The sequence below is a fragment of the Haliotis rubra genome, unplaced genomic scaffold, assembly GCF_003918875.1.
Source record: "Haliotis rubra isolate DU_JTF1 unplaced genomic scaffold, ASM391887v1 Scf794, whole genome shotgun sequence".
Classification (NCBI taxonomy): Eukaryota; Metazoa; Mollusca; class Gastropoda; order Lepetellida; family Haliotidae; genus Haliotis; species Haliotis rubra.
This window is the reverse complement of record NW_025767517.1, coordinates 302,166-374,254: the sequence shown is the minus strand read 5'-3', so window position 1 is coordinate 374,254 and position 72,089 is coordinate 302,166. Positions and strand designations below refer to the sequence as shown.

At 42.1% G+C, this 72,089-nt stretch overlaps 3 protein-coding genes and 1 long non-coding RNA gene across 4 annotated transcripts in view; 1 reads left to right on the top strand and 3 right to left on the bottom strand.

Moving 5' to 3' along the window:
• LOC124261282 overlaps positions 1–4,204 on the bottom strand; it is a 5,926-nt gene extending 1,722 nt beyond the window's left edge. Inside the window, exons 1-2 of the mRNA XM_046695591.1 lie at positions 3,977–4,204; positions 435–638 (exon numbers count right to left, since the gene is read on the bottom strand). Of these exons, the coding sequence (XP_046551547.1) occupies positions 435–638; positions 3,977–4,188 (416 nt within the window). The 5' untranslated portion in view covers positions 4,189–4,204. The remainder of the gene's footprint in view (positions 1–434; positions 639–3,976) is intronic.
• Positions 4,205–14,483: 10,279 nt separating this feature from the next.
• Positions 14,484–30,721, bottom strand: LOC124261281. Its single transcript, XM_046695590.1, has 13 exons — positions 30,677–30,721; positions 29,932–29,997; positions 28,915–29,049; positions 26,576–26,677; positions 24,436–24,630; positions 23,415–23,549; positions 22,701–22,790; positions 22,159–22,449; positions 21,666–21,848; positions 19,259–19,676; positions 17,261–17,414; positions 15,864–15,941; positions 14,484–14,807 (listed from the first exon to the last, which is right to left on the bottom strand). The coding sequence occupies exons 2-13, from the start codon at positions 29,990–29,992 to the stop codon at positions 14,547–14,549; spliced, it is 2,103 nt and encodes a 700-aa protein (XP_046551546.1). The 5' UTR covers positions 29,993–29,997; positions 30,677–30,721; the 3' UTR covers positions 14,484–14,546.
• Positions 30,722–42,546: 11,825 nt separating this feature from the next.
• Positions 42,547–50,531, top strand: LOC124261283 (solute carrier family 28 member 3-like). The gene is made up of 4 exons (XM_046695592.1): positions 42,547–42,623; positions 43,215–43,472; positions 46,590–46,770; positions 50,494–50,531. Exons 1-4 carry the CDS (start codon positions 42,579–42,581, stop codon positions 50,520–50,522), a joined length of 513 nt encoding a protein of 170 aa, XP_046551548.1. The 5' UTR covers positions 42,547–42,578; the 3' UTR covers positions 50,523–50,531.
• A 397-nt stretch (positions 50,532–50,928) lies between these two features.
• On the bottom strand, positions 50,929–51,468 carry LOC124261284. The gene is made up of 2 exons (XR_006894287.1): positions 51,364–51,468; positions 50,929–51,077 (listed from the first exon to the last, which is right to left on the bottom strand). It is a non-coding gene; the product is annotated as an uncharacterized LOC124261284 (long non-coding RNA).
• Positions 51,469–72,089: the final 20,621 nt, after the last annotated feature.

Sequence of the window (72,089 nt, the reverse complement as noted above, 5' to 3'; positions counted from 1 at the left end):
AAGATACTTAACCTTAACCTTAACGCTACAACATAGCCGGATTCACTAGAACTCAAAGCTAGATATGGTAAACTGAAATTTTACGTTACTATACCCAAGATGTACATCTGGATGTCCCCAGCCATGATACTGCTAAAAGATGCGTAAAGCCATACCACCCTCTCAGTCCGACTCGTGGCGCTACGAAATTCTGCATGTAAGTTTACTTACACTGTTGGGTGTGTATGAGAGCAAAGTTCGAGATCATTATAAACTCTATGTCTATAATGTCTGCAAACAAAGGGCTCCTTGCCATGTCAACCACTCCGTAACTACCTGAACACCTGAACAATCCCGTCTACACGTATGTTTAGGTTACATTACAAATCCTAACGTAAATTTAAATTATAATGCACGTCCATGTTAACCACATAAGATGCCCTGTACACACTTACACTTCTCCGTGCGAGTATTGCAGGGACAACCCTTCCACGACGTCGGAGACGAACCTGGCACTCTGCTGTGTGCCGACAACAACGCCGGCCTTGTTGCCGCTGTACTTACAAACGGCTGCGTCCTGGCAGGCAGCTTGGGTGAATGGGACACACGGGTTCCAGGAGAACACATCCTGCCCGAGAAGATCAGTGTGGTGGTTAAATCTGAAAACAAAATATGAGTGATGCATTCGTACAGCTGATAATTTTCTACGAAATCTGATAATTTTTCCAAATTTGATTCATAAACATTCTTTTAACTGATACATACCTACATGTGATACATTCCTACAACTGACACACACCTGTGTATGATACATTCCTACGTCCGTCGATTTTCTACGTTTGCTGCAATCCTGCAGATTACACAATCATATCACTGATACTTTCCTACGCTTCGTACATTCCTACGTCTGATACATAAATGGTTGATGCATTCATACGTCTGATGCATTCATACACCTGATACATTCCTACACCTGATACATACCTATGGTTGATGCATTCCTACGTATGATACATTCCTACATCTGATACAGACGAATGGTTGATGCATTCCTACGTCTGATACATTCCTACATCTGATACATACCAATGGTTGATGCATTCCTTCGTCTGATACATTCCTACGTCTGATACATAAATGGTTGATGCAGTCCTACGTCTGATGCATTCCTACAGCTGATACATTCTTACATCTGATACATACCAATGGTTGATGCATTCTTACGTCTGATACATAAATGGTTGATACATTCCTACATCTGAGACATACCTATGGTTGATGCATTCCTACGTCTGATGGGGGCGGTGGGGTAGCCTAATGGTTAAAGCGTACGCTCGTCACGCTGAAGACCATGGTTCGATTCCCCACATGTGTACAATGTATGAAGCCAATTTATGGTGTCCCCCGCCGTTAAATTGCTGGAATCTTGCTAAAAACGGCGTAAAACTAAATTCACTCACTCACTCTTACGTCTGATACATTCCTACAGCCCAGAAGTTCCCACTCCTGACACATTCTTGCATCTGATACATTCCTATGTTTGATATATTACTATATCTGATTCATTCCTTCAGGTGACACATCCCTTCAGCTGACAAATTCCTTTATCCGATAAATTCCTACATCTGCACAACTCCCCGTATCTGCACCCCTGTATCACGTCAGGATGCCGCAGTGTGGCCGTAGTAGAACTGGGATACTGTTCAAACCAACAACAAACCGTCATGTGCTGTAGCCAAGGAGTTGTTGATATACTGAGAGAAACAAATAAGGATCACAGCAAAATTCAAGCGTTCCTTTATTATTTTCCAGTTTTCATCACCACAGCGCTATTCAAAGCTGGTAATGAAAACTGGAAAATATTAAAGGAACGCTTGAATTTTCTTGTGATCCTTTATTGGTTTCTCTCAGTATATTTATGAATGTGCAAGATGAAGTTTCAGGAACGTTTTGAGTGCTGTAGTCTGTCTAACAGTCCCTGAACCACAGTATTTCCCCTACTGTCAAGCTCTCTCTGCAGTGCTAAAGCCCTAAATAAAGCAAGTCTAGATTTCCTCAGGTTCAATCTCTGGTCTCCCTGGGGCTCCTTTTCAGTTTAAATGGGCTTGTTTGTTACTATCAAAATTATATATATTCTGAGACTAAGCATTAGTCTATGAGTGCTGTTGCTGCACTCAGAAATAGTCCAAATGCGTCACGGAGACCAGTAGCTAGGTATGACGGTGTTAGACCAGACAATCCAGTGATTGATGTTGTGAGGAACGTTCCATGCCGTCTGGGTCAACGAGCTTGATATTATGGCGTGTTTGGTCGCCCTTTAGCTCTAGCACAGTAAACAGGTGACGGTGACTTATTGACGACTTGTGACGAATATATATCTCACTTGCGTTTTGAAAAAGGGAGCTAGTTGAGTTAATAGAGAATACTACACGAGGTCTCATTACATACGAATTATACGAAACGAGTGTCCTTCCTATGGTATCTGACCGAGCGAAAGCGAGGTCAGATAACATAGGAAGGTCACGAGTTTCGTATAATTCGTATGTAATGAGACCGAGTGTGGTATTTTATTTATTACCCCCGTCTTACATGCATTTAAATTGACAAAATAGCGTATTTTTGTTATGTTTTTGGTTTCAAACCGAAACCGGTTTCATAAAGAGGTTGCGGAAAAGTTTTGTACTGTAGTACAATATTTGCATGACGTCACACTATTGACGTCACTGCCATGGTAACCGACGTCACGATGCATGTCAGTTGTCTTTGCCTCGTACAGCCTCCTACAGTAAACTACTCCGTTGCACCTCGTTTCTTGGTTTCCAGTTGCTTCATTCGGCTAACATCACTGGTGGAAACATTGCGTTCATGTTTTTCGACGGATATAATGTCTCAGTTCGACTCACAATTAAACAGCGACACGGCAACGTTCGCAATGTTTACATTCCCACAATGCATTTAAGTTGTAGAATGAATGAATTCACGTGTTTGTTATGAATGAAAAAATAGTTACGTCAGAATGTGACCTAATTGAGAGGTCATCGGTTATCCAATCAAATCGTTAGAATCTCAGGTCAAGTCGTTATGACACAGGTCAACGCGATACGACACTCGTGTGACGTACGAGATTAATATGCAACGACCCATACGTTGACCACGTGGGTAATAAAACACATTTACTGAACAGAATTGTAGTTACATTAGAGCAGAAATATATCGATGACATTTCACAGTATTTGAAATAGTATATATATCTAAATTAAGATGTAACAATTTTGGATTAAAGTTGAAACGAGAAGACAATATACCCCATGAAGAAAGATACTGTCATTACTGTTTAGAAGTAAAATATGAAGAGCGTGGACATGAATACCATGTACTTCTGAAATATGAATAATTCTCTCATCTAAGAAGACGATATCTACCAGCTCACTTTACAGACTATCCAACAACTACTTACTTCATACACTTGATGGCATCTACTGACAAAGATGTATCAAATAAACTTGGACTCTATCTAAAATGTTAACTATAAAATCATCTTCGGAAGCTTAAACTTAATGCATGCAGGATAATTTTGTTGTAATCTGTCATGTAATATGGGCCCATGGCCTAATTGCAGAATAAATGTGTCTGTCTGTCTATATAGTTACATTAGGGTCAGTTAAGTGTGGGGAAAAAATCACGGTCCGAAGTGAAGCAGGCATCCGATATATAACGGATCACTGTTGTGCAGTCTACGGACAGGCAAATAGTGCTGAGAAGCCTGGAGAAATGATTGCGGCGAACTGAGATTCGAAACCAAAGTTGTAGGTTCCTGGCGTGTCCAAGGGACGCAAATCTGTCCAGACAATTGCGGCGCCTAAACTTAGAAGACCACCCGTATCCCCATCAGATTCGAACATAAACGAAACTTAGCACTGGGCCACCTAATAACCTCCTTGTATTGAACGATGATATGTCAGTATCAGTATATGATATTTCATGTAACGGTACTCACGCAGGTGTCCCGTTATTCAGAGCGAGCGGGGTCAGGTCGATGACTCCATCATCTGATTGGCAGGTACATGGTCCAGTCTGTGTCCAGTCTGAATCCACTCGAGACTTACAGGTCGCAAACACAAGCCACAGTAGAACAACTGTCCGACACATTTTGAAATATACAGTCTCTGACGAGGCAAATTGAGGACGACACGGAGAAGGAAGTATCATATAGCTATTATCACTGGTGAGATATCAAAGGTTGCACGTCATAATCACGGGGCGTTGATAGGTCTTGTGATAAACGACTGTCACTAGGACGGCTCGCTGTTATTGTGTACTAAGTATACATATATTCACAACTCCGCATTTCTATGCTAATGACAATCACTGGATTGTCTGATCCAGGACCATACAACAGACCGCCTCCATACAACTGGCACTTTGTTGAGAAACAGCAAAGTATAGCACGCACACACACAAAACACATTCAGAGTTAGAGGTGTGCGCGCGTGTGTGTGTTAGTCAGTGTGTGAGTGAGTGAGTGAGTGTCTGTATCTCCCTGTCATTATTTTAAACGTCGTGCTTGCTCCAAATGACTGATATATAACAACTAAACGAAGGGTTATCAGAGCGCTATTTATACAGTTATTATCAAACGGAACATCCAGTCTGGCAGTGTAAGAGATAAATTTAATAGGTGATCTAAATCGTACTGGCTTTATTCTGTGTAAGAGGTATTTCCCAGCGTTATATCACATCAAAACCGGACATTTCACAAGACGGACACTACGCTACTCCACGTCCCCTCGCGAATGAATACTGTGAGTGTTGCGTTAGATACCATTGTCAGATACAAAGGCCGGACTGAAGTATAAATACTAGATGTAGGTGCGGAAGGTTACAGCAATCACTTATCATGACGTTGGCCCAACGTCGACTCCCCACATGGGTAAGATGTACTTCTTTGATTTAGGTATAATGTGTGCAACACATTTCATAAAGTTTCCTCATTCCGTGACATTGCTGCAATTTTGCTAAAAAAAAGGGCGAAAATTCAACGCACTCATTCTCTCAAATATGAGTGAGTGAGTGAGTTTAGTTTTACGCCGCACTCAGCAATATCCCAGCTATATGGCGGCGGTCTGTAAATAATCGAGTCTGGACCAGACAATCCAGTGATCAACAGCATGAGCATCGATCTGCGCAATTGGGAACCGATGACATGTGTCAACCAAGTCAGCGAAACTGACCACCCGATCCCGTTAGTCGCCTCTTACGACAAGCATAGTCGCCTTTTATGGCAAGCACATGGGTAACTGAAGACCTATTCTACCTCGGATCTTCACGGGCCCTCTCAAATATGAACCTGGAAATGAAGTTACTATGTCCGTGAACAACGTTTATTGTTTGAATTGGATATTGCCATGGAGGCGGGTAACTCATCGGATAAATCTCCTGAAACATCGTAGCCTATGTGATGGATTTCCATTTTGAGTAATCGTTTCTACGAACCCACTCTCGTTTTATTTGCTCGGTTATGCAATTAATGCAAAACAATACAGAAATAGATAAACAAAACATCAACATATACAGCTTTATTAAGGCATCGATTGTTGTTCTGACGCTTTTTGTCGAAACGTAAATTTGCAAATTTAATCAAATGAACTCAACGTGATAACACTTATTTTCTACAATGTAAAACTGAGGAACTAAAAGTGACAATTATTTCTAATGAGGAACTGAAGAACTAAATATGAAGAACTAAATATGAAGAACTAAATATGAAGAACTAAATTCTAACTCTGTTAATGTTCAAAACCCGACTAATTCTAAACTAATATAACCCCGACTATCTAACTCTAATGTTCTTTACTAACTAAACCCAACTGATTGTCTAAGCTAATTTATGAATATCTAACAACTGACTGACTTCATAACCTAACTCTAAATTTACGGACCGCCTCCGTGGTGTGGTGGTTAGAGCGTCCGCCCGGAGAGCGGAAGGTCGCGGGTTCGATCCCCGACCGCGTCATACCAAAAGACGTTAACATATGGTACTTGTTGGTCCCTGTCTGGCGCTCGGCATTAATGGGTACAACAAGGACTGGTCGGCTCGGAGTCCGTATAATGTGTCTGAGTGGGGTATTCATGCTTCACTGCGGCATGGTATCTCAGTGGGCTAGCACTATAAAACCAGCTTAAGTCTGGGCTAGTACAAGCAGCCGCACATACACATATGGTGTCCTCCTATTTTCGAGAACTCCCAGTTGCGAGACACATTAATTAATGGTTCAGTGCACACAGGTGGTGCTTCCCAATCCCTACGATGAAAGTGGGAACAGCCCTGTTACTCAAGAGTACCCGCAGGAGGCATAGTTCATTAATGAGACACAGAAGACATGTTCATTGAAGAGCATTTATTGTTTTCAATAAAGAACAAGTTAAATACTGAAATACTGAAAAAGATTATCATTATATTTACACTGAAGAAATAGTTCTTAAATACTTCATTATCATTTTTTATTCACACATTTTGATGATTTGCGTTATTATGATGTTTGTGTGTCATTATAAAACACTTTTTACATGGGTCTATATTTGGAGATTTTGACGCTTTTCATATTTTCAGCAGTTTGCCGACTGCATCAAGATACTGCATGTGATTTTTCGATCCATCTGCAAGTTGATCTTTGAGTCTATGTAGTCGATTGTCTATTTCCCTCACAAAACGGAGGCGTTGGACATCTTCTGGAGGATCAGTCACATTCCGAATATAGTCGCCGACTGTAGTGCATTTGCCGTTGCACGTTCGTATTGTACATCTCCAATAGGCACAAATCTGCCGCTGCTTGTTCTTGTAATACAGGTTACCCTGAAAGAGCACCTGAATACTGCCTCGTGAACTGGTGATGTATTCTACTTGTTGAAGGCTTGCCATAATGGTGATCGGAAAGAGCAGTCACAGGTTAATAAATACATTTGGATTAATTATAGTTACAACAGTTATTGCTAGATTTTTCAAGCACGTAAATCTGAGTAGGTAAATTAATTTCTCTTTCAAATGATCACGAAGTTACCTACACAAAGTGTTTATTTTTTAAAGCCATTTACCTGAGTAGGTTAATTACTTTATCTTTTAGGCTACCGCCACAAGATTCAGTTAAATAGCTAATCCCTAATTAGCTGGGGTTAATCCATTCTATCAGATAGGGGAGTAAGGTGTGTTTTCTTTGCTACTTACCTTCTCCACTGTCTCACAACTGGGAGTCTCGCAACTGGGAGTTCTCGCAAATGGGAGTAGACCACATATACACACGCATGCACGTCGTCATATGAGCGAAATATTCTCAAGCACGACGTTAACCCCAATTTCACCTCGCCTCACCTAAATTTACGTCTGGTATCAGAGAAGCTGAAAACCGAATTGAATTAAAATTCCAACATATGAAATCTGGGAGCGTGTGTAGTTCACTCGCAGGCAAATCTCGTGCAGTCAGTGTCTATGCGTTTCAATGAATGTTATTAAATTCCATAAACACTAACTGAACGAGATGCGTTTGAGTGAACACTCCCAAACAATTGTGGTTGATACATCTACCTCGTGCTTGTCTCGACAGGCATCATGTCACTCTATTCCTTAACGTACCCATACCGCTACAACAATACTCGTTTAATGGACCAACCGTTTTACTTGTTCGGTTGTGCAAACAATTACAGCAACAATCACAGAAACAGATAAACAAAACATCAATATATTGATTTATTCATTAATGGTTGGTACATTTGCATCGAACTTGTCTCAACAGGCAATGTCGTAATTGGAGCCTGTGATCAGAGCCAGTTCCTACAAAATACTCTTACCGCTACACCTGACGGCCAGTATACGCTGATTTGCTCATAAACACCGGGTGTCATCCCTATTTGGTAGTGCTGTGTAACCATATGCTCATGATTCAGTTGGAATCCTACAATCAACTGATAGGAGATCTTGATTCAAAAGATTCCGAATGTCGTAGAGTTAAGAGCGCTCAGAAAAACGAGTCACAAAATGCATAATTTCGACGACATGCGCCATTGACGTCCACGAACTAATATTTCAAGGGATCCGTGATATGTAAATGGAATGTTTCTGAGTCTTGCAGACGCATCGACTCACTCCTGTGGGTATGATGTTTTGTTCTTGAGCGTGATCAGACTGTAGATGGTGTATGTATAGCCTGGGTAGCGGGACACGGGAGCTCTGCCGAATGAAATCAAACTGCTGCTTACACTGGTCGACGGCTGAAACGAGAGTTAACATGGAGTTAATGATGTACTAATAATCATTATTCAACGAACAGCTTCACATCTCTACCAGCACGCAGAATCGGGCCGCTGTCTACAACTCAAATGCCAATAAACTGGCGAGTGTGCTTTTGACTTATTTCACATATATTCAGAAACTAAGAGTTAGTCTATGGTATAAATGCAAATGGTCACTAGCATTGTGATCTACCTTGGTGATCTACCTTGGCTATCTACAGCGTGGTTTTAGATAGTATTGTACTGCTGTTCTATTTTTCATGTTATATGCTATCTGGTTTGTATTCCACCTGGGATATTCTAGTTGTTTTCCTGTCCTTTGCTAACACATTTTATAACGAAGCTGTATTTGTTATCAATGAATAACCTGATTAAGTCACAAAATGGCTGAAATACTGCCAATGGGACTGAAAATCTTAACTCACTCACCCAGAAATGGACTCTGGGGACCTTCGGTGTAACGAACAAAAACTTAAATCACTGAACTCCCAAACCGTCTTAATGACAATGAGGGTAATATACATGTAACTGCTGGGACGCAAACAGTAGTTGTGTTTGTGTTCATTGTCCTGAGTCGTTATTGCCCTGAGAACATAGAACAACTGCCAATTATCAACACATTTCTATAGTGTATCAGTGTACACAGATCAACAAACTGAACTCGCGTATGGACAAATGTAACGCACTCAGCATATACGTCAAAACCGTGTACGAGAGGGACAATGAAAATCCGTTGAGGATCCGTACAGAATGAACTATTTTAGTCCCAACGGTCCCCAGTATACGAATGGTGGCTAAACTTTGGATGCTGTCTATCTATAACCCGATTATACGTTGTATGGTTAAAACATGATCACATATTTTAAAAAGTTGTCAAACTAATTTTACATTTAATCTGTGATAATCTAGCTGTTATGACGGGTGTGTATAATGCATGTATGACCATATTCGATATTAATGTATGACTTTCGGTCTTCAGGACATGCCTAAAATGCTGCCATTGTGACTTACAATTGTAACTCACTCACTCACTCATGCAGATGTATATCTGTACATATCTGTTCGCATAGTCTCTTTATTATTAAAGCTCCGCCGCCATATAGCTGGAATATTGCTGAGTGCGGCGTAAAACTAAACTTACTGACTATTATTAAAGCTGCTATAATATATCGATCACTTGATTAGGAAAAGCACTAATGCTTATTTCTAAATCTGACTAAAATAGGTATAGAATTCCTTGTTACTGTCAAAGGGACAAGCTTGTATGTGGAGAAGGATGATTTGTTTGAGTGGCGTTCTATACCGAACGTCGTCATTGTGAAAATAAAGAAGTTGATAATCCATAAAGTTTTTGTCATTTCAGTGGAGAAGTACACACAAGTGCATTGTACTAGATCGTTAGATTTAAGAAGTCACTAAATGTATATATGTTTTATAATTTTAATGACAGCTGGTGACACGCATTCTATAATCTAAAAACTTAGCACCAGGGAAGGTACTTTTTTACGCCTAGTTGTACATTTCTTGAACTTGTTCAACCGTTTCCAGATAAGAAAGTACAAATATATTTCTAAATCAGTTTAATATGTATTGACCTTACTGATATACACGACTTTACTATTTAAACCATACTGTTACTGAAGCCAGCTGAAAGTATAGTCTCCATCCAGTGTTATTTTACTCGAAGATAAATCAAATGTTAAGAAATACGTAGATTTCATAACGAAAACATACATAACAATATGAATCATTTGCCATGTGCCGTCGAGCCTGCATTTGCACGGTTATATTACATACGGTGAAATCACAAGACCCTTATTACACTCCTTGAAGATATCGCTCATCAATGCATTTTTCACTGGCGATCGATATCAGTCTGGATGGTAAAAAGATGAAGTTATGTCCATTAGAACGCCATTTCGATTCCCCACATGGTTGCAATTTGTGAAGCACATTTCAAATGTCTCCCACACTGATATTGCTGGACTGTTGGTAAAAGTGGCAGATCCTCGAACCATGGCGTTGGTGGCAGATTGTCTTCCAGATAGAACCCGTCCAATGGACTATGTAGCAGGAACCTGCTCCTGCCCTCGCCATCACGTGCATCTCCGAACTGTATCCCCAGGCTCGCCATACACATTGCAAACATCACACCTTCTGGAGCGTCCACTCCATTACAAAATCTGTTGTACTCTCCCTTTGTCCCCAGACGATGCAGACCCTGTTTGCTTAAGACAATCCCTGCAAACTCATCCGGGTATATCACTTCTGTCCCAAATGTCGTCCTTCTCAGTTTATGCCCCCAGTAAACAATATTTCCGTCATCTTGTCTTGACAGGTAGTGACGTAGGTTTTCCATAATGACGTAAGGGATACCACGTGATATGAAGAACCAATCAGCATCTTGGAAATGACGTCCATAAATATATCGCAATACTTTTATGAAATTTGATTGGCTTATTTTGACCCAGTTAGGTAGTCTGTCAAAGGACAGAGCTGGTATTGTCTCGTTATATCTGTCTATGAAGAGCAACACAGACGTGCATTTGTTTGTCCAGGAGGTTCTGGCAATACGCTCTTGATGAAGAATATTAACTATCTTCTTCTTGTAAAAGATCTCCATCACTCTGACGTTCTTCACTTCACTTTTATTGATGCCGTCTGAAACGCACGTAAAATATATTAATTATTGTAGGTCCATGTACGATGTGATTTTGTCCATGATCAGGCCTCTTCATTGTGACACGTGCAAATGTGAAACTGAAACATTTTAATTAGACTAAGTACATATGTGAAACTAAGAAATTTTCATTTGTGCAAAAAATGTGAAACTAATACAGTTTAATTAGTGAAAATGTGACAGTGAGACATCTTAATTAATGCAAGTTTTGAAAGTGAGTCGTTTTAATTTGTAAAATTTGTGACAAAGTGTTAGTGCATTTAATTCATCTTTGAAACTAAGACTAATTCGTACAGATGTGAAAATGAGTCATTGCTGTGAGAGCACATGTGAAACTAACACGATGTAAATGGTGCACATGTGAACCTGACACGTTTCATTCAGTGCAATGGGAAACCTTGTCCCTGCGTAACGAATAACTGCAAGACTGATATGGACTTTAAATTATCCATGCATTTCCAGTTCGAATAAATCTATAATCACTACGCATAAAAGACCTACTTCCTGCCTAACCAAGCATATATCTACATCTTGAAATATATATGTATAGTTAGCCCAGTTGGAATCATTGCCTGCCATACCCGTGAAGATCCGGGTAAGAAGTGTTTTTAGCAACCCATGCTTGTCGTAAGAGGCGGCTAACGGGATCGGGTGGTCAGGCTCGCTGACTTGGTTGACACATGTCATCGGTTCCCCATTGCGCAGATCGATGCTCATGCTGTTGATCACTGGATTGTCTGGTCCAGACTCGATTATTTACAGACCGCCGCCATATAGCTGGAATATTGCTGAGTGAGGCGTAAAACTCAACTCACTCACTCACTGTTTTTGTTACTTGATTATCTGGTACAGACTCGATTATTTACAGGCCGCCGCCATACAGGTGGAATATTGCTGATTGCGGCTTAATACTAAACTCATTCACTCACACTTTCTACATCTAAAACTGTTTCGTACAGTAATCCAAGCCGTAAACATTACCTGCCAGATCAGGCCATTTTCCCCCTGTGAAATCAGCCGCGTGCAAGGGAGGTAACTCGTGTGTGTTATGGTCTTGCTTTGAAGCTGTCTTGATCACAGCAATACCAATACCCAGCAGGAGCTCAGCACAGAAATGTCTCAGCTTAACCGTCGTGCATCTGGATAGCTTCCTCATCTAGAATCTACAACAGGTGTGAGTCATGACGGTATAATTATTTGTTAATGATATATTGCTATTTCTAACATTTATATCAACACTAATAAATAACATCTGAGGTATGTTCAAGACTCGTCAGTCAAGGCAATGATGTATCGCTTATCATCTTAGGCCGCTCTTGTGATGCAAAACTGATCCCCAGCATGTGCTGTGAGGTGATCGGTTGGTCAGTTTCGTTGAATCAGTGTTGCCAACTCGTCCCGATGAATTGGATACGTGTTTATAATATGAATCACTGGAATATTGCTTAGAGCGGCGCTGAACAACACGCAGATACACAAGCAAACACTGTCAAACCTGCCACGTTGAATGACGCCATAGTTGCTACTAATCTGAAGGCACAGTTCGGTGGTGGATAGAATATATTACACCGCCAAGGTACATTCATGCCATATCACCAAGTCATGTGCGATGGCTTATTGCATTGCGCCCCTATTTAAAGAACCCTTTTCTTGAGCAGTATAATAACAGTATATTACAACAGTTGGATAGCTGTGTGTGCATTAGAGCGGGTTTACCGGTATTTACCGGTTCAGACATGAAAACGATACGTATTGCGATATGCTGATCGAAAACCAGTATTTTGACATGCATTCGGAAAACTTCGAAACACTCGGAAATCTTTGGATATTTCAGTTTTTTCATGGTGGGTTGATGATGGTGATGAAGGTGTTGATAACTGTGGTAATGGTGATGGGAATGATCGTGGTGAAAATTACATTTAACTGGATTGTTAAGTTCGGTTTGAAGTTGTGTTCAAATGTTTCGCTAAGTTTTGGATCTGAATGTTTTGAATATTTACTCAATAATGACCAGTGGTCTCTGTTATGTCCTGATCAGGTCAAGTTGCTGTGTAAAATCTCAGGGCTTTCTTGAGAGTGGAGAAACTAGTAACCACTGTGTTGATGTTAAATTGTTTCATTTGTGCCAAATTTTATTCACATTTTTATTTTGTCATGATTAAAAGTTTTTTATTAAAGCTTAATCAAGCATAGTGATTTTATTGTGTGTGGTTTGTTTTTATAAATCAAGCATGAACTCGATTATAAGTATTTTTTATAAAACTTCTTGCAATATACATGTTTTGCAATATACATATCGCAATATATGCTTTCGCATCAATATATGAAAATTCTCTGCAGTACCCACCCCTAGCAAGGAGTGTCTTGAATTCCAGTCAACGTATATGTTTTAAGTAAAGATATATAGAGGAGTGTTAGGACAACATGTATATCGTCAAGTTCCCTTACCTTCATGATCGGAGCCCAGTAGCTTTGAACTAGATATGAAGTCTTAGCATGCTGCGTCCTTGCTTCAGGCATTGCTGTGATTCTCCGTTGATTTACAATCGATAACGTTGTAAGGTGTCATTTCGGAGTATTTCCCCTCTTAAGGCAACACATGTTGCCGTGACTATCTCTTTTGTCCTTAAAATTTACAGTTTTCGTACCTGCGAATTTCGTCCCACGTTAGCGGAGACGCCACGTCATGTACCTGTTCCAAGACTGGGGATTGTTGCAGGTAAGTCAACACCTATTCTATTCATTATGCTGTTTTGTTATCTAGCATTTATGAAAGTATGGCGTCACATCTTTACACTCCGTGTCCTGTTCATCTCGTGTTTGATATTTGTCTAATATCTTACCTCACAAAGAAATGTCCCCAGGCACGAAGTGGGAGGGGGGTATAGGTTTCAGCTCCGCCCCTCGGTCCGAGATGAAGTGGATATTTTTTCTCAGCAACCGTTATAGATCGGGAAACCAAATTTGGTATGTGTTTTCAGGACATGAATGCTTTGATGGACTTCGAAATCGGAAACCGTGTTACAATTTTTCAGAGTTATGGCCCCTGTCATACGTTTCTTGACTCAGTGCATGTTATCCTCAATGAGAACAGACTTTCCCACTCAACAGCTTATGTATCGCTATTTGTAGGAAGAATGAAAGTTGTCAAAACAGGAACAGAACATTGATGACCATGTCTTCTTGTTTTCAGCGTACCCCGCTTTTTAGCGAGTAACATATTCTATGTTACCCTCTGGAATGTCGAACTGTGGGAACTCATTTGTTACTTCGTCTTAGTAATTCTTTATCTCGAATAATTGAGTCATGTATGATGTACGGAAACTACCGATGTTTTGCGAATGCAAATTCATGGATGGGAGATAACTCTAAATTTGTTTCTTTTGTGTTCTGAAAGATTCTAAGTTATAAACAAATCTAGCGACTGTCGGTTTGGGCTAATTGCCTAACTCTGGATATGCATGCGACGATGCAAAACAATCTTTGCAATGCGAATCTCCTCAATATTGGAGATATCTCCTGGGGAAATCAAACACAGCCCTGTCTATGAAAGCAACTTTAATCTCAAGCGTGATATTATACAAAGGATCCTGTATATCTGGATTCATGTTAGGTTAACGTGAAGGCGACCAATCCCCCCTGCATTGTCATCCGTCTCTGACTTGATAGATTCCATCCCGAGCATCTGTGTTGCTAGGGTATCAGTTGGAGCGGACTGGGCCATGGCGTACCAACTCCAGGCACCGTCGTAACCATGGAAATAAGACCACTTGAACTGATCCTGTGACGTCATTCCGGCTCCTCGAACCTGGTTGAACTCGGCGATGACGAGAGGTTTGTCCAGTTTATACTCCGAAGCGTTGTGCTAAAACAGTTAATCCCGGGGGCGTTGTATATATCACTGGGTCCTGTCTTCGTGTCCCCAAGTTTCGGAGTTAAGTATAATAGAAATGTAAAGAACATATGACTGACAAGACAAGAAAACATATCAATGGTCGACTCTAATCGTTACCAAACGTGAAGTAGTATAACCATTCTATTGTGAACCAGTGCAGGTCATTAGGCAGATCTCATTACTGTAGGGCCCGTAAAGATCCGGGTTAGAATTGGTCTTCAGCAGCCCATGCTTCTCCTAAAAGGCGACTAACGGGATTGGGTGGTCAGGCTCACTGACTTGGTTGACACATGTCATCGTATCCCAATTGCGTAGAACGATGATCATGATGTTTATCATTGGATTGTCTGGTCCAGAGTCAAGTATTTACAGACCGACGCAAAATATCTGGAATATTGCTGAGCGCGGCGTTAAACAACAAACCAGCCAATCCATCGTGATATGATATAGAAGATGCATGAAAATGACAAAACCATGACTATGATCACACGAAGTTTATGTTAAAAGCATAGTCTATGTTACCATATGTTATTATAAGAACAACTATTATTGCGGGTTTTTTTTTAGATATCTGAGTATTATACATATAATGCGGAATACAGAATATGATCTCAATGCTTCAAAATAAAACGAAATTATATAATTTAGGATCTCAAAACTATGGCGTGGCATGAGCTCAACTATACGAGTGTTATAGGGATTTTTCTTGGAAAAGATTTTGTTATAGATCTTTTTGTGCGAGCTATTTTCAAGCAAGCTATTGCTATACCCAACCCTGTTCATCGTAACGTTTGAAAAATGGCATTACCAGCCAACAAACACAAACACCAATATACTTATGTTCACTAACCAGAGGGCGGTGAGGTAACCTAGTGTTTAAAGCGTTCTCTGCCACTGACAAAGACCCGGGTTCGATACCCCACGTGGGTACAATATGTGTGATGCCCATTTCTGGTGTCCCCCCACCGTGATATTGCTGGAATATTGCTGCAAGCGGCGCAAAACTAAACCCACTCACTAACTAACCAGGAATGGTGCCCAGGAGTCGAATATCTGCGTCTTCTCCCCGTCATAGGTGTGAGTGGAATAAAATGTCAGATGTCCCTGGAAACAAAAAAGGAAACCAATATATTACAGCACACAGTAGAAGGCCATCAGGTAAATTACGTGAAATATGTTTTATACAATTTTATATATTTTTATGATGTTTCAAATAAAGACAATTCATGTATTTCATATATTTGTACATTAAATGTGCACAGCAAAATGAAACACTATAGTAGTATGACATATTTACGTCGAAGGCATGTGTAACCCCAAACAACGAAGTGAGCAGTGATCTCATATCTTCGCCGATAACCGGGTACAAGCAAGGTCTGTGACGGCCTGAGGTTATGCTAATTAGCTACTTACACAGTGGTAGTTGTTTTGACAAACAGAGAGAAGTGATGAGGTATAATATATGTTTATTGAAAAGAGCTTATCTGTGGTGTGTTTACCTTTGCCAGTTATCCATGTAGCAAATGAATTTATAAAATAACATTTAATGTACAAATGTCCATGCAGGTAGCAAAAGTAATGTAAGTCCCCATGGTCCCTCGTTTGGTGATCTACCTTCAGTTGTTGGCGATCTATAGCCAGTTTTTATATTGTATTGTCCAAATAGTGCTATTAGTTTTAATTTTCCACACTAGTTTTAGTTGTAATTGTGATATTCTAGTTGTTTTACTGTCCTTTGTCGACAGGTTTTTATAACATACATCTATTCCATTTCAATGTTACATATGTTCTCGTCACGATCCTCCAAATGTTTTCACTTTTTATTGTATAAATTGTTCTCGTCACGATATGGCTGAGATATTGCCGACGAGACGTTAAATATTAACTCACTCACTCACTCACTTTAATGTACAAATATATAAAACATATTTCACGTTGTTACTCTATAACAAAAGTATTCAGTAACCCAGTAAAAGTGGACTAACGGGATTGGGTGGTCAGTCTCGCTGGCTTTGTTGACACATGTCATCGTATCCCAATTGTGTAAATCGATGACATGGCTGTTGATCACTGGATTGTTTGGTCCAGACTCGATTATTTACAGACTGCCGCCATATAAATGGAATATTGCTGACTGCGGCGTAAAGCTAAACTCACTCACTCATTGACGTGAGAGGCGACTAACAGGATCGGGTGGTCAGGCTCGCTGGCTTGGTTGACACATGTCATCGTATCCCAATTGCGTAGATCGATGCTCATGCTGTTGATCACTGGATTGTCTGGTCCAGACGCGATTATTTACAGACCGTCGCCATATAGCGGGATATTGCCGAGTACGGTTTTAAACAGCAAACCACCAACCCTCACTTTTTATCTCTCATGTAAATACACTCCAATTATATAATGACGACAGTTGGACATACCTGGGGTTTTCCTCCAGCCTTCTTCATACACTCATCCTTGTAGTAGTTGAAGAAAGTAAACTGATCTGTGTTAGACCGCACGTTCCACGACCCGGCTGTTATAGGCGTGCTCGGGTCCACGTTTCTTATAGCGTCGGCTTGTCGGGAAATAAACCTGGAATATACAATCGGGGTACACTTTGTTACATCCGCAATACTTCACCAGTCCTGATTATACAGGGTGCTTTTTTGAGACACCAACCTTGTTGAAGAAGCCATATACTAGAGTTCCTAGGAATCAACGCTTGAACCAAAAAACGTACAAAGCTTTAAGAACTTCAGAATCCTATGAAGAAAACTCAACCTCATACAGGAAGTAAGAAATGTAGCGAACCAATTCGACGCCACATCCACCGCACCCGGTGTCAGCGATCTAACCCAATCATCCAATGGGGCATCCAGAAAATGAATGTCTGGCACATAAAATGAATGAGTTGTTTTCTTACTGCTGTGATACCGCGAGACATAACCAGTGGTTAATACTATGAGCAAGTCCCAGACCTCCGGGTCTATTGTACTTATACCTGGTTATATAATGTTAACGAGTTGAGTCGCCGCATTCAGATAGTATTCCTGTTCTACCACGATGCATCTATGTTAAGCGATATGTCTGTCTAAGGCATTAACCGATTTCTATTGTGTCCAAGGGACATAACTCTGTGTATCTTTATACCACTGGCACAGAAGCTTGCGTGGAACCGAAACTTGACCGTTGACTGAGTGAGTGAGTTTAGTTTTACGCCGCACTCTTCCAGCTATATGGCGGCGGTCTGTAAAAAATCGAATCTGGACCAGACAGTCTAGTGATCAACAGCATGGGCATCTTTCAACACAATTTGGATACGGTGACATGTGTTAACAAAGCCAGCGAGACTGACCACCCGATCCCGTTAATCGTATCTGACGATAAGCATGGGTTACTGAAGGCCAATTCTAACTCTGCTCTTCACGGGTTTGTCCGTTGCGGCAAACGTAACACACGGGGTGACCTGGCCTCAGATGCTTGGACATATAAGTGCCCATAAGCACAAAGCGGCCTCAATGCAACCATTGGGTTTGTACTAATATCGCTTTGTGCAAATATATCAACACAGCATTAGTATACGTCTCTTATAATCGTGATTTTGTTTGTGAGTTATCATCATGGTATCATCCATATAAATAGATTACAGAACGAGTGGGAGAATATTGAAAATATTCCAACGAGGTATTTGTAAACGTTTTGATTTATTCACGAGCGAAAGGGAAAGCGAGTGATAAATCAAAACGTTTACAAATATTGAGCTGTTATATTTTCCGTAATGAACATCCACGAGTTTTGTGATCTATTTATTACACACACGACGGTAAAAATATGTGATCCATGTTGACACATCAGGCAGGCGGTGCCGGTTGTAAACAAAACGAAAGGGAGATAACTCTGTCACGACTACTTCAAAGATGAAAATAAATAATTACAAATATTCAATTAAAAAATAATACTAATCCCCATTACACCGGAATTGAATTTTATTTATCCACAAACCTACTGTTTTGTTTGATTGACATTTTTGACAAAAACTGCTTGAAGTTAAAGCTTGGAGTTAAAATGTTCAATTAAAATATCGAGGTGGCAACAGAGTCCAGCATTATGCGTCACTATCGTTGAATAACCTAATTTTGGTTACACAAAAACTAGTTGGATGACTTTCAACTGGTTACCCAGCACCTGTTTCCAATAAGCAAAATTATCTCATAAAGATATTCAGAACAACGTGTGTTATAAATAATTGAATATCAATAAAAAAAAAACGTGAACATCTACCCTGATTTCCCCAGGAATGGCATCAAACAGGCAACTAAAATCTGACATCGTTGGAACTCATTTATCCTGTTCACCCCTTGTATTACGTAGCAAATCGAATAATTTTAGGGACATGCATGGGGTTTTCTTAAACACATACAGAACATTGAACACACCTTAAAAAGTCCTGCATTGAGAATACTTTCCCGGCCCAATCAGCTCCGGAACCTTGCAGGCTGTTTGTGTCGAAGCATGGTTCCGAGTTAGTCTCGCCCGGTATGAGAAGACCTTCTATTTCATTGATGATGTCATATCCGCCCAAACCAGGTTCATCCTTGATCGCCTTGGCCAATGGGATGAGTCCATTGTCGATGTAGGACTGTAAAATGGATTCGTCCTTCACCAAGCCGTCCATTTTGCTGCCATGCAGGGCGCCATTCCACAGAGTAAGGAAAATGACAATGTTGTACTTGGCTGCCGTTCTGAGATACTTCTTGATGTCACTGATGAATGTTCCTTCCTTATCGAGGCTGACCACGTGACCGGAAGAGTCAAATTCCGGAGTAGTCTGTCCAGTTACGTGGATCCATGTTCCTGGCAAATATTTATTTGAGCGAGTGAATATGCTCAACACTTTGAACAATATTTATTGCAAAATTAAATGTCAAAACGAAACGTCAAAGACTGACTGACTGACTGAGTTTGGTTTTACGCCGCTTTTAGCAATATTCCAGCAACATCACGGCGGGGGACACCAGAAATGGGCTTCCCACATTGTACCCATGTGGGGATTCGAACCCGGGTCTTCGGCGTGACGAGCCAACGCTTTAACCACTAGGCTACCCCACCGCCCGAAACGTCAAAGAAGCAGCAGTCTCTATCATCCGCCTAAATAAGTCCTTTGATTTGGTAGGTTCGTTTGTTGTTTAACGCCGCACTCAGCACTATTCCAGCTATGGCGGCGGTCTGTAAATAATCGAGTCTGGATCAGACAATACAGTGATCAACAGCATGAGCATCGATCTACGCAATTGAGATGCACACTCCTCTGAGCAAAGTAGAGAAATGGCATAAAGGGACAAAACAAAAGATGACAACATATGAATGGATCACTTAAAGTCAGTGTTGACTCCGGGTTTATCTAATGGGGTGAGACACGTGAAGATCCGGGCTAGAATTGATCTTCAACAACCCATGCTTGTCGTAAGAGGCGACTAACAGGATCGGGTGGTCAGGCACACCAGTTGCGTAGAACAATGCTCATGTGGTTGATCACTGGATTCGAGTATTTACAGACCGCCGCCATATAACTGTAATATGGCTGAGCTGAGTGCGGGCTAACCTAAACTCATTCACTCACTCTATCGGAATAATAATAATAGTAATAATAATAATAATAATAATAAATGTGCATTTATAATGCGCGCAATCCAGACAGATATGCCTGCTCAAGGCGCTACAATGGGAATGTATAAAGATAAAAGTCAGGGAGTGTTGAGTGGAGTTAAATGTCACTATGAAACTTATGGGTCTTTAGTCTTGATTTGCCGGTAGCATTTGTCAGGCACACATGCCACCATTCGTAACTACTCGTGCCTTTCCGTAACCTGAAAGTAGACTTGCACCCCTCTCGTAGCCATGTCCGGGAGAACTATTCCCCCCGAATGCGCGCATGTAGAGAAGAAATTGGGTCAAAATAGTAAGTTGAAATAAGTTTCATTTCGGCTTGCATAAATTTTTTCCCAAACACTTTAAGTTTAATTTTAATTATCGCATAGTCCTCCTGGGTTTCCTGAATATTTATAACCAGGACATATTAACATTATGGCGTAGGAAAGTATTTAAGCATGTTAAACATACCCTTTGAAGTAATTTCTTTGGCGTGGGTGCCGTGTTTGTTTTCCAAGTAAACAAGAGTTACTGCCCTTGAAAATAGTTCAGCGACTAGACTATTTCGTTCTCTCTGCGCTTTTGCGCTCAGACGGAGTCTAGTTCAGTAAAATGGCTACGAGAGGGGTACGAGTCTTCGTTCAGGTTACGGAAAGGGACGAGTAGCTACGAATGATATGCCACGTAAACATAAGGGTTTGTCTTTGCGCTAACGCAACATAGTGACAGGGTCTGATGGGAAACGAGACAGTCAAATGGAAGATCTGCTGACACATAGCACATGCGCTGATTTTGTTTAAATCGGATTAGCTGTGCTGTGTACAGGAATAGAGAGTCTGCTGGTCAAAAGTAAAAGAAATAACGAGAGAGCTGAAGCACCATCAGATGTTCCTACTGACACTGTTACAGTGTTTATAGAATGTTAGAATTCCATCAAAGACCATCCTCTAACAAGAGGCCACAATAGTCTACTCAAGGTCAATCAGTGAAATACACAAAATAGGAAAACAAAGGAAAAAACGACATAAGCCAGCATAACTAAACGTTCGTTCCGACTCGTTATGAACTATAATCGATTTCGTTTGCTATTTACATATAATTGAAAACAAATGCGATATGATCAAATGACATGTTCGATATGCTCCCTGCCATTGATTTCATTGAATTTATAGGTTGAAGTGACTTTATACTCACGCATGGAGTTTCCACCAGCTTGCTGCACTTTCCTGAGGAAACATTCAAACTGAGTCTTCCTGTATTCGTACTGGTTATTCCCGAAATCGTAACCATAGGCAACCCAGGCCTGATTTGCTCCAGACAGAAACACCTTCTGGTCGTTGATGTAGAAGTGCTTCCCTTTGATCTGAAGCTTCCGACCTAGGATATTAGGATAGAGTTGGAGATACTATGAGAGAGAGAGCGAGAGAGACAGAGAGACAGAGAGACAGAGAGAGAGAGAGCGAGAGAGAGACAGAGAGCGAGAGAGAGAGAGACAGAGAGAGAGAGGCAGAGAGAGAGAAAGAGAGACAGAGAGACAGACAGAGAGAGAGAGAGGGGGGAGAGAGAGAGAGAGAGAGAGAGAGAGAGAGAGAGAGTGTCTGTGGAAGTGGGAAACCGAGAAACAGAGAGAGAGAGAGAGAGGGAGAGAGAATGGGTGGACGAGGGTGGGAATTGAAAAAATATTTACCTGAACCAGGTTTGCTTAAATCTCCATAGTCAATAGGATCGTTGACTCCATCCGGGCACTTCTGAGAACTTTGTGGTGCCTGAGACGGGTGGCCGCCATTGTTGTTGTTGTTTGGGGCAGCGGTAGTGGGCGTGGGGGTGGTGATGACAGGGTGGCTACCCACGGGAAACTTACATACGGGGAACGCGTTGTCGTAGGCGGCGTCACAATCCTGGTCACTCCACACACCCTGGGAGAACTTGGCCATCATCTGAGCACATTTCTCCACGCCATTCCAGTTGTCAGGCTCACCTGGATGATTAATTAATATTATATGATGTCACCCGGGACTAGATGTGGGAAAGGTGAAGTCGATGTGAAGGGGGCTTTCAACTGTTTTCATTTTTGTCACTGTTTGCAGTCGTGATCATGCAGCCATCAGACGTCCCCACTTCCATTAGCCCGGGATGATGCTTGCAGTTCTAGACTCAGTCTCGCCGGTTCAGGGTTCTGATACACCGAAGGGTGGTAACTCTTGGTATCTCCAACAGAAGAATACTTACCAGTGTGGAAGTACCAGTATTTTACGACAGATCCGTCAGTCCAGGACCAGGAATTATCCAGAGACAGACCAATCCAGCAGGACCCGCCAGCTGTAAATAGCCATTTCATGAGGATTCAACAAAGTATTACAAAGAAAATGCCCGTTAGAAGCTCTCATCAGGGTCATATTTGAAAGAGATTCATTTTCCTCGGAACGTACGTTCTGTACCAGAACGCAGCAGCAGAACAAACTATAGTTAACAGGAACCAGTCTTCATTGCACGCGGTAACCAAAATATATATACATACAGGGCCACGTACACGAGTGAGTGAGTTGTGTTTTACGCCGATTTCAGCAATATTCAAGTACTATGACGGCAGGGGACACCAGCAAATTGAAATTAACAGGAACCCATTCTTCTTAGCAAGGCATACATACAGAGCCACGTACATGATACGATAACGGCGCTCGTATACTTACGAAGAGTTACGTCAGCTGTAGGGCCAAGATTGCTAAATGTACGTAAAAGTAGATCTAGGTGTGTTTATTATGTCTGGAAAATATATTTTATAAAAAAAAACAATGATGTTCTGACATTTTGACAGAGTGTACTCTCTTTACTTGTATTTTACGAGATGTTGTGACATGGTGGGACAAAAGGAACAGACGCTTCTTTTACATTTTAGTAAGAGTGCAAATATTTGTTTCCAGATTGAGACCAAGGAATGATTACCTTTCCGACAAAGTTGGTTCACTTGATCATTCTCTGTCTTGCTGTGAATGGAGACAAGATGGCCGCCATAGCCAACACACACATCCTCCGCTTGTTTGAAGGTCATTTTGACGTTGACGAGTTGGATGTTAAAACCTGGAGAAAACCCAATATAAATGTGATCAGAAAAAGAAGGAGTAGTTATAGTGATAGTGATAGTGATAGTTTATTGCATTTCACAACAAATTTCAATCATCCTCAGTCAGGAAGTTTTGACTGCTAGTAGTAGTAGCAATCGTTTTAGTTGGAAGAGGAAGACACGGGTAACAGTAGCAACATCATCATCAGTAGTAGTAGTAGTAGTAGTAGTAGTAGTATAGTAGTAGTAGTAGTAGTAGTAGTAGTAGTAGTAGTATTTGTTGTTGTAGTGTAGGTGCAGGTTTTGTTTTTGTTAGATTTTGCAACAGATGTTTAACGCTATCTCAGTAACGCTTGTCTTCACCAAGTTGAATGCTATACAATGTGTATCGGCGCCTTCAACAAGACTTAGTGGTCCTTGCCCACATGAAATGTCTGTACACACAGAATATAGACGGTTGCCATGACACTGAAGAAGCCACAACATTACGAAACCGGATCGTTATCTGTGAATCCACTGCAGAATCAGAAATATATACTAACGGTTGAATGCAATTGGTCTGTGTGCACCGTGGAATCTGGTGTAACGTCATGATCGTGCTGGAATAGTGCTGAAAGCGGCGTAAACCAATACGCACCCTTAGACATCTTATCTAAGGGACTATTTAAAATTATTAACCACCCTGTCAGTCATTGCTGTTTCAGTTTACATGTGATATGCTGATGGCGTATGTTTTGGGAGAGTCAGTTGAAATATCGGACAACACAAAAAAATGGAGATACAGGGGCCCTGTGACCGGAAGACGTATAATTTGTGATGTGTTTTTTTTCATTCCATGACACAAAGTATTAGAAATTAAGTATATATAATGAATACATTATCGGACTTGATTAACGTTACTACCTCCCGGGTTTGTTGACCCCGTACTGGGTGTGGTAAGGTCAGGGGCGGTCAAGGTCGCGCTACTATCCTTGACCCTGCATATAGGGTAGGCGTGGTCGTAGTTGGCGTTGCAGTCCTGGTCACTCCATTTTCCGAGGCCGAACTTCAACAGGAGCTGGACACACCCCTCCACGTGGTTCCAGTTGTCAGGTTCTCCTGTAATCAATAAGGTCATAGGTCATGGTATCCACATTGAGTAAATAATCCTTATGATTTTTGTTTGTTTCTTTCCCTGAAATATGTACCAACGCAACGCACATGCAAACACATCTGCAATACGTAAATAAACTGTTTGTTTTATGTTTAACCCTAAAACTATAATAATTATTGTTAAAATCATAATTACACTCTTATGATTCCTCCATTCTATTGTATATAGTTCTTATCTTATTAGGGAAAAGTTTGACCTTGGCCTTCAGATTCGTTTACAGGAAAAAAAATCATTCACAATTTGGCACTTGTCACAGATGGTAAAGTCACATGAAGGCGAGGTGATAACAGCTTCAACTCGGTTTCACAATCTCACGGCTCCATGCTTCCGAATGTCACGCATATTTGCATTCATTGTGACAAAAGTCAAGGTCATATTACAAGGCCGCCGTTTGCGATCAACAGAAATGTCGTCAGTGGACGAATCTCTTTACCCGTGAAGATCCGTATGAAAATTAATTTCCAGCAACCCAAGTTACAGATTTGTGATCACGTCACACCTATATGTAATATATATGCAGTAATTAAAAGTTTTCTTCGACCCGGCTTTTAGAATTTCTGGGTTTGAAATAAGTGATATTTTCACAGCAGTGAAAAAACTACTTCATGACACAACACAGTTTACTGTCCAGTATCTTGTCACATAGCTCAATAAATGACTGTAAACATGTGCATTTCACCATCAAACCTCCAGCGAAATCGCGCCGTTCAGCTGACCGCAGGGTCATTCAGTGCAGCCTCACTGCGCGAGTGCTACTGTCCCTCTCTCTGTTTCCCTCTCTCTATCTCGTACGTCACACGAGTGTCGTATCGCGTTGACCTGTGTCGTAACGACTTGACCTGAGACTCTAGCGATTTGATTGGATAACCGATGACCCCTCAATTAGGTTACGTTGTGAAGGAACTACTTTTTCATTCATAACAAACACGTGAATTCATTCATTCTATAACTTATATGCACCGTGGGAATGTAAACATTGCGAACGTTGCCGTGTCGCTGTTTAATTGTGAGTCGAACTGAGACAATATATGCGTCTAAACACGTAAACTCAAAGTTTCCACCAGTGAGGTTAGCCGAGTGAAGCAACTGCAAACTAAGAAACGGGGTGCTACGGAGTAGTTTAATGTAGGAGACTGTACGAGGCGATGACAACTGACATGCATCGTGACGTTGGTTACCAAGGGGGCAGACGAGCAAGGCGTAGTGACGTCATTACAGTGTGACGTCATGCAAAAGTGTACTACAGAACAAAATGCTTCCGCAACCTCTTTATGAAACCGGTTTCGGTTTCAAACAAAAATACGCTATTTTGTCAATTTAATGCATGTAAGACGTGGGTAATAAATGAAAAACCACACTCGGTCTCATAACATACGAATCATACGAAACTCGTGACCTTCCTGTGGTTTCTATGGATACCATAGGAAGGACACTCGTTTCGTATAATTCGTATGTAATGAGACCTCGTGGAATATTCTCTTATGTATTCGGGCGCAAGCACCGAGTTTGACGTTCCCGCGAGGACCACAGGAATCATTTGATGGATATTATTTTAAGTGCTGATCTTATTCAAAGAATGAAAACAGATAAAAAGATATCAACTCATATGTGTTGTCTCGATTTTTATTTTATTTTCGAAAACCGAACTATGTTTTCTCTGTGTGCCTGAAGAAAGAGGTATTCAAATTACATTTGAGAGAAGTTGAATTTTGAAAATCAAATTTTCTCACATTAATAATGTTTTAATTTAATTGAACAAAATTGGAAGCATGTAATAGATTGAATATACATGTATCATGAGTCTGATGAAATATGATGTATCCGTCTGTCATCTCGAGACGTGAAGAACATTTTCATATTCATGAGTGTGACCTTTGACATTTCACTGACCTGAGTGGAAATTTGTGTATGGCTGTTTTGACCCATCTGTCCAGGCGAAGACGTTGCTGGAGGCGTCCAGACGTCGGTACCCCAGCCAGCAGTCACCATGAGCTGGAGGAAGGGAATACCAAGTTTAGTTAGAAAATGTTCAAGGGGGACTGTACAAAGAATGCCTTTCTAATATGAATATAAAGATAACCAGCTGGCACTATAATGTGCCGTCATTTTCGAATTGCAAGCTCAAAAAACGTATCGATATGTTACTCAGATCTACGCCATTCGTATTCCAAGCTAAACAGCAAACAGTCTCCATATGCCGAACAAGTGTCAGAACTATTTGACTCTCAGAAATGCATATCGAGTACTCATTTATGCTGACTCAAACAAATATGGTTATAATTCATCGCGATAATCTTAAGTGTGAGTTAGTTTAGTTTTACGCCACTTTTAGTACTATTCCAGCAATGTCAAGGCGGGGAACACCAGAAACAGGCTTCACAGATTGTACCCATGTGGGGAATCGAACCCGGGTCTAAGGCATGACGAGCGAACGCATTAACCACTTGGCTTCCCCACCGCCCGATAATCGTAGGAATATATCAAAGCGAGTGAAGAACTGGTAGAATCATAACGTTGCTATCTCAGTCTAACAAAATGACAGAAAAAGCTTTAAATCCTATGGTGAAAACTTAGGTTGTTGGCAGGCACATAAGCTTACTAGTGAGTGAGTGAGTGAGTGAGCGAGTCAGTCAGTCAGTTTAGCCTCACGTCGCAAGCTTACTTTTGAGTGAGTGAGTCTGTGAGTGAGTCAGTGAGTGAGTGAGTGAGTGAGTGAGTCAGTCAGTCAGTTTAGCCTCACGTCGCACTCAGCAGTATTTCAGTTATATGGCGGCGGTCTGCAAATAATCGAGTCTGGATCAGACAACCCAGTCATCAACAGCATGAACATCTGTCTACGCAGTTGGGATACGATTACATGTGTTAACCAGCCTGACCACCCGATCCCGCTAGTCGCCTCTTACGACAAGCATGGGTCACTGAAGACCAAATCCCGGATCTTCACGGGTAGAAACTCTAGGCCTAGAACACATACATGTTCCTGAAAGATGTAGGTACGACACTTGCAACCAACTGATCTGGTATGACTGATTGCTCTCATGTCTCATGTGTTTGCGTTAATACCATCTGCGTCAAGCCGGGTTTCCATGTGCGCGTAGTGCGTGATGCATAGTGTGATATACTTTATAGTATATCACTAAACAGCCGTTTCCAGTGCGTAGAGCCCGGGTTCGATTCCCCACATGGGTACAATTTGTGAAGCCCATTTCTGGTGTCCCCCGCCGTGATATTGCTGGAATATTGCTAAAAACGGCGTAAAACCATACTCAGTCAGTCAGTCAGTCCAGTGCTTAGTGCGTGATGTTGCATCCGCTCAGAAGTGTCCAAAGCATCACGCAGCGTAGGGAATCCCAAGGGGTTTTCCCAATGTCACATGGTTTTCATTGCACACACAAGTTACAAAATGCCACGGAATTCGGTGCCCGATATACTTGAACAATTAATTGAACTCGTTAGATGCAATCCAGCCATCTGCGATGCATCCAGGAAGGCCCACAAGGATGTTACGAAGATCAGCAATATTTGCAACGCAATTACAAGGAAACTCCAGGAAAACAATGACCAAGAAGGGACTGATATTTTGAATATGTTTATCATGTTAAGTTTCAAAGTACCGTTTTGAATTTACAATTGTGATAAGTATGCCCTCCAGGAAAAGAAAGACTTGATTTAAGGCATACCCTAGCTTTTATACACGTACACATGGACTTGGACACTACGCACACCTAAGACGCACTACGCATTACGCAATTACGCAGACAGTACGTGAGAGTAACGCGACTTTGACCAGTATTCCCGTTAAAGGACGACTCGACTGCTTGACCAAGAAATGCAGGTTTTACTCGTTTACCAATTAGGTGAAGCAAAAAACAACTGCGTTATTGACAAACTAAGAAACAAGATCAGCGGGACCATGGATTCGATCCCACGAACATAGATTCCGTCTCGCCTAAGGGACGCAACTCTGCATGAAGAAATGTGGCATCTCAGAAAACCTGCCCATTTATGACAACCTTACCTTTAGCTTCTATTCTAGATTTGACATTTTGCAGCATAAAACGTCGTTTCCTTTTTCATGGTACACATGCATAATATTCTGAAAAAAAATGATGATGAGAAATGCACAAAGACATGTTTTCTTACTCATGCATGTATTCGTGTACGCTCAATCGCACACGCACACGCGCATTAATATGTCGTTTTCAAAAGACAAACATTTGTTCACTTACTCATGTCGCACAACCTGTGAGCTAGATCATTCTCGACATCGCTGTGTATTGACGCCAGATGACCGCCCAGAGTCTTGCACCTGTTCTCCGCGTCATCAAAGGTCATCGCGGCTCGGACGATGGTCAGGTGGTCAGCTGAAACACACATGGATTTGCATGCGCTATACTAGAAGTTGGCATAACAGGGCATACAAAAACAAACGCAAAGGAACAAAATTTCATAGCAAAATTCTTATCAAAATTTTTAAATGTGTAAAGTGCACTACGGTCGTAGTGGTGGAACACCGTCACTGTCGTGGAGATTATTTATATATTTTTTTGTTTATTTACATTTAGATTGTTTTCACGGTGTAATGATGCCGACCTGCAGAAATCACTATCTCCATGACCTTTTACAAATATAGAATTATCTTTAAGTGAGTGAGTAAGGTTTTAAGCAACATTCCAGAAATATCACGGCGGATGACACCAAATATAGGGGTAAACATGGTACCCAAGTGTAGATCGAACACTTTAACCAATATCTCGCTTGTATGGAGGCTTTACCTGGACTAAAACCTGGACTAAAGGAATCGCGTGCCATATTCAGGTTGTTCAGTATATCACCCACTGGATTATCTACCTCTCAGTCGTTTTTTACCGTCAAATTAAAGCCACATACGGCCTAAACAATTACACGTTAACTAACGAGGGAACGACAGATTATCTTTCTCGACCCTTACATAATATATATAACGAGGCCAAGATACATGTAATCTGTCATTCCCAGTCACGAGTGCCAAATGGTGTACCTCCCTAGAGACTTACAGGGAAATACTTCCTTCCCATAATGGGTAATTTTGCCGTATTGACAGTCAATAACTAACTGTTTTGCATTCAGAATGAAATTATAATAAGGGTTGAATTAGGCAAATTCAGTGATAGAACATTTCAAAACTAGGTCGGTATTTCCTTCATAATATCTCAAATGTAATGACTTTCCAAAAAAAGAGATGTACTTGTGTCAAGGTAACGCACCTGAGACGATCCCAGTCCCAGCTAGGAGTCCTATGCAGAGGACGAGAACACCCATCTTCATCTGATCTGCAACATGCAATACATCGTTTTGTTTAAAACAAATGCGTTAGTTATTTTTCCAATGTCGGTATTCTATGGTACCAACAAGGCCTGCTGATGAGCCAATCTATTTTCGGTGTTGTTATTTTGGGGCTATATATTGTCACTGCTACAGTCGAACCCCAATGTCTCGTACTCGGTTGAGACGAATTTGCGGTTGTGTCGAACTCATCTCTCGGTCCCTGTTGATTTCCTTGTATTTATCATTATTTCTACCCTGATGTCTCGAACTAGATCTGTCGAATTCCTGATTGTGTCGAACTCAGTTTAGACACCCAAAATAACATTCCACATCACAAAGTCATCAGGAGTATGGAACATACGACTTATCCGCATTTCGAGACAAGCGGGGTGTAGGCATTCAACCACAGAAATCATCATGGTTCAAAACGTTACATTGAAGAAAACTATATCTTTATGTTGTTTTTCAACACGTTGTTAGTAACTCAAATTATGGTAAACATCAAAATGTACTATGTATACTGAGTATATTTCGCAAACAAAGACGTAACCTCTGTGTCAGCCATATGAAACATGGGATTCGAACGTGACGAACATTCTATCCAATGGGCTACCCTACATATAACATAAGCCAGTATGGGAATATCATTGTTTAGAATCGACAAGAGATGCTGATATATCTTACCTTCCCAATACCTCAAACAGAAGTATCTAGTACTACCGGCTATGATCTATATATAATACATGTCTTATCTATCTTGCAGCACATGCTGGAATTAACACCTGCTACCACGTGACCTAATGGCACCTGGTTATGTTTTGGGACCAAGTATCGTTCACTGTAGACAAGAAATAAACCATGATAATCACTTCCCTTACTGAGTGAAAACATCTAGGCTTGCCAAGCATTCTAGATGAGCGAGAACGTTTTCGTATACCTTTCGTTCCAGGGTCTGCACGGGGGACATAAACAACGATATCCTGTTTGTTTGAGATGTAGATTCGAAACATATTTATTAATATTTATGATTATCATTTATTATTGTGATTTATTTAAAATTTCCCTACATCGGGTGGATAAATAGACCGATCCAGACTGTCAAGCAAAACTAGCGCATAAGTCAATTTGAGCCAGAAGGCTGGGTGCGCTTTGCGGATTTGTAAGAGTTACTTCCGGGTTCAAAGTATGCCTCCGATGCAATGTGCGTTCGAATTACGCCATTCTCACTCGCTATATCCTCTACGTATTGCGAGGATTTGATGTGAACCTTTTATCATATACCCATGGAACTTAAGATAGTAATGCAGGGGTGCAATACGGATGCCGTGGTCAAATTCCGTAGTGCACCCCAGATTCCGTATTGAACTCCTGCCGGTTCTACTGATTTGTTTTATTAAGTAACAGATTAATGCAAGATAAGAGGGTATGTTATAAATATAGAACGTCATACTAGTGCATTTGGATGTTTTGTATTAAACTTGTATTGCTAAATACAGATGCAGATGATGTACACCCTCGCATGTAAAATGGACCTTTCTGTATGTAAAGTGAGTGAGTGAGTTAATATTTAACGTCACCTCGGCAATATCTCAGCCATATCGTGACTTCTGTATGTAAAGCAAACATTACATTTCAACTTATAAGTTTATTCCTGGACAAAAGAATTATATAAATAAATTGCATATGTTAAAAGGTATTTTTTGTTATTTACACTGTATATATTTTTCTCATTATAATATATATAATATTATAATATTATAAATGTATATAGATATTAAAATGGATTGTTAATATTGCTAAAAATACAAAATTTAAAAATCATGTTAAAAATTACAGCGATAGCTTAGCAATGCAAATTCTAATACAACGTAGCATAAAATGTGAAAATGCTAAAATGCCAAAATTACAACATACAAACTCAAATCAGAAATCAAAGCTTAATGTGCTCATTGTCTATATCAAGCCCCAAGTTATTGTTAAGTGAGTGAGCCAACCAGCTAGTGGGGTAGAACCAACGCAAAGTGTAGGGGTACTGAGAAAACATGCATATGGGTCATTCTCAAAAAGATGAACAAATTCGTGCTATGAAAAATATGAAAATACAAAGCATCATACTGAATTATCTCATTATTGTTTTGAATGGTCAACACATTAAAAAGGTGATATGCGGTCATGATAATTTGCACACAGGAAAGTAATAAAAATATTTTTACAAAATAAACTTTTTTTTGAATGTATCCACTGAAAAATGCGGTCCACACAGTGGTGTAACAAAACATAAAAGTATTCTTTTTTCAAACTTTGATGTCAGATAAGGAATTTTTCATATTTGTCATTATTTACAAACTTTTTCTATTTTCAAATATAAATTAAATCGTTTCATTATTCTCACATATTTAATTGTAAATTTGGCAAAAGGGCTTGGTGTGAGAAGAATGTAATGGTAACATATGATATTTTTTTTTCTGAAATAACTTGTATACTTAAGACTGAACATGTTTTATGTATACAGTGGTATTAAAGCTGTTTTCAGTTATCATAAAATATCAGTCTAACTGTTAAATTATTCTTTTGAAATAATTAAATGTTAGCAAATATGCATGTTACACCACTGATATTTTTTGATATCCTGCCTGTTACACCACTGAACTTTCTGCAACTTACTGGAACAGTAAACCAAATCAACAGCCATATGATGCTTTGGATTACTTAATAATCATCACTGGAGAACGGCTTTCCAACATGTGACATTGGAAAACAAATTATATCAACAGTTAAGATTAAAATGTACAAATTCAAAGAATACTGTGACACCAATGACATGTTGTGTTACACCACTAATTTTCTTTACCTCAATATAAATCCAAATTAATTGCCTATGTTGTAATATGGTTACACCAACGACATTTTTGTTACACCACTGATTTTTATTGAAATAACTTCAACGATAAATTCAAATTAATTGCCTTTAATTGATCATTAACAGAATTGAACAGCTCAATAGCAACTTTTGAACACTCAGATTTTAAAAGGTTTTTCAAAAATAATATTAAAAACAATAAAATGAACATATTGTAGTAATACTGTTACACCAATGACATTTCTTTGTTACACCACTGATTTTTCTGAACTTTATATACTAATATACCAGAACAAATTACCTTCACAGACTTTACATGAGTTAATGGTCATAAAATATACTGGATAAATACAATGCAAAGCAGTTGAGTTTTGTGAACAAGTGACTTAAATGAACATTTTGTCAGTGGTGTAACAAAAACTGTCAGTGGCGTAACATTTTCCCATGTTATACCACTGACAGTTACACCACTGACCTATTCCCACTTTTATGAACTTTATAACAATTAATGCTCCCTAACCACAGACCACCTGGCATAAATGTTGATGTTTTAGCAACTTTGATGTACTTTAAATAAACATTGTTATGAAAAAGAACACATGAATAAGAAATCAACGTTACACCACTGACTCGATAAAAAGTTATGATATAAAGTAGACTCACCAACTGCATCAAACTTCAACATCAAAATAAAATTTGGCCTCCACAAAACTTCTGCCACGAGAAGAAAGTCATCAGCAAAGGGACCATTTAGTGTTTCATATTTTTTACTCAAACGAGATAATTATTAATGTCACAAGTTTATATTCGTTACACCACTGACTGTGACATTTTGGACAGTCATTGTTTTCATTGTAATTATGTGATTTTCATTTTGTTTTCAATATTTCATGCAGGAATGTGTTTTTAATATTGGTGTTTCATTCTAAATCTTTAAAAAATATGTATAAATACCCTGGAATTTAAACTTTATGGTACTGCAAAGTAATGTCGCTGTCCACTGACAGTGGTTTTTCTTTCAAAATGATGATAAAAACCCAATTTTGTCCCAAAATAACAAACAGGTACACCATTTTACATCATTATGAGGAACAAAATACATTTTTCTTTCATAATATGATTTTTGAAAAAAATTGAAACAATATTTTCAGAGCAATGTGTTACTGACCAAAAGTTGGGCAAATTTTGAGAATGACCGCGTTCGAGATTTCAAGACGGAAAACTTTCGCTGGCGGTGAGTACTCGGAGTAGGCTTTGATGTGAGCTATGTTTTGTTGATATTTCACAGGCGTGAGCTTTTTATATGTTATGACAGGTGATTACCGATTTAACTGTTAATATAATTTCATTTGACTATTTCACCACACGTTCTTCTTACCGAGTCACTCTTTCAGTTCGATACTTAACATCAACGTCATTTTTTAGCATTGTCAGAATTTCTAACTGTGATATAGATATGCCTCTGTCTCAGACAAAACTCAATGTCCGTTTTATTGACACCTATGTGTCTGCCTGCCTGTCTGCTAATGACAATATGCAATACACAACTTCGATCAATGACCACATGCAATTTGAACTTAACACCTATCAGGCTATACACCATAAACAAAACACATTGAATTATGGCTCGTGCACCCGAGTTCTGTCTCTGTCATATTATGTAATTACACAGACAGGCAGGTGTGATACTTGTACACATGACATGTTATGATGTCTGTTGATTGCAACATGTTATACACAAACAAATGAGCATGTATTTACAAAACCCAACATCTCTATACACACACAAAGAGTGTATCTGCAAACGAACCAGCCAATGAAAGAAAGTGTTCGTTACACTTGAGTGCACGCCCACCCACTCTGACTGGGTTCGGTATCCCGGGTGCTTCGTTTCGAGGGAAGTAAACCCAAGTACAAAATATTGCACTTTTGATTTGCGATTGTATGCTTATAATTTTGTTCATTTGTTTTTTCATACTCAGCAATGTATATGATATGTCACGAATAAGTGATAATTGTGTTTTAATTATGTCTGTTTCTTTGGTTGCATGTGACATTTAACGACGGAAGACAAGGGACTAAGCGTAACCCTCACTGCGCTGATTCACAATCATAAATCACCTTCTATGTAAATATGCGGCTTGACACTCCTTCAAGTTTGTATGAAGATGTCCGCACCAGAAGAGTATGAACTTCAGCTACAAGCCTCAGACGAACACAAGGTAAGATGAAATCTAAAATATATATGTGAATGTTTGTTTAGATTGATTTATGTTGGTACTGACATTTATTCTATTTATATGGCAAACATGTGACACTGGGGGAGACCAAGAAGGACAATCTTGACATTGTGAGAAATCAGAGAAAACGAAAGTTTTGTGAGTTATGAGCTCTCAAGTATAAGTCGATACACGCGCAAAACACCTGTATGCGTACATAACATCGGACACTGTACACGCACAACAACATGTGCATGAACACATATACAAATAGACACACACACACATACAAAGACACTAGCTCGAAGGTATACGTGAACTAGCACACAGAGATTTGAGGTAAAAGAACAGTCATGCATTCAATTTCACACAGTCACGCAGAGATGAATTATTTCGGTTTCTAGTTTAGACAACAAAATAATATATTTGTATATCTGACAAATCATGTTTGAATTACATATACTATTATAAGTAATAATTTATTACTTATACCTAATATGCATATTTCTTTTTTATCGGACAAATCAATTGTGTAGCTTGTAAATTTATGTGACTAAAACCCCTTTTAATACATATATCAATGTATAATTAGTATTTTGGATCTGGCACTTCACTTGTCCAGGAAATACATTGTTTGGAGTGATTAATTATGGAAATATTTATCATGATAGATATTTTCAAATCTCGACAAATATATACTGACGTGCAAATTAAACTTTCTCTTCTGTGAAACTGAATATATTTAAAAGCAACAACAACGAAGTAAAACGTAAACGGTTTACTCTGTCAACAAATCATGTACTCACGTGATAAACACACAATTTCGAAATCAAAACAAAATATTCAGGCGTAATACATGAAAATGCACACATGGAGTGAAAAGAAGAGATTTCCTTAAAGATAAGAAAACAGGAAACAGAATTAATGGGAAAAGTGAAGTCTCTAATAACGAGTATGTCCACCACTGGCCTGGATGCATGAATTAACGTCTTTTGACTGAAGTGGTCAAGCGTCTGTTGACGTCAGCAGGGATACGCCTCCATTCATTGACGAGGGCCTGTGCCAGCTCCTGTCTTGTAACTGGAGGATTCTGTCTTCCCCAAATCTTTCTACTGAGTTGATCCCACAAATGTTCGATAGGTGACAAGTCAAAGGAGCGAGCAAACGTTGACGTTGTTGGCGTTCAGAAAGTTCTGTACAATCCTAGCGACGTGTGGGCGAGCATTGTCGTGTTGGAATACGACTCCCTGTGTCTGTTGCTGTATAAATCGCAGGACCACGGGCCTCAGCACCTCATCGATATACCGTTGGGCAGTCAGATTACCGTTGACGACAACAAGGTCAGTCCTCTGGTCACCGCATACGTCACCTCTGACCATGACGCTATCGCCGCCATACGGCTCCGACTCCTGTACACAACGAGCTGTTCTTTCACCTCTCCTCCTGTACACTCTAACTCTGCCGTCGGACCTCGATAGACAGAATCTGCTTCGTCAGAAAACAGTACCCTTCGCCAGTCACGTAGCTGCCAACGTCTGACTTGTCTGGCCCAGCGTAGTCTCAACTGAAGATGTCTATCCGTTAGTAGCGTTCCCCGGTATGGTCGATAACATCTGATACCATGGGCACGAAGTCTTCTTGTTACTGTCCATCGACTCACGGGGTGACCTAGTGCCGTTGCCGAAGATGCCGTCACCGTCAGGAATCTGTTCCGCAAGTGCAACGTTCTCAGATGCCAGTCGTCCGCTGCCGTTGTTACCCGGAGTCTGCCTGTCCGTGGCCTGTCCGATGTCTGACCAGTCTGATTGAAGCGTTGGCGAAGGTTCCTGGCAGTAACTACGGAGCAACCAAACGTTGCAGGTACCTGACCAAACAGTAGCATTCCTATGGCCCTCTCTCGTTCTGCTGAACTTAAACGTGGCATTTCTTTTGTGGTTTTCTGTCATGTCACACGCCCACCTGTCGCATGCAATGGTTTTCTACACTTTCCGCACGTGCATTTTGACTTTATTGCACAACACGTAATTTCCGCAAATCCCCCTTCAACAGTTGACTTTTGGTGCGTTTGGTCGCACTCGTTCCCAAAATAGAACTTCTGTTTCATACGAGACCGACAAGTATACACGCACCTGATTATTTTCCGATAATGTCAAAAATATATCAATGTTGGTAAGAGAAAGTTTCTTTTGCACGTCAGTATATATCTTCACAAGTGTCGTATTTCGCATATGTTTCAAGCCGACAAATTTTGTTTCAGGACAATCAGTACTATCAGCGAACAAGATTAGATTATCGTAAAAGTACTTGTTTCTCAGTTGGGGACACATTACATTGTAAGTCCAGCTGTATGATGTACACAAAGTGACACGTGTCTATATCCTAGACCGTGTGATGTGCATGTCTTACGGTCCAGATGTTTGACAGGGTGAAAACTATTCACGTCTGTCCAGTGAGTGCATGCATGTCCCTGAATGCCCCAAGGCTAAATTACGGCAGTTCTCTTGTATATTTACACGAATAAAGGATACAGCGCTACAAAACATACATGACAAGCGAGTGATAAATACGTTATTATGAGGACGTGTTCATCACACTGTACTTGAGGTATCGGTAACAATCATACACGAATTCTAAACGGAAACGAATTAAGCATTGTTCCTGTACTGATGATTTAAACGGTAGAGTACATGGACAATAATGCATGTCTTGAATAACACAGACGTGGGTTGAGGCTTAGAGGCCCATTAATTACACGCTTCAACAATAAAATGACTGGTTTACTCCCAAAAGTTAGACGTCCCAAAAGTCATACATCCCAATTGTCAGACTTTTCTTTCAAAACCGTTATCAGTTGGCGCACATTTCTTGAGAATAGGTGAGTAGCGAGATCTATGTGATGGACTATGTGGATAGGGTGGCTCACCTTCTGGGTGAATTGCAGTGAACTTTAAGTGTTGTACAAATTAAAGCGTTATAAAATTATATGTAATGTGCAAATCCTTGTTACTATTGTTACTGTATAAAAAATGTTACAATGTTACGACAATGAGCATGACTTTTATTATTATTATACATTTCTACTGTGTGATAATGAACTTGACTTGTGTAATACATCCCTCCAATGTTTCAACTTGAACTCTTCTATATCCATACCACCTAATTTTCATTACTGAACCAACCGTGACAAACATTCCCAGTACATGTGCCGTAGTTTCAGAGCCGCGCAAATGACGACCTTGAGGAAACAACGCTGGCAACCTTCCCGACTGGCGTTAACAATGACGTCGATGATGACGTCAACAATGACGTAGATGAATATCGAGAATATTACCTAGAAAGTGGCGGAGTGATCAAGCGGTGCAGGTTATCTTTGTGGGCAAGGATTATCAGGAAAAAGCCACTCTTCAAAGCTGTACTATATGCGGTGTTATTGACGGCATACCTCGTCTACTTCGGCTTCAGCATGTACCACTCCTTCGGCGACGAAGGATCAGTGAGGTTGATGCTGGGAACTATCTTCATTCTTCTTGTTATAGTTAAGGTTAACTTCGGGCCACAGATACGTCAATGTCTATGTGCACTCCCCAAGACTGGGCACAAGGGTCTTCAAGCGTACCCTCGCTTGCTAAAAGGTGTGAGATGGTAAGCCGTTCAAGTTCTGTTATTGAGACTTGACAAGAGGGTCATTAATATATTTTTATAGTGGGCTAAATGCAATGGTAAGCTTGTCTACATTCGGTTTGACATACGACGGACAGTGTCCGATCCTCTCTACATACAATGCTGCAGTGTATTGTCTTTCAGGCGAATGTGTCCGGTCTCAAGTAAAGTCTTTTTCTATTGTAAACATCCGCTAATGGCGTAAATGGCAGGCTGTTTAATGTCATACTTTTGATTCTCTTTCCCATATTTCGGAATCCCTAAACATAGAAATTACATAACAATTTATCAAAAACAAAATGTATCTTTCTGATTTCTTCTTCAGGCTGTTATACGTTGCCATGGTGATATTTGTTGCATCCTACATGGCAGTAAATATCGTCAGGTCCAGTCCAAGGAATCTCATATCACTAGGGGGCCTCGCCTTCTTCGTTGCTGTTGGCTTCCTCACCTCCAAACATCCTGATAGGGTAAGTGATTCTATTCAAACGACTCTTTGCCACCTGTGAGGATCGTTCAGCAAATGGTCTTCAGCAACTTAATCATGACTGTCGTATTGGCGATACAAACGGGTGGGAGCGGGATGCATCTATCAGCCTAGTCGTTAAACTGTTCGATCGTCATTTAAAAGGCTGGATTTAAAAGGCTGAATCTTTGTCTGAAGTGATACTCTCTGCTGTAAAACACATATATTTGTATGAGTAACTTACACGATAAACTGAGTTTCTATTTAGCAAGAGAGACGTATGACTTGACCGCGAGGCTGACGTTCATAAAAGTTTGAAAGCCAGATTTAGAGGTGTATGTATTTATTTATCAAGAGACTATTCTTCACATGGCATGAGAAACTACTGGGAGTGCTCCGGTACTATTATATCGAAAGTTGTGCTTCCGATTTTTTTAGACAGCATATCATGAATAAATAAATGATTAAATTAATGATAGTGCCAATCCTCGTGAACAAAGAAATGTGCCCCGAAACTACCAAATGATCTGTTTAGACTGGCATTCTTTCACAGTCAGTATCTATTCGAGACATACATGCATCATGCTCGAACGAGCTGAAAGTTGGTAAATGATGAATGAGACCAACAGTTTATAGGAAATCTTAGGCCGAAGTTCATGTCGGCCATTTGGATGACCTATTGTTTTTTGTTCGATGATGTATTACAGAACACATTCTGCCTATATATGAATTAACACTAGTATTATCTGATGCTCACACACAACACGAACGCCGAAACCTGTTCATCATCCATTGGGCCTGTTTATTAACGTTCGTATTCCAAAATATGGATTACAATATTCGTTATTTTATGAAATGATGACAAGGACAGACGACATGTGTCCTTACCGTTGATAACATGCTGTTTTCAGGCGATGCCACTGGTGATCACAATGAGTGCTACAGTGAATGCGTTGTACCACTACGGGATTCTCCAGTCATTAGTGGCCAACTTTGGATGGTTCCTCACCTTCTCTCTAGGCACGAGTCCTATTGAGTCCGTGAACGCTGCATTCAACATCTTTCTTGGTCCCGTAAGTTCCGATGTCTTTAGTTTATTGTAAAATATAAAAAGAATCATTCTCGAGTTAAATTAAACCAATGACATGATATTGTTTCCTGGGTCGGTGCATCCGTTTGCACAGGGATTGTATTCATGGGAAATATGCAGCTCAAGATGTTTATGAGGCGCTAGGAAGTCAAACATTTATCTTATTCCATCCTGCCTAAGCATGAACATCAACTGCCACCCAAGCATATGTGGCATACTGATAAGAGTATTCAGATGACGTTTGACGTATCCTTGCTTGTGTGTTTGATTGTGAAACCGTTTGAGCAGGATACATCTATCTATTCCAGCACATCTGTGTCATCACTTATTGACAGTAAAAAACACACGCTTATAATACAGCTTTGCAGAGACGTTTCATGACTATTTTTTTATATTTTTTTATTATAGGATATTTATATAGCGCACATATCCACGCACTAGTGCATGCTCAAGGCGCTTGTATTTTTTCCCTCGATCATTGGATGTCAATCTCAACGGCACATCGCATTATCAATCTCAACTCCCTGGGGAGTATTCAACTCTTGCAGCCACTAGGCACACTGAGATATTGTGGTTTTCTCATCCTAACGAGGTACTCCGACTACGCGAAGTGTTGGATCGCATTTGTTTACTGTCCAGATCTGACGCGATGGATATATGTTTGTTTGTCGCACTTTGCAGCCAGAAGCACCACTACCCGTGAAACCATTCCTGAACATCATGACGTCATCTGAGATGCATGCTATCATGGCTGCGGGGTTTGCTAGCATTGCTGGCAGTGTGTTCGGGATGCTGACCAGCTTTGGTGTAAGTATAACTGTGTTTGACAGTATACACACTACTTCCATTGTCACCCAAATACAATCTTTGTTTTGGTCCTTACTATTGTCGTAGAGTAGATCATTTAAATAGGTTTCTTTGAAATGTCATATATTCAGACGATGTTATTGTTTCAATATGTATCCAACGTACACCGAAATTATACCTCCTTTGTCTGTTTATTGTATTCAGCAAATATTCGGTGTATCACCTCTTATCATAAACCCACTCCGGACAGGACCCTTAATTCTCAATGCTATCAGTAAATGTCAATGAACACCTTACGTCTGCGGATCTTACGTATGTACATGTACATGTGTATAGGTCAGTGACCTTGCACAACGTGGTGTAATGCCCCTACGCATAAAACCTGACTGACAGGACCAGTCGGAGAGACGAGTCCGAGAAACGGTCTCCAGTCAAGGAAACGGGCCCAGATCATCGACAGAAGCGGACCGATTGAGCGGCTAGTCGTGGCGCCGGCCAAGGCCGTCGACTCACCAACGACTACGTCGACGATGAAGAATCACCGTCCGACTTCTGAATGTGTGTAAGTGACAGAGCGGGTCTCTGTATCGGGAACATTGGTCACTCGGTCCCGGTGTGCGCTCATCACGTGTTTCCCATCAACTTGTACCATGTCGACCATTATTCTCCGACTACAATAAACATGGCTGCAGGCGTCTTCAATTCTACCGCTGTCTTTTGTCTTCCCTCTTTTGTCCATCAACCTGAGCTATCATCCAACGAACGATCGTGGTCAGTATTGCAAAAGGCGTGGCCCTAATACATTGTCAACCGTAGAAGTAGTTCACATATTTCTTTCTAAGAGGGTTATATGTCAGACCAGTGCTACGGTGTTTCACGCTGACCCTCTTATTCGTTTGTCTTTAGGCTCCAGCTAATCACCTTCTTGCTGCCTCCATCATGTCGGCTCCTGCTGCTCTGGCTATGGCCAAACTGATGGTTCCTGAGACGCGCTGGACCAAGATTAAACCCCACGATGCCTACACTATCAACACACGGTAAAGGTTCGATGCGCGTAGAAAACCTAGTATACCCACATTGCATGCGATATATCAGTCAAACTGTCACATACGGAAAGAAAGTACATTTCAAGACTCAACAATACACCTTTAGGAAGAGAGTAAATTGCAAACTGTAAGGTTTGGCACAATAGCATCTTTACATAGGAGCATCTAATACTTTCTTGGACAAACGTATAGAATCAATAATGTGATGAAAACGTATTTGTTGGGCAACATTCACGAACTTTTCCTGACTGCATAGTCCTATTTCGAACAATCGAAAATAATATTAGCTGATTTGTAGCATATTTATATTCCAGCAAGTTCCGAAACGTGCTGGAGGCGTTGTCAGTGGGAGCTGTTGATGGCATCCAGCTTGTGGCCACCATCGTGGTCAACCAGATCATCTTCATCGCCGCCATAGGGTTCATTGATACAGCCTTGATGTGGTTTGGAGCCAGGGTTGGTTTCCAGGGCGTCTCATTTACGGTAGGAGCTCTTTGGTTGTCGTCACGTTTCCGATGCATTCTCACCTGTGTAATACACTACGGCGTAAATACACCATCGCGCGGTGGGCGAACTGGCTAAAGCGCCAGGCTAGTGATCCAGCGAGCTTGAGGTGACGGGATCGAGCCCACCTGTGACCGGGTGTAAAAACCTTGGAGTCAACTTTGTGTGCAGACTCTTTCAGTGTTGTCACAACCCCTAGTGTACAGTACACAACTCTGTGCACTTAAAATAACCCACGAATCCGTTGGTATATGACCAGACGGTGGCCACATGAATACCTGCAAACACCCAATTGCGGGTACAGCAACATGCAGTAAACTTGGACAAAGTACTGTGACTATGTGTCCCAATCCACTCAGCTGTGAATGGGTACCTCGTAATGATGGGAAAGCAACATTAACTTGGTGCGCCTAGTGGCTACACAAGTTGTATGATCCCCAGGGAGTTGAGATTGATAATACGATTTGGCGTTGAGATTGACATCCAGTGGACGAGGGAAAAACAAAGCGCCTTTGAGCAGCTGAGCTGAGCTGGATATCGGCGGTATGTATGTATGTATGTATGTTTCAGCTTCTATGTTCATACCTCTTCTACCCACTCACCTACCTGATGGGTTTCTCGAGTTCGGATCTGTTCAAGATGGGGGAACTCCTGGGGATCAAGATATTCGCAAATTCATTTGTGGGATTTCGTGAGTTTGGTAAACTGGTGCTGAACCGTGTGGATCTGGAGGAGTATGTGACGTCATCAAACGGAAGCTGGCACTGGGAGGGAGCTGACATCATTCTGGATTCGACCAATAAAACTCTGCATGGAGGAATTCTCACAGTGAGTATATCTTGAGAAACAGAACACTACGGAGGAGTAGCGACAGTGAGTATAGCTCGACCAACAGAAGCCTGTTTGGAGGAATTCTGACGTGTATATCTTGAGAAACAGAACACTACGGAGGAGTAGCGACAATGAGTATAGCTCGACCAACAGAACTCTGTATGGAGGAATTCTCACAGTGAGTATATCTTGAGAAACAGAACACTACGGAGGAGTAGCGACAGTGAGTATAGCTCGACCAACAGAACTCTGTATGGAGGAATTCTCACAGTGAGTATATCTTGAGAAACAGAACACTACGGAGGAGTAGCGACAGTGAGTATAGCTCGACCAACAGAACTCTGTATGGAGGAATTCTGACATTGAGTATATCTTGACCAACAGAACTCTGTATGGAGGAATTCTCACAGTGAGTATATCTCGAGAAACAGAACACTACGGAGGAGTAGCGACAGTGAGTATGGCTCGACCAACAGAACTCTGTATGGAGGAATTCTCACAGTGAGTATATCTTGAGAAACAGAGCACTGTTTGGAGGAGTAGCGACAGTGAGTATATGTCGACCAACAGAACTCTGTTTGGAGGAATTCTCACAGTGAGTATATCTTGAGAAACAGAACACTGTATTGAGGAGTAGTTACAGTGAGTATATCTCGACCAACAGAACTCTGTATGGAGGAATTCTCACAGTGAGTATATCTCGAGAAACAGAACACTACGGAGGAGTAGCGACAGTGAGTATAGCTCGACCAAGAGAACTCTGTATGGAGGAATTCTGACATTGAGTATATCTTGACCAACAGAACTCTGTATGGAGGAATTCTCACAGTGAGTATATCTTGAGAAACAGAACACTATGGAGGAGTAGCGACAGTGAGTATGGCTCGACCAACAGAACTCTGTATGGAGGAATTCTCACAGTGAGTATATCTTGAGAAACAGAGCACTGTATGGAGGAGTAGCGACAGTGAGTATATGTCGACCAACAGAAGCCTGTTTGGAGGAATTCTCGAAGTGAGTATATCTTGAGAAACAGAACACTGTATTGAGGAGTAGTTACAGTGAGTATATCTCGACCAACAGAACTCTGTATGGAGGCATTCTCACAGTGAGTATATCTTGAGAAACAGAACAATACGGAGGAGTAGCGACAGTGAGTATAGCTCGACCAACAGAACTCTGTATGGAGGAATTCTCACAGTGAGTATATCTCGAGAAACAGAACACTACGGAGGAGTAGCGACAGTGAGTATGGCTCGACCAACAGAACTCTGTTTGGAGGAATTCTCACAGTGAGTATATCTTGAGAAACAGAGCACTGTATGGAGGAGTAGCGACAGTGAGTATATGTCGACCAACAGAAGCCTGTTTGGAGGAATTCTCACAGTGAGTATATCTTGAGAAACAGAACACTGTATTGAGGAGTAGTTACAGTGAGTATATCTCGACCAACAGAACTCTGTATGGAGGAATTCTCACAGTGAGTATATCTCGAGAAACAGAACAATACGGAGGAGTAGCGACAGTGAGTATAGCTCGACCAACAGAACTCTGTATGGAGGAATTCTCACAGTGAGTATATCTCGAGAAACAGAACACTACGGAGGAGTAGCGACAGTGAGTATGGCTCGACCAACAGAACTCTGTATGGAGGAATTCTCACAGTGAGTATATCTTGAGAAACAGAGCACTGTATGGAGGAGTAGCGACAGTGAGTAAACACCAACAGAAGCCTGTTTGGAGGGTGAGTATATCTTGAGAAACAGAACACTGTGAGGAGTATTACAGTGAGTCGACCAACAGAACTCTGTATAGAGGAATTCTCACAGTGAGTATATCTCGAGAAACAGAACAATACGGAGGAGTAGCGACAGTGAGTATAGCTCGACCAACAGAACTCTGTATGGAGGAATTCTCACAGTGAGTATATCTCGAGAAACAGAACACTACGGAGGAGTAGCGACAGTGAGTATGGCTCGACCAACAGAACTCTGTATGGAGGAATTCTCACAGTGAGTATATCTTGAGAAACAGAGCACTGTATGGAGGAGTAGCGACAGTGAGTATATGTCGACCAACAGAACCCTGTTTGGAGGATTTCTCACAGTTAGTATATCCCGACCAACAGAAACCTCTAAGGAATGAGGAATGACAGTGAGTATATCGTGACCAACAGAACTCTGTATGAAGGAATTCTCACAGTGAGTATATGTTGACCAACAGAACTCTGTATGGAGGAATACTGACGATGAGGGCATCTCGACCATCAGAACCCTCTATGGAATGAGGAATGAAAGGGGGTATATCTCGACCAACAGAACTCTGTATGAAGGAATTCTCACAGTGAGTATATCTCGACCAACAGACACCTTATGGAATGAGTAATGACGGTGGGTATATCTCGACCGACAAATCTCTGTATGGTGAGGTGAGGTGAAACTGGGTTTAACGTTGTGCTTGAGAATATTTCGCTCATATGACGACGTGCATGTGTGTGTGTGTGTGTGTGTGTATGTGCGGCTGCTTGTACTAGCCCAGACTTAAGCTGGTTTTATAGTGCTAGCCCACTGAGATACCATGCCGCAGTGAAGCATGAATACCCCACTCAGACACATTATACTGACCCCGAGCCGACCAGTCCTTGTTGTACCCATAAATGCCGAGCGCAAGGCAGGGAGCAACAAGTACCATATTTTAACGTCTTTTGGTATGACGCGGTCGGGGATCGAACCGGCGACCTTCCGCTCTCCGGGCGGACGCTCTAACCACTACACCACGGAGGCGGTATCTCTGTATGGAGGAATACTGACATTTAGTATATCTCGACTAACAGAACCCTCTATGGAATGAGTAATGACAGTGAGTGTATATCCACCGACAGAGCTCTGTATGGAGGAATTATCACAGTGAGTATGTCTTGACCAACAGAACCTTGTATGGAGGGATTGTCACAGTGAGTATGTGTTGACCAACATAACTTTGCACTGAAGAATACTGACAGTGAGTATATCTTGGCGAACACTGCCCCATTCCAGGGGGCTACTCATACACCGATTGCCATACAGACGAAAGATGCTTTCAGTCCACACATTCCATGGTCTCGTTCTATTTCAGAAGCGTTCAGAGGTTATTGGCACCTATGCCTTGTGTGGTCTGAACCATCTCGGTGCTGTTGGCGTCACTATGGGCATCCTCAATACTCTGGCTCCAAGCAGGAAGGATGTCATCAGCAAGTATGTCGTCAGAGCGAATATTGCTGGACAGATGGCCTGCTTCATGACAGCGTGCATTGCAGGTGAGACAGGGGATAATTATGACGATTTTAATGTTTTCTAATATAGAAATATAAACCCGTAATAGACGGAGATGTCAGTTTCAGCATCGAAAATTTCGACGTTGCGTGTTCTATGTCTTCAAGAAACTATTATTTCAACACCTGTCATAACACGTGACACGTGAAGATCAAGTTTTTCCATTGGTGCCAGTCATGACTTGTGGATCAACTTACTCATTACCCGTGAGGATCCGGGTTAGAATTGGTCTTCAGTAACCATGCTTGTCGTAGGAAGCGACTAACATGATCGGGCCCGTGAAAATCCGGGGTAGAATAGGTCTTCAGCAGCCCATGCTTGCCACAAAAGGCGACTATGCTTGTCGTAAGAAACGACTAACGGGATCGGGTGGTCAGGCTCGCTGACTTGGTTGACCCATGTCGTCGGTTCCCAATTGCGAAGATCGAAGCTCATGCTGTTGATCACTGGATTGTCTGGTACAGACTCGATTATTTACAGACCGCCACCATATAGCTGGAATATTGCTGAGTGCGGCGTAAAACTAAACTCACTCACTCACTCACTAACATGATCGGGTGGTCAGGCTCGTTCACCTGGTTGGCGCATGTCATCGTATCCCGATTGAGAGATCGATACACATACTATTGATTACTGGATTGTCTGGTCCATACTCGTCATACTACGAGTGCAGCGTTATACAACAATCAAGTTGCTCGCACCCATATACACAAGTACACTCGATTAGCACCTTATCAATTACGCACTGCAACACATATTTGTCGTGACGTGAGCCCTCTGCCCTGTGGAATGCAATGTGTACACTCAATCCCATCTGAAGATCAACAGCTGACGGTTCCAGAGTTCCATTGTGTAATATTTGGTGATATGCTGGTCCAGTATACTGACCCAGTGTTATGTAACTGTCTTCTTTCAGGAATCAGAAAACAAACATAAACGTTCACACTGAAACATATTCTTTAACGACTTGTCTCTTCAAATAATTATTTATATGTACTATGTTGTTCTGGGAACTCGTATGCAAATTCATCATCCGATTGAATTTAATGATTTATTAAATCATGCTAGAATTATCCGGGTTGGAACTGTTCTTTAGCAACACATGCTTGTCGTAAGAGGCTACTAACAAGATCGGGTGGTCAGGCTCGCTGACTTGGTTGACACATGTCATCGTATCCCAATTGCGTAGATCGATGCTGATGCTGTTGATCACTGGATTGTCTGGCCCAGACTAGATTGTTTTCAGACCGCCGCCATATAGCTGGAATATTGCCGGGTGCGGCGTAAACCTAAACTCACTCACTCACTCGTATCCCAATTGGTAGCTCGATGCCCATGATGTGAATCACTGGCTTGTCTTGTCCAGACCCGATTGTATACAGCCCGTCATCATATATAGTATGACCAGAAATTATGGAGAATTTTAGGAATATGTTTAATTGGATTTCTAGTATAAACAACCGTGACCAGCTATCAAGTGCTTGGTTTCATTCAAGAGAGACAACTCCGTTAATCCTTTTTCATTCGTTTGTGAAGAGTTATCCCCCTTTGTTTACTTGCTAGCAGACGACATTTTCAGTGATCCTCAGTATGGATGATTTAGAGAAGAGGAAGTTGATTTTAGAGTATTATAACAATGACATCAGATCAGCTAAAGTGATTTCAAGTAGAACAGGCATCCCTTTGTCCACTGTTTATCGTGTTTTGAAAAATATTGCAAATGGATATGGCATTGAGCACCAAGGAGGCGAAGGCAGGCCCAGAAATTTGACTGTCGGTGACAAGAGGCGGCTTGGTATTCTTGTTTCTAAAAACAAACGAAGGAGTTTAGAACACTTAAGGCTGGATATGATTGATAGAGGAACTCTGGCTGTCTGTAAGGAGACAATTAGAACTGAGCTGAATGCAATGGGTTGGCAGAAACGTCGAGGAATTCCTTCACCGATCATGAAACCTGAACAAAAGGAGCGAAGATTGAACTGGTGGTTACAGCATAAAAAATTTAACTGGGACAATGTGATTTTCTCAGAGGAAAGTTCTGTGTGTCTGTTTCCTAAAACACTGAAATTCTGGACCAAACAAAACTGAAAGCCTTTCTACAGTCCGAAATTTTACGTGTGGGGTGGCATATCTGTGTTAGGGGCAACGCCCCTCTGTGTATTTGAAGGGAATATGAACAGTGAGCGGTACACAGATATTCTCGAGGGACATTTACTTCCATCTGCTCACGTGTTCTATGAAACTTTTGTATTTTCCAGCAGGACAACGACCCAAAACATCGTTCAAAGCATTCATAGGCCTGGTTTTGGACCCAAAATATGACATTATTAGATTGGCCAAGCTATAGCCCTGACCTAAATCCAATAGGAAATGTTTGGGGACTTATGAAGGAAAGTTTCAATCAGACAAATCTGACAAATATTGCTGAAATGAAAGAAGAGGTGGTCCGATATTGTGACAGCATGGACCACGACTTTCTAACTGCTTTGATCAATAGTATGCCCCGCCGCATTGAAGCCTGCATTGCTGCCCATGGTGACTTGACAAAATACTAACTGTTCACCTGTCTTTGAATCTGGAGTTTTGTTCTGCTAATATTCACATTTAATACGTGAGTAATGAGTGAAAAAAAAAAATTACAATCTTTAAATTCTCAATCATTTCTGGTTGTACTGTACGTGGTGCATTGCTGAGTGCTGCATTAAACAGCAAACAAATTTACAATTCAATAACTGTATATGTGTTGTCTTTCAGTGGCATTTAGAAGTTGTACATAGATGTCCAAGATATTTTTATGGATTAAACCTCTTTTTTACTTCTCTCACGAGGTTTCGGGACCATTCCTGGTCCCTTCATCAGGTTCATCTCGGGCAGGTTGACCTGATGAAGGGGCCTGGAATGGTCCCGAAACGTCGTGAGGGAAATAAAAAAATATGTTTTACCCATAAAAATATCTTGGACATGTATATTTGTTGGTGATTCATTGAAGCAAACGTAAAATGCAGCGTACTCATCTGCAAGTACACATTGTTCTGCATGCATTGTTGCAGGACTCCTGTTATAACAGTACCCCTCAATGCAGCTTCCGTAATAAATAATTTTGATTTTAACTTGTCGCTAGAGAGATGAGAGCCATCATTATTTTCATCAAGATTCCCGATTCAGAACATACCGAACTAACAACCCACTATATCTTACATTATTCTCATACCCGTGAAGATCCAGGTTAGAATTAATCTTCAGTAACCCATGCTTGTCGTAAGAGGGGACTAGCGGGATCGGGTGGTCAGGCTTGCTGACTTGGTTGACATATGTCATCGTAGATCGATGCTCATGCTGTTGATTACTAGATGGTCTGGTCCAGACTCGATTTGTGGTTTCGCAAATTGTGTACATCGTTTTTTATGTTTAGACACATTTAAAAGCAGAAACAAATTTAATCCAATTCTTACAAATACATTCACATCATTTATTTTACGGACTGCATATTCAATCATAACCATAAAACGCTGTAGATGTTAAGATCAGCCAATCAGAACATGGTATTTCGTTAGCGGGCGTGGCCTAAGTGCTTCCGACTTACTTGCATTGTATTTCATACAATACATACTGGTAAATGAGTGACAATATGACAAGTAAATACCAAAGAAATTGCGATTGGTAAACATTGTAGGTTTGCCTCACCTCACCTGGTCTGTATCTTCCAGGGATGCTGTTCAATCAGGACAGTGGATAGCAGTAAGATACCATCAAGGACGATTACAAGAGAAAGTGACCCGTGAAGGTCCCGGTTAGAACGAACCTTTAGTAACCCATGCTTGTCGTAAGAGCGGCTTACGGGATCGGGTGGTCAGGCTCGCTGGCTTGGTTGACACATGTCATCGGTTCCCAATTGCGCAGATCGATGCTCATGCTGTTGATCACTGAATTGTCTGTTCAGACTCGATTATTTACAGACCGCCGCCATATAGCTGGAATATTGCTGAGTGCGGCGTAAAACTAAACTCACTCACTACAACAGAAAGTTCATTGTGTTTAGTGCTGCTGTCAACAAGAATCAACCCGCATCACGGAGGGCTGGTAATACACAAGTCCAGACCAGACAAACCAGTGATTACTGTAGAAGACAATACATAACCACCTTCTTGTTCGTAGTCTTTATTTCAATATTTCATCTTGAAAGACTTTCACCATATCTTCCACCAATTCCATTTGATAGATATTTGACAGAAATGACAGGCGAGGTATTTTGACCGGTATTTTGAGTTGAGTTGACCGGACACGGTTGAAGCTGTCAAAGAAAAGAAATAGCTCAATAAGTGACAAAATATTCTGAAACATATTCTATGTACTTATAAATTTGAAAGGATGTAATACCAACGCTTACTTATGTTTAAATTCAACCTTTAACTTGCCAAGTTGAAAGCCATGTGCTTTTAATCATGATATTTTCCGGATTTTAAGGTATTTCTTTTATAAATTAAAGAGAGAAAAAACTTCACAATTAATTACAAACATTCACCTCAACATTTGAATTTACATTCATTAAACAACTGGTGCAAGTGCTTATTACTTACAAACCTTTGGGCAACATTATGTCTACACAGCTTGTTCAAGTTGTTGGAAACACCACAGCGCCAACCTAGCTTTTCTGCCCCCATGTTGTGTTTCCCCCGTCACTCACTTCCGGTTCGGATTATTAACCGGACCATAAAAAACAAAACCTCTAAATTAGAATGTTAAAGAAGCGCTCGTAATAGGTAAATGCAAATGAGCTTGCAGTTGGCTCAAAAGAGTTAAAGGGAATTATTTCTCTACAATTGCATTGAGCAACGGTACGATTACAAAACAAACGTCAATGACCCGATCTACCAAAATGATGAGTCGACAATTATACCACAAGCATTGATGACGGAACTTATGCAAGTAACTCTCGGTCAAATTGTATAGGAAACTGTGTATAAGCTTTATTAGTCTATCGATCAATTGTTTGATTGGAGACCGAGCAAAACAACACTAAAACAAATACACAAAACTCAATGTCTAACTGTATATTGATTTGGTTATGGACATTTACAGCATATTCTTGCTTTCTCTCAAATGCCTTTCTCTCTTTATTCGGCGAGCCGTCTCACGGATATATATATATATACACATCCAGAGTTCTCTCCCTTGTGTTACAGTCGGCTTTGCTTTGTCAGTTTCGCATTTGGTGATGATGCTGGTTAGCATCATATTATTGTATTCGTATTGGTAGGAAGTTCGCCAATGGCCAGCAGGATATGTACAATGCACCCTCTGCCATCTCACGATTGAATGAGCCCCGATCATAACCCTTTGGAGCATTTCTGGGACATGATTGGGATCCTCCTGTACAGAACTTGACCCAACTGGAAGCTGCATTACCGGAGGAATGGCGTAGACTGCCCATTCAAGGATCAGGAAGCTGACAGGGGGTATTAGGAAGAGAGTGCTGGCTGTCATACAGTCACATGGAGGTTACACTCGCCATTGACCTTGAATCGTAAGACACGCAAAATGCCATTTAGATTGTACACATCCACAAATGATTTCTACATGGTGGACATGGTTTTGCATGAAAATCAGGGTTTTCGTTAAAATGAGCAATTATCATCATAAAATCAACATGGATTTATGAGTCAAAGGATCATATGGGTCAGACATACTCATGTTTTTCCATCGCGGTGATAAGTGTTTTAAAACCGGACTCTTTGGCGTCAAGCGGCCTTTTTCCTGGAAATCACTCGTCAAGTTGAGGGACAGGTTGTGTAATGAACAAAATAAGACATTGTCTTCACCATAAATGTTTTATTTCAGGAACCAATATGCTTGTATTTGTAACAAGTAGCATAAATAGATACAAATACAGTTTCAACTATGACTAAGTACAATTAGTTTTATTTTTTCTTAAGGGAATTATTACTGTGTGACAATCGACTCGACCCAATTTAAGCTCGCAAAGTTTAGTCACCGCTAACTTTATTCACGGCAGTAATTGTTGATAACCACGCAACTATTCCCAATTTGGACCAAGACCTGACATGCCCGCTATTATGTGGGAAACCTTGACAGTGGAAGTTTGAGTGAGTGAGTGAGTGAGTGAGTTTGGTTTTACGCCGCTTTTAGCAATATTCCAGCAATATCACGGCGGGGTGGAAGTTTGAAGTATGGCGGAATACTGCCACTTTTGCGCTGCTAACGAATCTTCTTTAATGGGATTAGGCTCTAGATATTCTTCTTCAAACCATTCGCTTCTTACCTCAAAAACACCAAAGATGCTGTAGAGGTAGAAATCGCCCATGTCCGAAATGTTTGTTTACAAGCAAAAGGGTCAAGGAGTTCATTGTATTCATACGTGGTCAATCGGTCACTTTATTTAACGGTCCTTAAACTGCCATTTAAGTACGGTTTTGATGAGCTCTCAGCCAATTTGAATCGAGTATCACACAAAGTCACGTTAGAAAAAGATTTTAAAGCGTTTCCACATGTTTTGCCTTCCTTCTTAAGTAAACCAGACATGAACTATGTTCAGTTGAACATATTCAGGAATGTCAAAAGGAGTCCTAAGGTTAGTCCTCAACAAACCTCTTCCGCGACCTCTTTATAAAACCGGTTTCGGTGTGAAACCATAAAAATAACAAAAATACGCTGTTTGGTCAAATTTATGCAGGTAAGACGTGAGAAATAAATAAAATACCACACTCGGTCTCATTACATACGAATTATACGAAACGAGTGTCCTTTCTGTGGTAAGCGAAACTTTCGCTCGGTCAGATACCATAGGAAGAACTCTCGTTTCGTATAATTCGTATGCAATGAGACCGTGTAGTATTCTCTATGTATGTTGATATTGAACCAACGCTCAGCTCCACCAGTCATGTATATGCAGATTTGTAAAATGGTGTCACGTGGCCTCTTCTCGGGTGTAATCTCCTCACAAGTGAAGCTTTGGCCAATGTGATGAGTCAAAAGTGTTTGAAGCGCAACGCGATATGGGTGATCTCCCTTTAGTAACTTGTCGGATATTAACGTGAAACTACAGCCTTTTCTATAAGGGTACTTAGAGTTTTATGAGTAAAAGAAACACATCACTGACAAGCCCAACATGAAACATATCCGTCTATATTGCTTGAACGGAGCACACCGAGGTATATTCAATAATAATAATAATAATGAGAATATTTATAACACGCCTTTTCCTGGCTAGATATCCTGCTCAAAGCGCACAGTCTGACCATTATTAACCCAGATAACCCAAGCTGCCTGTTAGGCGCTAGAAGGTTAATAGTCTCACGACTTATTTCACCGGGTACCCATTTTCTGCTGGGTGAACAGAGGCAATGTTGAACAAACGCACTTGACTAAGGTGAAACCACATGTATCACATGTGCTTCATTGTGAGGCAGGACTGAAGTCCTAGAAACTCTCAGGAGTCGAGCCGTCAAACACGGTCACCCATCCAAGGACTCTCCGCGCCCAACGTTGCTAAACTTCAGCTGATTGTGACCTGAGCGCTATGCACAGGACCATGCGCCAGCTTTACATTGGAGAAGCAGACACACGCAACACATTGCAACCTGGAACACACACGCACAGTCGCACAAAAGCGCACGAACGCACACACGCACACAAACATGTGGGCGTGCGCACACACGCACGTACACATTTAGTTTGATGTTATGGTCTGAATTTATTTTCTGTTTGGTGTTGGCGTCAATTATTTTAAGCGATCATTAGAAAATGGAAACAAATTTAACGAAGCCTGATAGAAAACAGACCAGTCTCGAAATTTTCATCGCACTAGAACACATGCAATGTAATCATGTTCGAACCTTAGACATTCTCAACACCGCGGAACCTTGTGTATCTGACTTCAGAAGAATTATTCGAAAACTAAAAAATATCGTGTAATAATGCAGACAGTGCAACTATCAGTTATCCATAGCAAACAGAAACAAATTGAACCAATCTTGATAGAAAACAGACCTGTCCCCAAGGATGTTTTCGCGTTAATTTGCTACATTTGAATTGAGCCTGAGAGGTCCAATATCTATAAAACCGAACCTTTTTAAAGCGCAGAAGCGGGATACAGTGAGTGAGTGAGTGAGTGAGTGAGTGAGTTGGGTTTGACGCTGCTTTGAACATTATGTATCACAGTGTGTCCCGGTGTGTCACGGTATATTACGGTGTGTGACTGCGTGTGACGGTGTGTCACAGTGTATCACAGTGTGTCCCGGTGTGTCACGGTGTGTCAACTTGATGTGGGACAAAAGTCCTAACTGATGCAGACATTCACCACCTCGGTGGAACCCACAAGCAGTGATGTATTGTGCTGATTAACCTTGAAACACAATCGGGGAGACCGTGATTCGAACCCGAAATCCTAGGTTCCTGACGTGCACAAGGGACGCAACTCTGCTTACAGAATGGGGTCACTTAATGCACCTGGGCGATCTGTGCCGCCAGCAGATGTGGCCGTTATTTCAGTTCGAATATATTCGAACATAATAATTTCGTTCTACAAAAGTATCAGTTAAACGATGTTCAAAGCGTTGTTACGTAATTTGGAATGCACGTTCATAATCACGTACGATTTTGCTCGAACCTTAAACACTCTTTACTCCCAAAAACCTGGTTTTGGACGGATGATTCGAAAACGGAAAAATAGCATGTTTCGCGATTACTTCACAACTCTTATCAGGTGGAATGATAGTAATACTGTCCATCTGAGAAGTAAACAAACAGACATCTCTTTTCCTCTAATGTGAAGTGTATGAATATGAGTCAGAGAGACGATGCTTTGTCGAAGTGTATTAGTGAGAAGGAGAGACATTGCTATCCTTGGTCGTAGTGTAGGAAAGTGAGACAGAGAGACGATGCTATCTTTGGTCGTAGTGTAGGAAAGTGAGACAAAGAGACGATGCTATCCTTGGTCGTAGTGTAGGAAAGTGAGACAGGGAGACGATGCTATCCTTGGTCGTAGTGTAGGAAAGTGAGACAAAGAGACGATGCTATCCTTGGTCGTAGTGTAGGAAAGTGAGACAGATAGACGATGCTATCCTTGGTCGATATGTGTGAAAGTGAGACAAAGAGACGATGCTATCCTTGGTCGTAGTGTAGGAAAGTGAGACAGAGAGACGATGCTATCCTTGGTCAAAGTGTATGAGAGTAAGACAGGGAGACGATGCTATCCTTGGTCGAAGTGTAGGAAAGTGAGACAGAGAGACCATGCTATCCTTGGTCGATGTGTATGAGAGTGAGACAGGGAGACGATGCTATCCTTGGTCGAAGTGTAGGAGAGTGAGACAGAGAGACGATGCTATCCTTGGTCGATGTGCATGAGAGTGAGGCAGAGAGACGACGTTATCCTTGGTCGATGTGTATGAGAGTGAGACAGAGAGACGATGCTATCCTTGGTCGTAGTGTAGGAAAGTGAGACAGAGAGACGATGCTATTCTTGGTCGTAGTGTATGAAAGTGAGACAGGGAGACGATGCTATCCTTGGTCGTAGTGTAGGAAAGTGAGACAGAGAGACGATGCTATCCTTGGTCGAAGTGTATGAGAGTGAGGCAGAGAAACGATGCTATCCTTGGTCGTAGTGTAAGAAAGTGAGACAGAGACACGATGCTATCCTTGGTCGATGTGAATGAGAATTATAGACAGGGAGACGATGCTATTCTTGGTCGAAGCGTAGGAAAGTGAGACAGAGAGACGATGCTATCCTTGGTCGATGTGTATGAGGGTGAGACAGGGAGACCATGCTATCCTTGGTCGATGTGCATGAGAGTGAGGCAGAGAAACGATGTTGTCCTTGGTCGATGTGTATGAAAGTGAGACAGAGAGACGATGCTATTCTTGGTCGTAGTGTAGGAAAGTGAGACAGGGAGACGATGCTATCCTTGGTCGTAGTGTAGGAAAGTGAGACAGAGAGACGATGCTATCCTTGGTCGAAGTGTAGAAGAGTGTGACAGAGAGACGATGCTATCCTTGGTCGATGTGTATGAGAATTAGACAGGGAGACAATGCTATCCTTGGTCGTAGTGTAGGAGAGGGAGACAGGGAGACGATGCTATCCTTGGTCGATGTGTATGAAAGTGAGACACAGAGACGATGCTATCCTTGGTCGATGTGTATGAGAGTGAGACAGGGAGACGATGCTATTCTTGGTCGATGTGTATGAGAGTGAGACAGAGAGACGACGTTATCCTTGGTCGATGTGTATGAGAGTGAGACAGAGAGACGATGCTATCCTTGGTCGTAGTGTAGGAAAGTGAGACAGAGAGACGATGCTATCCTTGGTCGATGTGTATGAGAGTGAGACAGGGAGACGATGCTATCCTTGGTCGATGTGCATGAGAGTGAGACAGAGAGACGATGCTATCCTTGGTCGATGTGTATGAGAGTGAGACAGAGAGACGATGCTATCCTTGGTCGTAGTGTAGGAAAGTGAGACAGAGAGACGATGCTATCCTTGGTCGTAGTGTATGAAAGTGAGACAGGGAGACGATGCTATCCTTGGTCGTAGTGTAGGAAAGTGAGACAGAGAGACGATGCTATCCTTGGTCGTAGTGTAAGAAAGTGAGACAGAGAGACGATGCTATCCTTGGTCGTAGTGTAGGAAAGTGAGACAAAGAGACGATGCTATCCTTGGTCGAAGTGTATGAGAGTGAGACAGAGAGACGATGCTATCCTTGGTCGTAGTGAATGAGAATGAGACAGAGAGACGATGCTATCCTTGGTCGATGTGTACGAGAATTAAACAGGGAGACAATGCTATCCTTGGTCGAAGAGTAGGAGAGTGAGACAGAGAGACGATGCTATTCTTGGTCGTAGTGAATGAGAATGAGACAGAGAGACGATGCTATCCTTGGTCGTAGTGTATGAGAATTAAACAGGGAGACAATGCTATCCTTGGTCGAAGTGTAGGAGAGTGAGACAGAGAGACGATGCTATCCTTGGTCGATGTGTATGAGAATTAAACAGGGAGACGATGCTATCCTTGGTCGTAGTGTATGAGAGTAAGACAGAGAGACGATGCTATTCTTGGTCGATGTGTATGAGAGTGAGACAGGGAGACGATGCTATCCTTGGTCGATGTGTATGAGAGTGAGACAGAGAAACGATGCTATCCTTGGTTGAAGTGACATCACCAGTAGTAGGAGAGTCAGAAGGAGAAACGATGCTATCGCTTGGTCGATGTGTATGAAAGTGAGACAGAGAGACGATGCTATACTTGGTCGATGTGTATGAGAATGAGACAGAGAGACGATGTTATCCTTGGTCGATGTGTATGAGAGTGAGACAGAGAGACGATGCTATCCTTGGTCGATGTGTATGAGAGTGAGACAGAGAGACGATGCTATCCTTGGTCGATGTGTATGAGAGTGAGACACAGAGACGATGCTATCCTTGGTCGATGTGTATGAAAGTTAGACAGAGACGATGCTATCCTTGGTCGATGTGTATGAGAGTGAGACAGGGAGACGATGCTATCCTTGGTCGATGTGTATGAGAGTGAGACAGAGAGACGATGCTATCCTTGGTCGATGTGTATGAGAGTGAGACAGGGAGACGATGCTATCCTTGGTCGATGTGTATGAGAGTGAGACAGAGAGACGATGCTATTCTTGGTCGTAGTGTAGGAAAGTGAGACAGGGAGACGATGCTATCCTTGGTCGTAGTGTAGGAAAGTGAGACAGAGAGACGATGCTATCCTTGGTCGATGTGTATGAAAGTTAGACAGAGAGACGATGCTATCCTTGGTCGATGTGTATGAGAATTAGACAGGGAGACAATGTTATCCTTGGTCGTAGTGTAGGAGAGGGAGACAGGGAGACGATGCTATCCTTGGTCGATGTGTATGAAAGTGAGACACAGAGACGATGCTATCCTTGGTCGATGTGTATGAGAGTGAGACAGGGAGACGATGCTATTCTTGGTCGATGTGTATGAGAGTGAGACAGAGAGACGACGTTATCCTTGGTCGATGTGTATGAGAGTGAGACAGAGAGACGATGCTATCCTTGGTCGTAGTGTAGGAAAGTGAGACAGAGAGACGATGCTATCCTTGGTCGATGTGTATGAAAGTGAGACAGAGAGACGATGCTATACTTGGTCGATGTGTATGAGAATGAGACAGAGAGACGATGTTATCCTTGGTCGATGTGTATGAGAGTGAGGCAGAGAAACGATGATATCCTTGGTCGTAGTGTAGGAAAGTGAGACAGGGAGACGATGCTATCCTTGGTCGATGTGTATGAGAGTGAGACAGAGAGACCATGCTATCCTTGGTCTATGTGTATGAGAGTGAGGCAGAGAGACGATGCTATCCGTGGTCGTAGTGTATGAGAGTGAGACAGGGAGACGATGCTATCCTTGGTCGATGTGTATGAGAGTGAGACAGAGAGACGATGCTATCCTTGGTCGATGTGTATGAGAGTGAGACAGGGAGACGATGCTATCCTTGGTCGATGTGTATGAGAGTGAGGCAGAGAGACAATGCTATCCTTGGTCGATGTGTATGAGAGTGAGACAGGGAGACCATGCTATCCTTGGTCGATGTGTATGAGAGTGAGACAGAGAGACGATGCTATCCGTGGTCGATGTGTTTGAGAGTGAGACAGGGAGACCATGCTATCCGTGGTCGTAGTGTAGGAAAGTGAGACAGGGAGACGATGCTATCCTTGGTCGATGTGTATGAAAGTGAGACAGAGAGACGATGCTATCCTTGGTCGTAGTGTAGGAAAGTGAGACAGAGAGACGATGCTATTCTTGGTCGTAGTGTAGGAAAGTGAGACAGAGAGACGATGTTATCCTTGGTCGATGTGTATGAGAGTGAGACAGAGAAACGATGCTATCCGTGGTCGTAGTGTTGGAAAGTGAGACAGGGAGACGATGCTATCCTTGGTCGATGTGCATGAGAGTGAGGCAGAGAAACGATGTTGTCCTTGGTCGATGTGTATGCAAGTGAGACAGAGAGACGATGCTATCCTTGGTCGTAGTGTAGGACAGTGAGACAGAGAGACGATGCTATTCTTGGTCGTAGTGTAGGAAAGTGAGACAGGGAGACGATGCTATCCTTGGTCGTAGTGTAGGAAAGTGAGACAGAGAGACAATGCTATCCTTGGTCGAAGTGTAGAAGAGTGTGACAGAGAGACGATGCTATCCTTGGTCGATGTGTATGAGAATTAGACAGGGAGACAATGCTATCCTTGGTCGTAGTGTAGGAGAGGGAGACAGGGAGACGATGCTATCCTTGGTCGATGTGTATGAAAGTGAGACACAGAGACGATGCTATCCTTGGTCGATGTGTATGAGAGTGAGATAGGGAGACGATGCTATTCTTGGTCGATGTGTATGAGAGTGAGACAGAGAGACGACGTTATCCTTGGTCGATGTGTATGAGAGTGAGACAGAGAGACGATGCTATCCTTGGTCGTAGTGTAGGAAAGTGAGACAGAGAGACGATGCTATCCTTGGTCGATGTGTATGAGAGTGAGACAGGGAGACGATGCTATCCTTGGTTGAAGTGACATCACCAGTAGTAGGAGAGTCAGAAGGAGAAACGATGCTATCCTTGGTCGATGTGTATGAAAGTGAGACAGAGAGACGATGCTATACTTGGTCGATGTGTATGAGAATGAGACAGAGAGACGATGTTATCCTTGGTCGATGTGTATGAGAGTGAGACAGAGAGACGATGCTATCCTTGGTCGATGTGTATGAGAGTGAGACAGAGAGACGATGCTATCCTTGGTCGATGTGTATGAGAGTGAGACAGAGAGACGATGCTATCCTTGGTCGATGTGTATGAAAGTTAGACAGAGAGACGATGCTATCCTTGGTCGATGTGTGTGAGAGTGAGACAGGGAGACGATGCTATCCTTGGTCGATGTGTATGAGAGTGAGACAGAGAGACGATGCTATCCTTGGTCGATGTGTATGAGAGTGAGACAGGGAGACGATGCTATCCTTGGTCGATGTGTATGAGAGTGAGGCAGAGAGACAATGCTATCCTTGGTCGATGTGTATGAGAGTGAGACAGGGAGACCATGCTATCCTTGGTCGATGTGTATGAGAGTGAGACAGAGAGACGATGCTATCCGTGGTCGATGTGTTTGAGAGTGAGACAGGGAGACCATGCTATCCTTGGTCGTAGTGTAGGAAAGTTAGACAGAGAGACGATGCTATCCTTGGTCGTAGTGTAGGACAGTGAGACAGAGAGACGATGCTATTCTTGGTCGTAGTGTAGGACAGTGAGACAGAGAGACGATGCTATTCTTGGTCGTAGTGTAGGAAAGTGAGACAGAGAGACGATGTTATCCTTGGTCGATGTGTATGAGAGTGAGACAGAGAAACGATGCTATCCTTGGTCGTAGTGTTGGAAAGTGAGACAGGGAGACGATGCTATCCTTGGTCGATGTGTATGAGAGTGAGACAGAGAAACGATGCTATCCTTGGTCGATGTGTATGAGAGTGAGACAGGGGAGACGATGCTATCCTTGGTCGATATGTATGAGAGTGAGACTGAGAAACGATGCTATCCTTGGTCGTAGTTTAGGAAACTGAGACAGGGGAGACGATGCTATCCTTGGTCGATGTGTATGAGAGTGAGGCAGAGAAACGATGATATCCTTGGTCGTAGTGTAGGAAAGTGAGACAGGGAGACGATGCTATCCTTGGTCGATGTGTATGAGAGTGAGACAGAGAGACCATGCTATCCTTGGTCTATGTGTATGAGAGTGAGGCAGAGAGACGATGCTATCCGTGGTCGTAGTGTAGGAAAGTGAGACAGGGAGACGATGCTATCCTTGGTCGATGTGTATGAGAGTGAGACAGAGAGACGATGCTATCCTTGGTCGATCTGTATGAGAGTGAGACAGAGAAACGATGCTATCCTTGGTCGTAGTGTAGGAAAGTGAGACAGGGAGACGATGCTATCCTTGGTCGTAGTGTATGAAAGTGAGACAGAGAGACGATGCTATCCTTGGTCGAAGTGTAGAAGAGTGTGACAGAGAGACGATGCTATCCTTGGTCGATGTGTATGAGAATTAGACAGGGAGACAATGCTATCCTTGGTCGTAGTGTAGGAGAGTGAGACAGGGAGACGATGCTATCCTTGGTCGATGTGTATGAAAGTGAGACAGAGAGACGATGCTATCCTTGGTCGTAGTGTAGGAAAGTGAGACAGAGAGACGATGCTATTCTTGGTCGTAGTGTAGGACAGTGAGACAGAGAGACGATGCTATTCTTGGTCGTAGTGTAGGAAAGTGAGACAGAGAGACGATGTTATCCTTGGTCGATGTGTATGAGAGTGAGACAGAGAAACGATGCTATCCTTGGTCGTAGTGTTGGAAAGTGAGACAGGGAGACGATGCTATCCTTGGTCGATGTGTATGAGAGTGAGACAGAGAAACGATGCTATCCTTGGTCGATGTGTATGAGAGTGAGACAGGGAGACGATGCTATCCTTGGTCGATATGTATGAGAGTGAGACTGAGAAACGATGCTATCCTTGGTCGTAGTTTAGGAAACTGAGACAGGGAGACGATGCTATCCTTGGTCGATGTGTATGAGAGTGAGGCAGAGAAACGATGATGATATCCTTGGTCGTAGTGTAGGAAAGTGAGACAGGGAGACGATGCTATCCTTGGTCGATGTGTATGAGAGTGAGACAGAGAGACCATGCTATCCTTGGTCTATGTGTATGAGAGTGAGGCAGAGAGACGATGCTATCCGTGGTCGTAGTGTAGGAAAGTGAGACAGGGAGACGATGCTATCCTTGGTCGATGTGTATGAGAGTGAGACAGGGAGACGATGCTATCCTTGGTCGATGTGTATGAGAGTGAGACAGAGAGACCATGCTATCCTTGGTCTATGTGTATGAGAGTGAGGCAGAGAGACGATGCTATCCGTGGTCGTAGTGTAGGAAAGTGAGACAGGGAGACGATGCTATCCTTGGTCGATGTGTATGAGAGTGAGACAGAGAGACGATGCTATCCTTGGTCGATCTGTATGAGAGTGAGACAGAGAAACGATGCTATCCTTGGTCGTAGTGTAGGAAAGTGAGACAGGGAGACGATGCTATCCTTGGTCGTAGTGTAGGAAAGTGAGACAGAGAGACGATGCTATCCTTGGTCGAAGTGTAGAAGAGTGTGACAGAGAGACGATGCTATCCTTGGTCGATGTGTATGAGAATTAGACAGGGAGACAATGCTATCCTTGGTCGTAGTGTAGGAGAGTGAGACAGGGAGACGATGCTATCCTTGGTCGATGTGTATGAAAGTGAGACAGAGAGACGATGCTATCCTTGGTCGTAGTGTAGGAAAGTGAGACAGAGAGACGATGCTATCCTTGGTCGATGTGTATGAGAGTGAGACAGGGAGACGATGCTATCCTTGGTCGATGTGCATGAGAGTGAGACAGAGAGACGATGCTTTCCTTGGTCGATGTGTATGAGAGTGAGACAGAGAGACGATGCTATCCTTGGTCGATGTGTATGAGAATTAAACAGGGAGACGATGCTATCCTTGGTCGTAGTGTATGAGAGTGAGACAGAGAGACGATGCTATTCTTGGTCGATGTGTATGAGAGTGAGACAGGGAGACGATGCTATCCTTGGTCGATGTGTATGAGAGTGAGACAGAGAAACGATGCTATCCTTGGTTGAAGTGACATCACCAGTAGTAGGAGAGTCAGAAGGAGAAACGATGCTATCCTTGGTCGATGTGTATGAAAGTGAGACAGAGAGACGATGCTATACTTGGTCGATGTGTATGAGAATGAGACAGAGAGACGATGTTATCCTTGGTCGATGTGTATGAGAGTGAGACAGAGAGACGATGCTATCCTTGGTCGATGTGTATGAGAGTGAGACAGAGAGACGATGCTATCCTTGGTCGATGTGTATGAGAGTGAGACAGAGAGACGATGCTATCCTTGGTCGATGTGTATGAAAGTTAGACAGAGAGACGATGCTATCCTTGGTCGATGTGTATGAGAGTGAGACAGGGAGACGATGCTATCCTTGGTCGATGTGTATGAGAGTGAGACAGAGAGACGATGCTATCCTTGGTCGATGTGTATGAGAGTGAGACAGGGAGACGATGCTATCCTTGGTCGATGTGTATGAGAGTGAGGCAGAGAGACAATGCTATCCTTGGTCGATGTGTATGAGAGTGAGACAGGGAGACCATGCTATCCTTGGTCGATGTGTATGAGAGTGAGACAGAGAGACGATGCTATCCGTGGTCGATGTGTTTGAGAGTGAGACAGGGAGACCATGCTATCCTTGGTCGTAGTGTGTAGGAAAGTTAGACAGAGAGACGATGCTATCCTTGGTCGTAGTGTAGGACAGTGAGACAGAGAGACGATGCTATTCTTGGTCGTAGTGTAGGACAGTGAGACAGAGAGACGATGCTATTCTTGGTCGTAGTGTAGGAAAGTGAGACAGAGAGACGATGTTATCCTTGGTCGATGTGTATGAGAGTGAGACAGAGAAACGATGCTATCCTTGGTCGTAGTGTTGGAAAGTGAGACAGGGAGACGATGCTATCCTTGGTCGATGTGTATGAGAGTGAGACAGAGAAACGATGCTATCCTTGGTCGATGTGTATGAGAGTGAGACAGGGAGACGATGCTATCCTTGGTCGATATGTATGAGAGTGAGACTGAGAAACGATGCTATCCTTGGTCGTAGTTTAGGAAACTGAGACAGGGAGACGATGCTATCCTTGGTCGATGTGTATGAGAGTGAGGCAGAGAAACGATGATATCCTTGGTCGTAGTGTAGGAAAGTGAGACAGGGAGACGATGCTATCCTTGGTCGATGTGTATGAGAGTGAGACAGAGAGACCATGCTATCCTTGGTCTATGTGTATGAGAGTGAGGCAGAGAGACGATGCTATCCGTGGTCGTAGTGTAGGAAAGTGAGACAGGGAGACGATGCTATCCTTGGTCGATGTGTATGAGAGTGAGACAGAGAGACGATGCTATCCTTGGTCGATCTGTATGAGAGTGAGACAGAGAAACGATGCTATCCTTGGTCGTAGTGTAGGAAAGTGAGACAGGGAGACGATGCTATCCTTGGTCGTAGTGTAGGAAAGTGAGACAGAGAGACGATGCTATCCTTGGTCGAAGTGTAGAAGAGTGTGACAGAGAGACGATGCTATCCTTGGTCGATGTGTATGAGAATTAGACAGGGAGACAATGCTATCCTTGGTCGTAGTGTAGGAGAGTGAGACAGGGAGACGATGCTATCCTTGGTCGATGTGTATGAAAGTGAGACAGAGAGACGATGCTATCCTTGGTCGTAGTGTAGGAAAGTGAGACAGAGAGACGATGCTATTCTTGGTCGTAGTGTAGGACAGTGAGACAGAGAGACGATGCTATTCTTGGTCGTAGTGTAGGAAAGTGAGACAGAGAGACGATGTTATCCTTGGTCGATGTGTATGAGAGTGAGACAGAGAAACGATGCTATCCTTGGTCGTAGTGTTGGAAAGTGAGACAGGGAGACGATGCTATCCTTGGTCGTAGTGTATGAAAGTGAGACAGAGAGACGATGCTATCCTTGGTCGAAGTGTAGAAGAGTGTGACAGAGAGACGATGCTATCCTTGGTCGATGTGTATGAGAATTAGACAGGGAGACAATGCTATCCTTGGTCGTAGTGTAGGAGAGTGAGACAGGGAGACGATGCTATCCTTGGTCGATGTGTATGAGAGTGAGACAGAGAAACGATGCTATCCTTGGTCGATGTGTATGAGAGTGAGACAGGGAGACGATGCTATCCTTGGTCGATATGTATGAGAGTGAGACTGAGAAACGATGCTATCCTTGGTCGTAGTTTAGGAAACTGAGACAGGGAGACGATGCTATCCTTGGTCGATGTGTATGAGAGTGAGGCAGAGAAACGATGATATCCTTGGTCGTAGTGTAGGAAAGTGAGACAGGGAGACGATGCTATCCTTGGTCGATGTGTATGAGAGTGAGACAGAGAGACCATGCTATCCTTGGTCTATGTGTATGAGAGTGAGGCAGAGAGACGATGCTATCCGTGGTCGTAGTGTAGGAAAGTGAGACAGGGAGACGATGCTATCCTTGGTCGATGTGTATGAGAGTGAGACAGGGAGACGATGCTATCCTTGGTCGATGTGTATGAGAGTGAGACAGAGAGACGATGCTATCCTTGGTCGATGTGTATGAGAGTGAGGCAGAGAGACGATGCTATCCGTGGTCGTAGTGTAGGAAAGTGAGACAGGGAGACGATGCTATCCTTGGTCGATGTGTATGAGAGTGAGACAGAGAGAGACGATGCTATCCTTGGTCGATCTGTATGAGAGTGAGACAGAGAAACGATGCTATCCTTGGTCGTAGTGTAGGAAAGTGAGACAGGGAGACGATGCTATCCTTGGTCGTAGTGTAGGAAAGTGAGACAGAGAGACGATGCTATCCTTGGTCGAAGTGTAGAAGAGTGTGACAGAGAGACGATGCTATCCTTGGTCGATGTGTATGAGAATTAGACAGGGAGACAATGCTATCCTTGGTCGTAGTGTAGGAGAGTGAGACAGGGAGACGATGCTATCCTTGGTCGATGTGTATGAAAGTGAGACAGAGAGACGATGCTATCCTTGGTCGTAGTGTAGGAAAGTGAGACAGAGAGACGATGCTATCCTTGGTCGATGTGTATGAGAGTGAGACAGGGAGACGATGCTATCCTTGGTCGATGTGCATGAGAGTGAGACAGAGAGACGATGCTATCCTTGGTCGATGTGTATGAGAGTGAGACAGAGAGACGATGCTATCCTTGGTCGTAGTGTAGGAAAGTGAGACAGAGAGACGATGCTATCCTTGGTCGTAGTGTATGAAAGTGAGACAGGGAGACGATGCTATCCTTGGTCGTAGTGTAGGAAAGTGAGACAGAGAGACGATGCTATCCTTGGTCGTAGTGTAGGAAAGTGAGACAAAGAGACGATGCTATCCTTGGTCGTAGTGAATGAGAATGAGACAGAGAGACGATGCTATCCTTGGTCGATGTGTATGAGAATTAAACAGGGAGACAATGCTATCCTTGGTCGAAGAGTAGGAGAGTGAGACAGAGAGACGATGCTATTCTTGGTCGTAGTGAATGAGAATGAGACAGAGAGACGATGCTATCCTTGGTCGATGTGTATGAGAATTAAACAGGGAGACAATGCTATCCTTGGTCGAAGTGTAGGAGAGTGAGACAGAGAGACGATGCTATCCTTGGTCGATGTGTATGAGAATTAAACAGGGAGACGATGCTATCCTTGGTCGTAGTGTATGAGAGTGAGACAGAGAGACGATGCTATTCTTGGTCGATGTGTATGAGAGTGAGACAGGGAGACGATGCTATCCTTGGTCGATGTGTATGAGAGTGAGACAGAGAAACGATGCTATCCTTGGTTGAAGTGACATCACCAGTAGTAGGAGAGTCAGAAGGAGAAACGATGCTATCCTTGGTCGATGTGTATGAAAGTGAGAAAGAGAGACGATGCTATACTTGGTCGATGTGTATGAGAATGAGACAGAGAGACGATGTTATCCTTGGTCGATGTGTATGAGAGTGAGACAGAGAGACGATGCTATCCTTGGTCGATGTGTATGAGAGTGAGACAGAGAGACGATGCTATCCTTGGTCGATGTGTATGAGAGTGAGACAGAGAGACGATGCTATCCTTGGTCGATGTGTATGAAAGTTAGACAGAGAGACGATGCTATCCTTGGTCGATGTGTATGAGAGTGAGACAGGGAGATGATGCTATCCTTGGTCGATGTGTATGAGAGTGAGACAGAGAGACGATGCTATCCTTGGTCGATGTGTATGAGAGTGAGACAGGAGACGATGCTATCCTTGGTCGATGTGTATGAAAGTGAGGCAGAGAGACAATGCTATCCTTGGTCGATGTGTATGAGAGTGAGACAGGGAGACCATGCTATCCTTGGTCGATGTGTATGAGAGTGAGACAGAGAGACGATGCTATCCGTGGTCGATGTGTTTGAGAGTGAGACAGGGAGACCATGCTATCCTTGGTCGTAGTGTAGGAAAGTTAGACAGAGAGACGATGCTATCCTTGGTCGATGTGTATGAGAGTGAGACAGACAGACGATGCTATTCTTGGTCGTAGTGTAGGACAGTGAGACAGAGAGACGATGCTATTCTTGGTCGTAGTGTAGGAAAGTGAGACAGAGAGACGATGTTATCCTTGGTCGATGTGTATGAGAGTGAGACAGAGAAACGATGCTATCCTTGGTCGTAGTGTTGGAAAGTGAGACAGGGAGACGATGCTATCCTTGGTCGATGTGTATGAGAGTGAGACAGAGAAACGATGCTATCCTTGGTCGATGTGTATGAGAGTGAGACAGGGAGACGATGCTATCCTTGGTCGATGTGTATGAGAGTGAGACAGAGAAACGATGCTATCCTTGGTCGTAGTGTAGGAAACTGAGACAGGGAGACGATGCTATCCTTGGTCGATGTGTATGAGAGTGAGGCAGAGAAACGATGCTATCCTTGGTCGTAGTGTAGGAAACTGAGACAGGGAGACGATGCTATCCTTGGTCGATGTGTATGAGAGTGAGGCAGAGAAACGATGCTATCCTTGGTCGTTGTGTAGGAAAGTGAGACAGGGAGATGATGCTATCCTTGGTCGATGTGTATGAGAGTGAGACAGAGAGACCATGCTATCCTTGGTCTATGTGTATGAGAAGGCAGAGATACGATGCTATCCGTGGTCGTAGTGTAGGAAAGTGAGACAGGGAGACGATGCTATCCTTGGTCGATGTGTATGAGAGTGAGACAGAGAGACGATGCTATCCTTGGTCGATGTGTATGAGAGTGAGACAGAGAAACGATGCTATCCTTGGTCGTAGTGTAGGAAAGTGAGACAGGGCGACGATGCTATCCTTGGTCGATGTGTATGAGAGTGAGACAGAGAAACGATGCTATCCTTTGGTCGTAGTGTAGGAAAGTGAGACAGGGAGACGATGCTATCCTTGGTTGAAGTTGAGCATTTTTACCAAACGTTAGATAGCACTGAAAGCTTACATTCCAATGTCCATTTCAATCATAACTCGTTATCGTATCATTGTTCAAGCAAAGTATTTTGGCATCGTCCAAACACTGTCCAAACATTCACATAATTCCCCTGTAACTAAATATCGACTTTCCAAATATAATTATATGAAATAACTCTACTCCACAATGAAAACATAAAGAATTGTATAATTCAAGTTTAAATAAACTTTAATAGTTTAATAATTCAACACATCTGCGATCCTTATTGATATTTACATGACTGCGTGCTTAACGGTATTCACGAGCACAATATTCAAGATAAATCTATATTCCGGCGTTGCAAATGTCGCGGACATCATTACGATGTATCTATGCAGTGAGGAACGTCAGTATTCTGTCTAAACTAACGGATTCACAAATATGCTGATAGATGCTCTCAAACCTGGTGGCTGCTCTTTAATCAATACTATCATTAGACAGGGTAAGTTTCCTCAGACACCGATGTACATAACCGATTTAAATGACACGAATAATTTCTCGATTACATGGCCTAATGGCGGATGGAGACGAGAGAAGGAGTGATCAGACCAGTCTAATAACTTCTAAGCTCTTTTGTCTGGCGGCGCACAGGAAATAGTCCAACTACCCCGGACATCAGAGTGAATTTCATGACAATATGAGCTGTGTCCATTGTCTTCTGGACAAAGGAAACAAAGGTCTTGCTCTTTAGCTTCGGGATAAAGTACATCACAGGATAAAGAATATTTCCGTGGTTGATAATTTGATTAGTGGCTTTTTCAAAGCTTTGGGAATATCGATGTATGTAAATCAGGCATTAAGATGCATTGTTACACATCAATATCCGGGCTACACCGGATTAGAGGTATTTTAGGTATTGTTCCCAAATCCGGGAGATCTCAGACAAGGAGGCATTTCGCTACTCAGTCCAGATCTTATATGTCGGCTGTTTCAGGCAATGACAGACAACATGAATCACCTTTGGAGGCGGATACCACGGCATTGATTAATGTTTGTAGTAAAAGACCGGACTCAGCAACATTTCAGCAACATCCCAGCAACATTCCAGCAACATTCCAGCTATACGACGGCGGACTGTAAATAGTCATATCAGGACCAGACAATCCAGTGGTGAACATAATGAGCATCAACTACTTCTTTGGAATACGATGATATGACTTCGTGTCACCAAATCGGCGAACCTCACCACAAGATCCCGTCAGTCGCCTCTTACGATAGGCATGAGTTGCTGAAGACCAATTCTAACCATTATTTTCATGGGTTCTGGAATTAACGATAAACCGCTCATCGTCTATGCATGGTGTGGCAGCACCTTCGTCTACGCCTGAAGTACAGCACCTTCAAAAACATTAAAAAGCCTACAATTCCCGTTCGTACTTCGGAAATATAAAATAAGTGCTTGCGTGAAAAGGTTTTTACGCAAACATTTGTTTGGCCATGTTTCGTCAACATCATGGCTTTTAACACTCGATAAGGGCTCTACACGTCGTGCGTGGATAACCCCCCCACATGTTTGGAATCGAAACGCAATCGGCGGAAACACTTAACCCACTTGACTACCTCGCTGCCCCAAATTCTAACCGAAGTTTCGTTGAACTTTTGTCAAGGAGGAGATGTGATTTTAGCTTTTAATTAGGGTAATCGTTAGGTCTCTCCCCAATGTCACGTGAATCAAAGATTGATCCAGATCGTTTGAACATGTCATATTATCCAGCTGCAGATGCCCCAAGTAAATGTACTTCTCGGAGTTGACCAGTCCTTATCAGGAGCTGACCAGTCCTTGCCATGTCCCCTAACTGCAGAAGGCCTGGCAATGTTACAATGGACAAATCAGTACGTTGTGTATTGCCCTGCCCTGACAGACATCACTTCAGGTATATCATGGCGAATCAGTGTGTGTGAGGAAAGGCCCAGTCATTGGTTTATCTGGTACAGATCAGTGTGGTTCAAGTTACCTGAGTCGCAAGTTCCCACAAGAACGTTTACAGACCTTGTAGGAAACGTAAAGACCTGGGCCTAGATTTTGGAAGCTCTCTTAGCGCTAAGATAGTCGTAAGTTAATGCTAATGTATGGCACTTACGACTATCTTAGCGCTAAGAGAGCTTCGAAAATCTAGGCCCTGGGTTAGAATTGGTCTTCAGTAACCCATGCTTGTCGTAAGAGGCGACTAACGGGATCGGGTGGTCAGGCTAGCTGACTTGGTTGACAAATGTCATCGTTTCCCAATTGCGTAGACCAACGTTCATGCTGTTGATCACCGGATTGTCTGATCCAGACTCGATTATTTACAGACTGCGTAGATCGATGTTCACGATATCAATCTTAATAATTAGAGATCGCCGTCATAGAACTGGCGTATTGCTGAGTGCGGCGTCAACAAACAAGCAAACAAACGTGTATTGCTGACTACCAAACAACAGTCACTATTTCGGTCAAATTATAATACAAAAACGGTGAACTAAACATTGAACAAAACTTCTTTCAGAATATAAAATATTGGCTACTAACAGTACTGTCCAAGACCGTGTTTACTGTATACGTACAAACATAACGGCCACATGATTGTCCAAGTTGACCTTCACAGTGTTATCAGAGTTGATACAGGTGCGCCATCTTTGATGAGATGAGCATCGTTCAGCACCGTTGGTGTTACGGTATGATATAATCCATTATCTGCTAGAAAATGCTGGTCAGTTATTTATGACCACCCGATCTACACATTGTCCTGTTTCTTTAAGACTTCACCACGGAGAGACCTACCTAACCCCATGCCTGAAACAGGAGTTCGCCTCATTTCTGCTTGACAACGGATCAAGAATCTGAATCGATAAGTTATCATCTATAAAGTTGGACTATAAGTGTTCGCTGTGTTGGTCACGTAGGAAAACACTGGGACCTCTTCCAGGATGAAAATCATACCGATCGTACCACGTTAGTTCAGATATATCAAAGGTAGTCGCAACGCTACGGACACTTTGTGAATCCAGTGCCTGTACTTTAAAGTTGGATTTAAATAGTATGGATAATTTCTTGATATTTGTTAGAAGTATTTATCGGATATGCAAATGAAAGCATAGGAAAACATCCCGTTTTGCGCCACTTGAAACGTCAAATTTTAAATTTAGAGTATGTATTTAAGAATCCAACTGTGATTATACGAACACAAACACATGCGAAGGCAAGTCAAGTGTTCATCTAATAAATACCC

What these genes read in the sequence shown, in the direction of transcription:
- LOC124261283 (XM_046695592.1), top strand. Translation starts at nt 42,579, where the DNA reads ATGTGGTTTGGAGCCAGGGTTGGTTTCCAGGGCGTCTCATTTACG. An exon ending in TCCAGGGCGTCTCATTTACG is followed by an intron (nt 42,624 to 43,214) that starts GTAGGAGCTCTT and finishes TGTATGTTTCAG; the next exon opens with CTTCTATGTTCATACCTCTT. An exon ending in CATGACAGCGTGCATTGCAG is followed by an intron (nt 46,771 to 50,493) that starts GTGAGACAGGGG and finishes TGTATCTTCCAG; the next exon opens with GGATGCTGTTCAATCAGGAC.
- LOC124261281 (XM_046695590.1), bottom strand. Translation starts at nt 29,992, where the DNA reads ATGAAGATGGGTGTTCTCGTCCTCTGCATAGGACTCCTAGCTGGGACT. An exon ending in TCACAGGTTGTGCGACATGA is followed by an intron (nt 26,678 to 28,914) that starts GTAAGTGAACAA and finishes CCCTTCCTCCAG; the next exon opens with CTCATGGTGACTGCTGGCTG. An exon ending in GAACCAACTTTGTCGGAAAG is followed by an intron (nt 22,791 to 23,414) that starts GTAATCATTCCT and finishes GGCTATTTACAG; the next exon opens with CTGGCGGGTCCTGCTGGATT.